Source organism: Gobio gobio (assembly GCF_949357685.1).
Source record: "Gobio gobio genome assembly, contig: scaffold_118, whole genome shotgun sequence".
Taxonomy (NCBI): domain Eukaryota; kingdom Metazoa; phylum Chordata; class Actinopteri; order Cypriniformes; family Gobionidae; genus Gobio; species Gobio gobio.
Window position 1 is genome coordinate 103,139 of NW_027645769.1, and position 64,878 is coordinate 168,016.

General features: G+C 43.7%; 1 protein-coding gene across 1 annotated transcript; it reads left to right on the forward strand.

Annotated features, from left to right (window-relative positions):
- Positions 1-35,308: 35,308 nt before the first annotated feature.
- Positions 35,309-60,608, forward strand: LOC307122359 (uncharacterized protein). Its single transcript, XM_079846350.1, has 3 exons — positions 35,309-35,426; positions 58,959-59,211; positions 59,305-60,608. The coding sequence occupies exons 1-3, from the start codon at positions 35,397-35,399 to the stop codon at positions 59,355-59,357; spliced, it is 336 nt and encodes a 111-aa protein (XP_079702476.1). The 5' UTR covers positions 35,309-35,396; the 3' UTR covers positions 59,358-60,608.
- Positions 60,609-64,878: the final 4,270 nt, after the last annotated feature.

A 64,878-nucleotide genomic window follows, 5' to 3' on the forward strand; every position in this document is an offset into this window, starting at 1 on the left:
AGACGCTCACGCGGCTCTGCAAAGATGCATTAAGTTTAAAATGAGTGTTTTCACAAGTGAAACAGACTGTAAAGAGCAAAACTAAGGACACAAGGACCTCTTTTCATAACAAGCAGCCAACAAGGTATTTGTTTCACTTGTTTAATGTATTGTAAGCATCATTTGTATCTCTTTTCCTTTAAGACTATGTATTTTATAATTTTCTGTCTTGTTTGTACTATGCTCATTTACAAATACAATTCTCACGGCGTAAAGATGAGCCAAAGAATAAAACGCCAGTTTCAAGGAACCGACCTGTGTCTGTGTTGTTGTGGAGAGAGCTACAGTAACTGTGGTCATTTGTCAGAAATGTAGTTTAATATAAAATTTTATTTAATTTTTAATGTAGACATATTAAGTGAGTAATAAAGGCCAAATTACAGACCACGTCCATGCTCCAGAGTTTAGATTTGGCAGACAAGATTCCAGCCCCATTAGATTGCAAAGTAGGCCTTTTGATAGGCTATAATTGTCAACAAGCTCTTCTTCCCAAGGAGATCCTGTCTGGGGAGGAAAATCAGCCATTTGCACAACGAACCGACCTTGGCTGGAGCATTGTCGGCTGCTCGTACCCAGCAAGTGATTTTGATGATGTAATAGGAGTCAGTCACAGAACCTTGGTGCGACGAGTGATGCCAGCAGTGAAGCCATCAGTTGAGCTAAAGAGTGAAGTACATTTCTTGTGCAGAACTCATGTGAAGGAAGTCATTCCAACAGATGTAATCAAGGCACTTGAATTCGACTTCACAGATCACAGTGCTGATGATAACCCAATCTCTCAGGAAGACATGCTCTTCTTATCCAAGGTGAGAGAAGGTATAAGGCAGAAGGAAGATGGCCACTATGAACTTCCACTTCCTTTCAAGACAGACAAACCTAGCCTCCCAGATAATAAACAATCTGCAGTTCACAGACTCATCTCATTGGAGCGAAGAATGAGGCGAGACAAACAGTATCACAAGGACAATGTCAATTTCATGAATGACACAATAACCAATAAGCATGGTATATTCCCCACCACGGGGTCTACCACCCCCACAAACCAGGAAAGATCCGTGTGGTTTTCGATTGTTCAGCACGCTTCCATGAAACCTCTCTGAACGATCACCTCTTGACTGGTCCAGATCTGACCAACACATTAGTTAGAGTGCTGTGTCGATTTAGGAAGGGCCCAATAGCCATAATGTGCGACGTTGAAAGAATGTTCCATCAATTTCATGTCGTGATGGAACACCAAGACTACCTGAGATTTCTCTGGTGGGATGAAGGCAATCTGGATTCCAAACCCTCGGTGTATAGGATGAAGGTACACCTATTTGGGGCAGCTTCATCCCCCGGCTGCTCCAACTTTGGATTCAAGTATCTAGCATCACAGGGTCATGGAAAGCAGGGGTCAGCATGGGCATCCTGACTGGTCAGCGGCTGTGCCGCCCCATACACAAAAAACTGAGATGCTCTGTGTATTCTGAGCCCTTTCTATCAGAACCAGCATTAACTTCTTGAGCAGTTTGAGCTCCAGTAGTTCGTCTGTTTGATCGACCACACGGGCATCAATGAGCCTCAGCCGCCCATGACCCTGTGGCCGGTTCTCCACTGGTCCTTCATGACCCTGTGGCCGGTTCTCCACTGGTCCTTCATGACCCTGTGGCCGGTTCTCCACTGGTCCTTCATGACCTTGTGGCCGGTTCTCCACTGGTCCTTCATGACCCTGTGACCGGTTTTCCACTGGTCCTTCATGACCCTGTGGCCGGTTCTCCACTGGTCCTTCATGACCCTGTGGCCGGTTCTCCACTGGTCCTTCATGACCCTCTGGCCGGTTCTCCACTGGTCCTTCATGACCTTGTGGCCGGTTCTCCACTGGTCCTTCATGACCCTGTGGCCGGTTTTCCACTGGTCCTTCATGACCCTGTGGCCGGTTCTCCACTGGTCCTCCATGACCCTGTGGCCGGTTCTCCACTGGTCCTTCATGACCCTGTGGCCGGTTCTCCACTGGTCCTTCATGACCCTGTGGCCGGTTCTCCACTGGTCCTTCATGACCTTGTGGCCGGTTCTCCACTGGTCCTTCATGACCCTGTGGCCGGTTCTCCACTGGTCCTTCATGACCCTGTGGCCGGTTTTCCACTGGTCCTTCATGACCCTGTGGCCGGTTCTCCACTGGTCCTCCATAACCCTGTGGCCGGTTCTCCACTGGTCCTTCATGACCCTGTGGCCGGTTCTCCACTGGTCCTCCATGACCCTGTGGCCGGTTTTCCACTGGTCCTTCATGACCCTGTGGCCGGTTCTCCACTGGTCCTTCATGACCCTGTGGCCGGTTCTCCACTGGTCCTTCATGACCCTGTGGCCGGTTCTCCACTGGTCCTTCATGACCCTGTGGCCGGTTTTCCACTGGTCCTTCCTCTGAGCACTTTTGATAGAGACTGACCACTGCAGACCGGGAACATCCCACAAGAGCTGCAGTTTTGGAGATGCTCTGACCCAGTCGTCTAGCCGTCACAATCTGGCCCTCGTCAAACTCGCTCAAATCCTTACGCTTGCCCATTTTTCCTGCTTCTAACACATCAACTCTGAGGACAAAATGTTCACTTGCTGCCTAATACATCCCACCCACTAACAGAGATCATCAGTGTTATTTACTTCACCTTTTGCCTGATCGGTGTAAATTCACACAAACCTCACAGAATCTGCAACATATGAGTATTTTTAACAAATTAAAGGAATCATTGAATATTGTGTTGCCTTTTATTCAGTCCTGCCCTGAATAAGCACAGAAACACAACATTACACACACACCCACAAAGGAAAATCATAATATATACACTCACCTAAAGGATTATTAGGAACACCTGTTCAATTTCTCATTAATGCAATTATCTAATCAACCAATCACATGGCAGTTGCTTCAATGCATTTAGGGGTGTGGTCCTGGTCAAGACAATCTCCTGAACTCCACACTGAATGTCGGAATGGGAAAGAAAGGTGATTTAAGCAATTTTGAGCGTGGCATGGTTGTTGGTGCCAGACGGGCCGGTCTGCTCAGTTACTGGGATTTTCACACACAACCATTTCTAGGGTTTACAAAGAATGGTGTGTAAAGGGAAAAACATCCAGTATGCGGCAGTCCTGTGGGCGAAAATGCCTTGTTGATGCTAGAGGTCAGAGGTCATGGGCCGACTGATTCAAGCTGATTGAAGAGCAACTTCGACTGAAATAACCACTCGTTACAACCGAGGTATGCAGCAAAGCATTTGTGAAGCCACAACACGCAACACGGCCTACCTGAGCATTGTTTCTGACCATGTCCATCCCTTTATGACCACCATGTCCCCATCCTCTGATGGCTACTTCCAGCAGGATAATGCACCATAATGCAGGATAATCAATATAATAATATAACCAATTTCCAATCAATGCACCAAAGCTCCAATCATTTCAAATTGGTTTCTTGAACATGACAATGAGTTCACTGAACTAAAATGGCCCCACAGTCACCAGATCTCAACCCAATAGAGCATCTTTGGGATGTGGTGGAACGGGAGCTTCGTGCCCTGGATGTGCATCCCACAAATCTCCAACAACTGCAAGATGCTCTCCTATCAATATGGGCCAACATTTCTAAAGAATGCTTTCAGCACCTTGTTGAATCAATGCCACATAGAATTAAGAAAGGCCAAAGGGGGTCAAACACAGTATTAGTGTGTGTTCCTAATAATCCTTTAGGTGAGTGTATGTGAACGCATGACAACTATAAATGTAAACATAGAGTGACTGAAAAGTGAGAGAATAGATTGTATTAGATTGTTTTTATATTCATAAGTAGCTTTTATATAGCCTATATTCTCCAATGCATTCAATTCTCATAAATTCTGCTTTTGTAAAAAAAAAACTTATTTGAGTAAGTTGATGTTCAAAATGTGTTTTCCAATTACATTTCACCTTTACTAAAATAAAAGATAAATGTCCAGATTTCAATAAACCTATAGTAATATCTTTAGAGAAGAATTAAAGAGAAGTGTTTTACTGACCTTGTGTTGAGAGGAAACTCTGAGAGATCAGGAAGTTCAGCTTTATATGAGATATTCTCCTCTCTTGTGGAAACTCCTCCTCTAATGTGCTCTAGGGTTGATCTTGTGCTCTCACCACTGGCTGCTGTCAGCGTTTACTGCAATAATACTGATGAATATTAAGAGTCCCAGACAAACAGGTAAATCATCCAATTACACACAGTTTTGGGAATGAAGTGTGACCTTTGAACTGATGGCTGAAAACATGTTGTGCCTGTTATACACATTCACTATCCAGATGTCGAGGTTATGAATCTTGTGTAATATTGTGTAATGAATGAAGAGAAAGTGCACCGCCACACAAACCTGCCGTCATAAATAGGAACATCCCAGAAGACTCGAGCGCACCGTGAGCCACAGCTGATGAATGAAGGAGTTCAGATCATGATGAATGTCAAACCATACTCAGTGTTTAATTACAGAGATCTTAGATCTTCAACATATCTTCTGAAGAGAGATGCCCACGTCCCCGCTCCAGCCCACGTCCGCTCCAGCCCACGTCCCCACTCCAGCCCACGTCCCCACTCCAGCCCACGTCCGCTCCAGCCCACGTCCCCACTCCAGCCCACGTCCCCACTCCAGCCCACGTCCGCTCCAGCCCACGTCCCCGCTCCAGCCCACGTCCCCACTCCAGCCCACGTCCGCTCCAGCCCACGTCCCCGCTCCAGCCCACGTCCGCTCCAGCCCACGTCCCCGCTCCAGCCCACGTCCCCGCTCCAGCCCACGTCCCCGCTCCAGCCCACGTCCCCGCTCCAGCCCACGTCCCCGCTCCAGCCCACGTCCCCACTCCAGCCCACGTCCGCTCCAGCCCACGTCCCCGCTCCAGCCCACGTCCCCACTCCAGCCCACGTCCCCGCTCCAGCCCACGTCCCCGCTCCAGCCCACGTCCCCGCTCCAGCCCACGTCCCCGCTCCAGCCCACGTCCCCACTCCAGCCCACGTCCCCGCTCCAGCCCACGTCCCCACTCCAGCCCACGTCCGCTCCAGCCCACGTCCGCTCCAGCCCACGTCCGCTCCAGCCCACGTCCGCTCCAGCCCACGTCCCCACTCCAGCCCACGTCCAGGCTCCAGCCCACGTCCCCACTCCAGCCCACGTCCGCTCCAGCCCACGTCCGCTCCAGCCCACGTCCCCGCTCCAGCCCACGTCCCCACTCCAGCCCACGTCCCCACTCCAGCCCACGTCCGCTCCAGCCCACGTCCGCTCCAGCCCACGTCCAGGCTCCAGCCCACGTCCGCTCCAGCCCACGTCCGCTCCAGCCCACGTCCGATCCAGCCCACGTCCCCACTCCAGCCCACGTCCCCGCTCCAGCCCACATCCGCTCCAGCCCACGCCAGGCTCCAGCCCACGTCCCCGCTCCAGCCCACATCCAGGCTCCAGCCCACGTCCCCACTCCAGCCCACGTCCAGGCTCCAGCCCATATCCAGGCTCCAGCCCACGTCCCCACTCCAGCCCACGTCCCCACTCCAGCCCACGTCCATGCTCCAGCCCACGTCCAGGCTCCAGCCCACGTCCCCACTTCAGCCCACGTCCCCACTCCAGCCCACGTCCAGGCTCCGGCCCACGTCCGCTCCAGCCCACGTCCGCTCCAGCCCACGTCCCCGCTCCAGCCCACGTCCCCGCTCCAGCCCACGTCCCCACTCCAGCCCACGTCCCCACTCCAGCCCACGTCCCCGCTCCAGCCCACGTCCCCACTCCAGCCCACGTCCCCGCTCCAGCCCACGTCCCCGCTCCAGCCCACGTTCGCTCCAGCCCACGTCCGCTCCAGCCCACGTCCAGGCTCCAGCCCACGTCCAGGCTCCAGCCCACGTCCAGGCTCCAGCCCACGTCCAGGCTCCAGCCCACGTCCCCGCTCCAGCCCACGTCCCTGCTCCAGCCCACGTCCCCACTCCAGCCCACGTCCCCGCTCCAGCCCACGTCCCCGCTCCAGCCCACGTCCCCACTCCAGCCCACGTCCCCGCTCCAGCCCACGTCCCCACTCCAGCCCACGTCCCCGCTCCAGCCCACGTCCCCACTCCAGCCCACGTCCGCTCCAGCCCACGTCCGCTCCAGCCCACGTCCAGGCTCCAGCCCACGTCCAGGCTCCAGCCCACGCGTCCGCTCCAGCCCACGTCCGCTCCAGCCCACGTCCAGGCTCCAGCCCACGTCCGCTCCAGCCCACGTCCGCTCCAGCCCACGTCCCCATTCCAGCCCACGTCCCCGCTCCAGCCCACATCCGCTCCAGCCCACGCCAGGCTCCAGCCCACGTCCCCGCTCCAGCCCACATCCAGGCTCCAGCCCACGTCCCCACTCCAGCCCACGTCCAGGCTCCAGCCCACATCCAGGCTCCAGCCCACGTCCCCACTCCAGCCCACGTCCCCACTCCAGCCCACGTCCATGCTCCAGCCCACGTCCAGGCTCCAGCCCACGTCCCCACTCCAGCCCACGTCCCCACTCCAGCCCACGTCCATGCTCCATATGATGAGTATTTATGGTTTATATTAGATTCATAAATCCATAACTGCCCACGTCCGATCCAGCCCACGTCCAGGCTCCAGCCCACGTCCGCTCCAGCCCACGTCCCCACTCCAGCCCACGTCCCCGCTCCAGCCCACGTCCGCTCCAGCCCACGTCCCCACTCCAGCCCACGTCCGCTCCAGCCCACGTCCAGGCTCCAGCCCACGTCCCCACTCCAGCCCACGTCCCCACTCCAGCCCACGTCCCCGCTCCAGCCCACGTCCGCTCCAGCCCACGTCCGCTCCAGCCCACGTCCAGGCTCCAGCCCACGTCCAGGCTCCAGCCCACGTCCCCACTCCAGCCCACGTCCAGGCTCCACAGCCCACGTCCCCGCTCCAGCCCACGTCCCCGCTCCAGCCCACGTCCGCTCCAGCCCACGCCAGGCTCCAGCCCACGTCCCCGCTCCAGCCCACGTCCAGGCTCCAGCCCACGTCCACGTCCAGGCTCCAGCCCATGTCCAGGCTCCAGCCCACGTCGCCGCTCCAGCCCACGTCCAGGCTCTAGCCCGCGTCCCCGCTCCAGCCCACGTCCAGGCTCCGGCCCACGTCCAGGCTCCAGCCAACGTCCCCACTGCAGCCCACGTCCATGCTCTAGCCCACGTCCCCACTCCAGCCCACGTCCAGGCTCCAGCCCACGTCCAGGCTCCAGCCAACGTCCATGCTCCAGCCCACGTCCAGGCTCCAGCCCACGTCCCCACTCCAGCCCACGTCCAGGCTCCAGCCCACGTCCCCACTCCAGCCCACGTCCATGCTCCAGCCCACGTCCAGGCTCCAGCCCACGTCCCCACTCCAGCCCACGTCCCCACTCCAGCCCACGTCCATGCTCCATATGATGAGTATTTATGGTTTATATTAGATTCATAAATCCATAACTGCCCACGTCCGATCCAGCCCACGTCCAGGCTCCAGCCCACGTCCGCTCCAGCCCACGTCCCCACTCCAGCCCACGTCCCCGCTCCAGCCCACGTCCGCTCCAGCCCACGTCCCCACTCCAGCCCACGTCCGCTCCAGCCCACGTCCAGGCTCCAGCCCACGTCCCCACTCCAGCCCACGTCCCCGCTCCAGCCCACGTCCGCTCCAGCCCACGTCCGCTCCAGCCCATGTCCAGGCTCCAGCCCACGTCCAGGCTCCAGCCCACGTCCCCACTCCAGCCCACGTCCATGCTCTAGCCCACGTCCCCACTCCAGCCCACGTCCAGGCTCCAGCCCACGTCCAGGCTCCAGCCAACGTTCAGGCTCCAGCCAACGTTCAGGCTCCAGCCCACGTCCAGGCTCCAGCCCACGTCCAGGCTCCAGCCCACGTCCCCACTCCAGCCCACGTCCCCACTCCAGCCCACGTCCAGGCACCGGCCCACGTCCAGGCTCCAGCCCACGTCCCCACTCCAGCCCACATCCAGGCTCCGGCCCACGTCCCCACTCCAGCCAACGTTCAGGCTCCAGCCAACGTTCAGGCTCCAGCCAACGTTTAGGCTCCAGCCCACGTCCAGGCTCCAGCCCACGTCCCCACTCCAGCCCACGTCCCCACTCCAGCCCACGTCCCCACTCCAGCCCACGTCCAGGCTCCGGCCCACGTCCAGGCTCCAGCCCACGTCCCCACTCCAGCCCACGTCCAGGCTCCGGCCCACGTCCAGGCTCCAGCCCACATCCCCACTCCAGCCCACGTCCAGGCTCCAGCCCACGTCCAGGCTCCAGCCCACATCCCCACTCCAGCCCACGTCCCCACTCCAGCCCACGTCCCCACTCCAGCCCACGTCCCCACTCCAGCCCACGTCCAGGCTCCAGCCCACGTCCCCACTCCAGCCCACGTCCATGCTCCAGCCCACATCCCCACTCCAGCCCACGTCCCCACTCCAGCCCACGTCCCCACTCCAGCCCACGTCCCCACTCCAGCCCACGTCCAGGCTCCAGCCCACGTCCCCACTCCAGCCCACGTCCAGGCTCCAGCCCACATCCCCACTCCAGCCCACGTCCAGGCTCCGGCCCACGTCCAGGCTCCAGCCCACATCCCCACTCCAGCCCACGTCCCCACTCCAGCCCACGTCCCCACTCCAGCCCACGTCCAGGCTCCAGCCCACGTCCCCACTCCAGCCCACGTCCATGCTCCATATTATGAGTATTTATGGTTTATATTAGATCCATAAATCCATAACTGAGCAGATCAAATGTTGATTTTAGAGCTAAATCAGACGACAGTAGATCAGATATAATATTACTCGATGATGATGATTAGATGCTATTACATCCATGAGATTATGAATGAATTAAAGCACATATGAAGTGATTAAAATTAAGATCAAGAGCGTTTGAATGAATGAAATATTGGAGTTTATATTGATCTTCAGACAACAGAAGATGAAACTGTGTTTATGATGATGTGTGTATTGTTGAGAAGTTTCATTCCTTCAGTTTGAAGATTCAGTCACACATGAATTATGATTATTAATAATAACAGTTGGAATAGAAACTACAGCACAGTACAGAAACTAGATCGTTTGAGGCTTTTTTTAAGGAAATATTTATTTACAATAAATGAGGAAAAACTAATAAACACAAATAATGAAATGTATTATAACTTGTAGCATGAATGACATCATAATATCCTCAGATTTCCAGATATTGTCCAGATTATTACCAGATCATGTAGTTCATCATGTGCTTGTGTTTGAGCTTCAGATGCTTGTATTGATTATGTCTCATTATATTTCATGTTTCTGTAGTTTTGATGAACTGTTCATGAGGGTTTGTGGGGATTTGAGCTGTGTTTTCTAAACTCACGGGACTCTCAGGAAACCCCGTCTCTGACACATGAGTTAGCAAAAACTGATCTATGATCCTGATCAACAACAAGCAGATCTCATGCATGGATATAATATCTTATTGTGGCAGTCCCCAGTAGTGGGAAACTTGAAAAAGATCACAATTACAGTATTTGACACTGATTCAGCCGCTCAACGCCATCAAGAGAGGAGTCCGGTCAGACAGACACACACACACACACACACACACACGACTGCCATCATGAAACATTCATATATAATATGACACAACAGGAAAATATGTCAGATCCGGCATAACATTATGACCTTCCCACGTGTATCAATGAGCTTTGGCCGCACATGACCGTGTGTGTGTGTGTGTGTTCACAGTAGATCATCCATTATTGATGGAGAACAGAGAGAGTTCAGTCTGAGAGAGAAGCTCTTAAAAAGTGTGTGTGTGTGTGTGTGTGTGTGCTCAGATGAGTCTGGAGAAGAGTCCAGAAGACAGGAGTGAACAGACCAGTTGATGAAGATGAGGAGGATGATGAGGATGATGTTGGTGATGATGATGAAGATGAGGATGAGGATGATTATGGTGATGATGTTGGTGATGATAATGAAGAAGAGGATGATTATGGTGATGATGTTGGTGATGATGAAGATGAAGATGTTCAGGTCTTCAGCTGCTGGCTGGACGTCACTGATGAAGGGTTTGATGAGAGAATCTCACTTCAGTTTTGTCATCAGAATCAAACTTCAGGCTCGTCTGGATCAAAGGAGACTAGAAATCACAAAAATATATCAGATTATCCTCATTGATTTGAGTTTGTTTATTATGTTCTTGACCAATTAAACAATCTGTAGATGTTTCATAACTGCAGAGATTCAGTCTGATGATTGTGTCTGAATGTTCCACTTCATGACGGAGAGAAAACAGAAAAACTAATGAAGGATTAAAGTTCAGTAATGAACAAACACTCACAGTCTGGCCTTAGTTTCTCCATACTGTCACTTCTGACAAACGTCTGTCCTCTTCTCTCCTCAGATCCTCTGGTGTGTGTGTCCGTTCCTCTGGTGTGTGTGTCCATTCCTCTGGTGTGTGTGTCCATTCCTCTGGTGTGTGTGTCCATTCCTCTGGTGTGTGTGTCCATTCCTCTGGTGTGTGTGTCCATGTTTCTCTCGCTCTTCTTGTTTTTTGCTGCTCTGTGATTTCTGAGGCAGTTTTCTGTGTGTGTGGTTTTCTCTACACACTCGTTTGAATCTGTTCAATCACACACACAGAGTTTAGTTAAAGTGATATAACATCAGATCAGAGTTATTACAGCATCTGATATTCTGTGGTGAAAGTTTTTAATGTTATATGTCGTTCATATGTGGTGTTTAAATATGCTTTAAGACAAACCATGTGCAAATTCATAAGTTAACTGCATTGCTGAGTGTTTTCTCTTTAAAACTGCAATGAATCAAAGACAGTTTGAAATCATTTGTTTCTGACGTTCAGCATATCATTAACTATTCTCTGAGTCTAAAGACAAGCAGGTTATCATTATATTGTGTTGGTTCCCCTTTTGCTGACCCGTCTCTGATGGACTCCACTGACCCCTGAAGGTGTGCTGTGGTATCTGGCACCAAGATGTTAGCAGCAGATCCTTTAAGTCATGAAAGTTTCGAGGTGTGGCCTCCATGGATCAGACTTGTTTGTCGGACATTGCCCAAAGCATCACTGCCTCCGCCGCCACGCCTTCTTCCCATAGTGCACCTGGTGTTCCCCAGGTAAGCCACACACACACACCCGGCCATCCACTGATGTAGAAGAACACGTGATGATCAGACCAGGCCGCCTTCTTCCATTGCTCCGTGGTCCAGTTCTGATGCTCACGGGCCACTGTTGGCGCTTTGGGTGGGGTCAGGGGTCAGCATGGGCACTGGTCAGCGGCTGTGCCGCCCCATACACAACAAACTGAGATGCTCTGTGTATTCTGAGCCTTTCTATCAGAACCAGCATTAACTTCTGGAGCAGTTTGAGCTCCAGTAGCTCGTCTGTTTGATCGACCACACGGGCATCAATGAGCCTCGGCCGCCCATGACCCTGTGGCCGGTTCTCTACTGGTCCTCCATGACCCTGTGGCCGGTTCCCTTTCGAGGGAACTCGCACTGCATCGGGACGACGCTTTGGGGATGCTCCCTTAGCATCAGCGAATCTGAAACCAGAATGCCAACTAGGCCAATCCGATTGGCGTGCGTGATAACGTCATCGTGACGGCATACCCGGAAGTATAAAAGGGGTGCTGGAACGTAATGGCGGTAGTTATTGCTCTTCAGCAAGCGCTATCTGTCAAACTGTCTGTTTATTTACTGTTGTATTGTCAGTGAAAGTGTGTGTGACTGAAAAATGGAAAATGTGAGAGTGTGAGAGAGTTTAAGCAGTGTGTGCATCCTTGCCCTCGCTACATGTCGGGCTCGGATACACACCTGCTTTGTGTGCATTACCTGGGCGTTCAGCATGCTCAAGCGGCTCTCGAGAGGAGCCGCTTGTAAGCATTACAAGAAGCTGACGCTCAGGGTGCTCCGCTCTCGGCTGGCCGTGCTCGATGAGGCCGGCCAGCCTCGTGAGCCCCGTGGATCGGTCCCGCATCCGCCGAGGCGGTGCGGTGAGGCTGGTCATGGGGCTCACGGATGGACTGTCAGCGGGACTGGGACTGCTGAGGCATCTTCCCAGTCTTTATCTGACAGTTCAGATGTTCTCCTTCCCCGTGTGGAAGCCCGCGCTGCGGCTTCTTCCCCCGGGGCGGAGGACCCGATGTGTGAGCGGTCTGATTCTGAGGAATTAGACGTGCTCAGCATCGTGGCAGTCAAAGTTATAAGCACTTCTTAAATATGCAAGAAGGGGTCTGCATTTAAAGTGAACACACGCGATCGGTGTGCATGAGATACTGGTTGGCTTAACGGCAAGTCCGTATAGTACGTTAAATCAGTATTGTCTGATATGGCGGCATTTAAGTCTGAGGATTTAAATGAGATATGATCTGACTCTGAGGAGTTAGATATTCAGTCATTCAGACCATGTTTCACCGTATTGTGTGACACTGTTTGGCTTTTTTCTCGAGGGATGAAAACCAATTGTATTATGACGGCTTGAACCACGTTGCTGAGGCAACGCGGGGTCAATGAGTCCGTATAATACAAATAAAACAGTGTTGTCTGATTAATTACGGCTACATTTAATTCTAAGGAATTAAATAAAATATAATCTGACTTTGAGGAGTTAGATATTTAGCCTATCATTCACCCTATGTTTCACCTTAATTGTGGCTGCATTTAATTCTGAGGAATTAAATTAAAATATTATCTGACTTTGAGGAGTTAGATATATTTTTTATTCAGCCTATTATTCAGATCAGGTTGCACGGGTTTGGTGATTATGATGGCATTTAATTCCGAGGAATTGAGTGTCATGTTATCCGACGTTGATAAGTTGGATACTTTAATTCTGTCACCCAAGCGTGTTTAACTTGTGAACTGGATATTCATCTAAGATGGAGCCCTCCTGAAGTTGATGTCCTTCTCGCCGCCTTGTGGCCTGCGGGACACATCAGTTTCAGGCAATTGCTAATCGCAGTGTCCGCTCTAGTGTTGTGGCCCTGTTGAGCTGCTCCCTTAGATGAGGCCCCTGCTGACCAGCCCCCTCTCCCGGGTAGGAGCGATCGAGGTCGTCTCCCCTGTGGAGTTTTTCGGGAGTCGATGCTGTGTTCCCGCCGTCTAGTACGCTTCGGGCCACATCGTTTCCCCGTGCACGCGTGCTGCATCAGCCGCCTCTAGCAAGACTTGCGGTGGTCCAGCAAACGCGTACGCACACCGAAAATCTTCCTCGATTTCGCCCTGCCGGTTAGCCGCTTCAGGGGGTCGGGGAGGAGGCTCGGTTGACACCCGAGACCGGCCTCGAGAGGCTGGTTCCCTTAGCAGATTATCTCGGCGCATGGTTATGCCTCCGAATATATCAGCTTGGGGCCTGCGACTGTAGGAAGGGGCATACAGACTGCAGTCCGGTTACCTTCCCCTGAAGTTCAGTGGGGTGGTCTGGACGGCAGTGGTCCCTGGGCAGGTTCGGGTAATGGAACAGGAAGTTCACTCCCTGTTGGTAAGGAGGCCACAGAATGTGCTCCTCCGCCAGACAGGGAGTCCGGGTTCTACAGCCAGTACTTCATAGTTCCTAAGAGGGATGGCGAGTTGCATCCAACTTTAGACCGGAGGTACTTGAATCGTTCTCTGAGGAGATTCAGATTCAAGATGCTTAGCATTTCCTCCATTGTGATTCAGATCCAGTCTGAGGACTGGTCTGTCATGATGGGTCTGAAGAGGACGCATACTTCCCTGTATCCATCCTTCTGTGTCACAGGAAGTTCCTGAGGTTCGCTTTTTGGGGCAAAGCGTACCAATATCAGGTTCTTCCAGGCGGCCTAGCCCTTTGAGACTCTACACGCAGTAGCGTGTTGACGCCTTCTCAGAGAACTGTGTTCCTGGGAGTCGTATGGGATTCTCTACGTTGTGGGCACAATTGTCTCCCGAACGTATCGAGTCCATACGGGCGGTGGTCTCTAAAATGAAGCTAGGCCACAGCATCACTGTGAAGCAGTTTAAGGTCTGCTGGGGCTCATTGCGGCTGCGTCCAACAGAATATCTCTTGGCCTGCTGCATGAGACCCTTACAGTGGTAGCTGGGAATCAAGGGGTTTTCCTCGGGGGGAAAACCATTCTGTATGATCAGGGTAACGCGCAGATGCCTTCGTTCCCTAGTCATATGGAAGAAACCTTGGTTTCTGTCCCAGGGAACAGTGTTGGGAGCGTTCTGTTGCCGGTAATCCGTTTCAACAGGCGCCTCCCTCACTGGCTGGGACGTGGTTATGGGAAGTAAACCAGGTGGCTTTCCTTAAGGGGAAATCCATTCTGTATGATCAGGGTAACGCGCAGTGGCCTTCGTTCCCTAGTCATATGGAAGAAACCTTGGTTTCTGTCCCAAGGGCCAGTGTTGGGAGCGTTCTGTTGCCGGGAATCCGTTTCAACAGACGCCTCCCTCACTGGCTGGGACGTGGTCATGGCGGCCGCTTTGCGAGAGGTCTGTGGGAGACCAGGCATTTCTCCTGGCACATCTACTGCCTGGAAATGCTGGCGGTCTACAAAGCTCTGAGGAGCTTTTTCCTGGACCTCCGCGGCCACCATGTCCTGATATGGAAGTAAACCAGGTGGCTTTCCTTGAGGGGAAATCCATTCTGTATGATCAGGGTAACGCGCAGTGGCCTTCGTTCCCTAGTAATATGGAAGAAACCTTGGTTTCTGTCCCAAGGGCCAGTGTTGGGAGCGTCCTGTTGCCGGAAATCCGTTTCAACAGACGCCTCCCTCACTGGTTGGGGCACGGCAGGGGGGTTTGAGGTTGTGCCCTCTTTGCAGACTGGCGCATCACATCCTCCTGTGGTCCCAAGGGAAACTGTTGTCCATCAGGGCAATGTATGTCCCGGGGGTCCAAAATCAGGGAGCAGATATCCTGCTGAGGCAGGGGCTGAGGCCCGGGGAGTGGCGACTCCACCCAGAGGTGGTGGAGGCCATATGCAAGAGGTTCGGCCCAGTGGAGGTGGATCTGTTTGCGTCTCGAGAGACGTCCCACTGTCCACTGTGGTTTTCCCTCACGCATCCAGCTCCGCTGGGGCTGGATGCCATGGTTCAGACGTGGCCGAGGCTGCGTCTGTACGCATTTCCCCCGATTGCTCTGCTCCCGGGAGTCCTGGAAAGGGTCCGTCGACAGGGGGTCAGTCTACTTCTGGTAGCACCCCGTTGGCCGACTCGAGTTTGGTTCTCGGATATCATAGCTCTGCTAGCAGGTCAGCCGTGGGAGATTCCTCTGAGGAAGGATCTCCTGTCTCAGGCGGCGGGTACGATATTTTACCCCCGCCCGGAGATTTGGAACCTATGGGTCTGGCCCCTGAGGGGACCAGGTACATAGAGGTTGGCCTATCGGCGGAGGTGATAGAGACCTTACTCAGCTCCAGGGCTCCGTCTACGAGGAGACTGTACAGCCTCAAGTGGAATGTATTTTCCACTTGGTGCAGAGAACGTGAGGTGGACCCAGTTAACTGCCCAGTGGCTTCAGTGCTGGAGTTCCTCCAAGATCGTTTTTCTGCAGGGCTTACCCCGTCCACACTCAAGGTGTACGTGGCTGCCATTGCGGCTTTCCACACTCCTCTGGGTGATGGGCCTCTGGGTAGGCACCAGCTGGTTGTACAATTCCTCCGTGGGGCTCGGAGGATGAGGCCTGCGGCTCGGACCAGAGTTCCAACCTGGGACCTGGCAGTGGTTCTCGAAGGATTGGCTGAGGCCCCCTTCGAACCATTGGAGTCGGCTGGACCAAAGGATCTGACCCTTAAGGTGGCTTTTCTCCTTGCCATTACCTCTCTCAGGAGAGTGGGAGATCTCCAGGCCTTGGCGGTAACGCCGACCTGCCTGGAGTTTGCCCCGGGAGGAGTAAAGGCCATCTTACACCCTAGACCGGGCTACGTGCCTAAGGTGCCATCAAGGGTGGTCAGGTCATTGGTCCTGCAGGCATTTCATCCTCCGCCTCATGTGACGGCGGAAGAGGGGAGACTTCACCTACTCTGCCCGGTTAGGGCGCTCAGAGTTTATTTGGCGAAGTCTGCACAGTGGAGGAGATCACAACAACTGTTGGTGTGTTTTGGCTCACCTAAGAAGGGATTGCCTGCGTCTACTCAGACAATCAGTAATTGGATTGTCCAGGCGATTACCATGGCCTATCAGGTGCGCAGTTTGCCTTCACCTGTGGCTGTGAGGGCTCATTCCACCAGAGGCATGGCCTCTTCGGTGGCCCTTCTTTCTGGGGTCCCCTTGCAGGATATCTGCGAGGCGGCCGGGTGGGCTACCCCACACACTTTTATCAGGTTTTATAGCCTGGATCTCCCTACGACGCCTGGTGCTAGGGTGCTCCAGTCCTAGCTGTGCCCGGTTTCCGGCTTCACACTAGGGCAGGCGCTACCCTTCGGTGTGGCCTAGTGGGTACTCGTTCCCCAAAGCGTCGTCACGATGCAGTGCGAGTTCCCTCGAAAGGGAACTGCTCGGGTTATGTATATAACCCTTGTTCCCTGAGAAGGGGAACGAGCACTGCATCCCGACGCCACACCTTGGCGCGCCTGGAGCGCATGCTTCAGAGCAATTACTACCGCCATTACGTTCCAGCACCCCTTTTATACTTCCGGGTATGCCGTCACGATGACGTCATCACGCACGCCAATCGGATTGGCCTAGTTGGCATTCTGGTTTCAGATTTGCTGATGCTAAGGGAGCATCCCCAAAGCGTCGTCCCGATGCAGTGCTCGTTCCCCTTCTCAGGGAACAAGGGTTATATACATAACCCGAGCAGTTCTCCACTGGTCCTCCATGACCCTGTGGCCGGTTCTCCACTGGTCCTCCATGACCCTGTGGCCGGTTCTCCACTGGTCCTTCATGACCCTGTGGCCGGTTCTCCACTGGTCCTTCATGACCCTGTGGCCGGTTCTCCACTGGTCCTTCATGACCCTGTGGCCGGTTCTCTTTTTATATTCATAAGTAGCTTTTTGTCTGTTTTTGCTTGTCATTTGTCTCGTTTTGTCTTCCGTGTTCAATAGTTTGTAATATGTGTGTGTGTGTGTGTGTGTATGGCCTATATTCTCCAATGCATTAAATTCTCATAAATTCTGCTTTTGTAAAAAAAAACTTATTTGAGTAAGGTGATGTTCAAAATTTGTTTCCCAATTACATTTCACTTTCACTAAAATAAAAGATAAATGTCCAGATTTCAATAAACCCATAGTAATATCTTTAGAGAAGAATTAAAGTGAAGTGTTTTACTGACCTTGTGCTGAGAGGAAACTCTGAGAGATCAGGAGGTTCAGCTTTATATGAGATCTTCTCCTCTCTTGTGGAAACTCCTCCTCTAATGTGCTCTAGGGTTGATCTTGTGCTCCAGGGGTCGCCGCTAAGGGGGGGGGGGGGGGGGGTGAAGTTAGGACGATTCTAAGGGCCCATGCACTTTTGGGGCCCCCAGAGGTTTTATTAGTAGGCCTAGTAGTAATGTAATAAAAAAGTATACATTTATAATCTACCAAAGAGTCTACTGTAGGCTACTATACTTGTTGTAGCCATCAAGAAAATGTATTTAGTTTCATATTTATGTTTAAATATTATGTATTTTTTTTTTATTTAATCTATATTGATTATGAAAAGTGAACAGCATGAGTAAGAAAGGACACATAATAAGATGTCGGAAGACATGAGGGTCAGAAATTATTTATTATGGTAAATCAGCATCGTCAGCCGACACTGACACAGAAAACTCTAGAGTTTATTAATAAACAATTAAAATAACACATTCATAATCATTATTTTACCGGTTCTTTGTGGCAAGCTTTATGTGTGCACAATAGGGTAAAAGCCTATATTACGCAAGCGCTCATTTGGATATGGTTTAGAATTCTCTCAGTATATATAATTATGAAATTAAATGAACAAAAGTGCTTAGTGGATGAATAGCTTAAATGAACAACTACTAGTAGAGTATAGAAGAAACTTTAGTAGGGGACAGCCCTACTTATTTCACATATTTTCGAACCAGCATATCACAAAGGGCATTCTGGGCTGAGCGGAAAGAGCGTGCTCGTGTAATAGGTCAGTATTAGATTTTGGATAGCGATCTTGGTTTGTATGTTTGATGTGGATTTTTTTGCGGTGGGGGGCCCAACCTCATATTCATAGGGCCCAAAATTGCTAGCGGCGCCCCTGTTGTGCTCTCACCACTGGCTGCTGTCAGCGTTTACTGCAATAATACTGATGAATATTAAGAGTCCCAGACAAACAGGTAAATCATCCAATTACACTCAGTTTTGGGAATGAAGTGTGACCTTTGAACTGATGGCTGAAAACATGTTGTGCCTGTTATACACATTCACTATCCAGATGTGGAGGTTATGAATCTTGTGTAATATTGTGTAATGTTAAAAAATATTTATTTACAATAAATGAGGAAAAACTAATAAACACAAATAATGAAATGTATTATAACTTGTAGCACGAATGACATCATAATATCCTCAGATTTCCAGATATTGTCCAGATTATTACCAGATCATGTAGTTCATCATGTGCTTGTGTTTGAGCTTCAGATGCTTGTATTGATTATGTCTCATTATATTTCATGTTTGTGTAGTTTTGATGAACTGTTCATGAGGGTTTGTGGGGATTTGAGCTGTGTTTTCTAAACTCACAGGACTCTCAGGAAACCCCGTCTCTGACACATGAGTTAGCAAAACCTGATCTATGATCCTGATCAACAACAAGCAGATCTCATGCATGGATATAATATCTTATTGTGGCAGTCCCCAGTAGTTCTCCACTGAAAAAGATCTTGAAACTTGAAAAAGATCACAATTACAGTATTTGACACTGATTCAGCCGCTCAACGCCATCAAGAGAGGAGTCCGGTCAGACAGACACACACACACACACACACACACACACACACAACTGCCATCATGAAACATTCATATATAATATGACACAACAGGAAAATATGTCAGATCCGGCATAACATTATGACCTTCCCACGTGTATCAATGAGCTTTGGCCGCACATGACCGTGTGTGTGTGTGTGTGTTCACAGTAGATCATCCATTATTGATGGAGAACAGAGAGAGTTCAGTCTGAGAGAGAAGCTCTTAAAAAGTGTGTGTGTGTGTGTGTGTGTGTGTGTGTGTGTGTGTGTGTGTGTGTGTGTGTGTGTGTGTGTGTGTGTGTGTGTGTGTGTGTGTGTGTGTGTGTGTGTGTGTGTGTGTGTGTGTGTGTGTGTGTGCGTGTGCTCAGATGAGTCTGGAGAAGAGTCCAGGAGACAGGAGTGAACAGACCAGATGATGAAGATGAGGAGGAGGATGAGGATGATTATGGTGATGATGTTGGTGATGATGATGAAGATGAGGATGAGGATGATTATGGTGATGATGTTGGTGATGATGATGATGATGAAGATGAGGATGAGGATGATTATGGTGATGATGTTGGTGATGATGATGAAGATGAGGATGATTATGTTGATGATGTTGGTGATGATGAAGATGAAGATGTTCAGGTCTTCAGCTGCTGGCTGGATGTCACTGATGAAGGGTTTGATGAGAGAATCTCACCTCAGTTTTGTCATCAGAATCAAACTTCAGGCTCGTCTGGATCAAAGGAGACTAGAAATCACAAATATATATCAGATTATCCTCATTGATTTGAGTATGTTTATTATGTTCTTGACCAATTAAACGATCTATAGATGTTTCATAACTGCAGAGAGTCAGTCTGATGATTGTGTCTGAATGTTCCACTTCATGACGGAGAGAAAACTGTAAACAGGGCAGCCCACGTCCGCTCCAGCCCACGAGCCCGCTCCAGGTCCAGGTCCACCCACACCTGTGTCCACCCACGCCACAGGCTCCAGGTCTGCCCACACCACAGGCTCCATGTCCACCCACACCACAGGGTCCAGGTCCACCCACACCACAGGGTCCATGTCCACCCACACCACAGGCTCCAGGTCCACCCACACCACAGGGTCCATGTCCACCCACACCACAGGCTCCAGGTCCACCCACACCACAGGGTCCATGTCCACCCACACCACAGGCTCCAGGTCCATCCACACCACAGGCTCCAGGTCCACCCAAACCACAGGGTCCAGGTCCACCCACGCCACAGGGTCCATGTCCACCCACACCACAGGGTCCATGTCCACCCACACCACAGGGTCCATGTCCACCCACACCACAGGCTCCAGGTCCACCCACACCACAGGCTCCAGGTCCACCCACGCCACAGGGTCCATGTCCACCCACACCACAGGCTCCAGGTCCACCCACACCACAGGCTCCAGGTCCACCCACACCACAGGGTCCAGGTCCACCTACACCACAGGGTCCAGGTCCACCCACACCACAGGGTCCAGGTCCACCCACGCCACAGGGTCCATGTCCACCCACACCACAGGGTCCATGTCCACCCACACCACAGGGTCCAGGTCCACCCACACCACAGGGTCCATGTCCACCCACACCACAGGCTCCAGGTCCACCCACACCACAGGGTCCAGGTCCACCCACACCACAGGGTCCATGTCCACCCACACCACAGGGTCCAGGTCCACCCACGCCACAGGGTCCAGGTCCACCCACGCCACAGGCTCCAGGTCCGCCCACACCACAGGCTCCAGGTCCGCCCACACCAGAGGCTCCAGGTCCGCCCACACCACAGGCTCCAGGTCCACCCACACCACAGGGTCCATGTCCACCCACACCACAGGGTCCAGGTCCATCCACACCACAGGGTCCAGGTCCACCCACACCACAGGGTCCAGGTCCACCCACGCCACAGGGTCCAGGTCCACCCACACCACAGGGTCCAGGTCCACCTACACCACAGGGTCCATGTCCACCCACACCACAGGCTCCAGGTCCACCCACACCACAGGGTCCATGTCCACCCACACCACAGGGTCCAGGTCCACCCACACCACAGGGTCCATGTCCACCCACACCACAGGGTCCAGGTCCACCCACGCCACAGGGTCCAGGTCCACCCACGCCACAGGCTCCAGGTCCGCCCACACCACAGGCTCCAGGTCCGCCCACACCAGAGGCTCCAGGTCCGCCCACACCACAGGCTCCAGGTCCACCCACACCACAGGGTCCATGTCCACCCACACCACAGGGTCCAGGTCCACCCACACCACAGGGTCCATGTCCACCCACACCACAGGGTCCATGTCCAGCCACGCCACAGGCTCCAGGTCCACCCACACCACAGGGTCCAGGTCCACCCACACCACAGGGTCCATGTCCACCCACGCCACAGGCTCCAGGTCCACCCACACCACAGGCTCCAGGTCCACCCACGCCACAGGGTCCATGTCCACCCACGCCACAGGCTCCAGGTCCACCCACACCACAGGGTCCAGGTCCACCCACGCCACAGGCTCCAGGTCCACCCACACCACAGGGTCCAGGTCCACCCACAACACAGGGTCCAGGTCCACCCACACCACAGGGTCCAGGTCCACACCACAGGGTCCAGGTCCACCCACACCACAGGGTCCAGGTCCACCCACACCACAGGGTCCAGGTCCACCCACACCACAGGGTCCAGGTCCACCCACACCACAGGGTCCATGTCCACCCACACCACAGGCTCCAGGTCCACCCACACCACAGGGTCCATGTCCACCCACGCCACAGGCTCCAGGTCCATCCACACCACAGGGTCCATGTCCACCCACACCACAGGGTCCAGGTCCACCCACACCACAGGGTCCATGTCCACCCACGCCACAGGCTCCAGGTCCACCCACACCACAGGGTCCATGTCCACCCACGCCACAGGCTCCAGGTCCACCCACACCACAGGGTCCATGTCCACCCACACCACAAGGTCCAGGTCCACCCACACCACAGGGTCCATGTCCACCCACGCCACAGGCTCCAGGTCCACCCACACCACAGGGTCCAGGTCCACCCACGCCACAGGCTCCAGGTCCACCCACACCACAGGGTCCATGTCCACCCACACCACAGGCTCCAGGTCCACCCACACCACAGGGTCCATGTCCACCCACACCACAGGGTCCAGGTCCACCCACACCACAGGGTCCATGTCCACCCACACCACAGGGTCCAGGTCCACCCACGCCACAGGGTCCAGGTCCACCCACGCCACAGGCTCCAGGTCCGCCCACACCACAGGCTCCAGGTCCGCCCACACCAGAGGCTCCAGGTCCGCCCACACCACAGGCTCCAGGTCCACCCACACCACAGGGTCCATGTCCACCCACACCACAGGGTCCAGGTCCACCCACACCACAGGGTCCATGTCCACCCACACCACAGGGTCCATGTCCAGCCACGCCACAGGCTCCAGGTCCACCCACACCACAGGGTCCAGGTCCACCCACACCACAGGGTCCATGTCCACCCACGCCACAGGGTCCAGGTCCGCCCACACCACAGGGTCCATGTCCACCCACACCACAGGCTCCAGGTCCACCCACACCACAGGGTCCATGTCCGCCCACACCACAGGCTCCAGGTCCACCCACACCCCAGGCTCCAGGTCCACCCATGCCACAGGGTCCAGGTCCACCCATGCCACAGGCTCCAGGTCCGCCCACGCCACAGGGTCCAGGAAATGGTGAGTGTTTATTTTAATTAGTTCATGTTAATTATGGTTATTCAAGTCTTTTGTTTGTTTTTGCCAAGTCTTTGTTTCATGTTTTGGATTTTGAAAATAAAGTAAACTGCACTTGGGTTCTCAACTTGCCTTCAGTGGATATCCGTTACACCTGCCTTACGGGTACAAAGGCAAATACATTTTGATTTTATTATTCAATTTTCCACAATGTCAAACGAATGCAGCTTAACCCAAAATGCAAGCTCTGCGCTTCTTCCATATAAGCTTGTGCAGTTGTGCTCCCACAGAGAATATACTCCGTTACAGGGTACACTAAGAAGATGCAAATATATGTATTATGTATAACGAGATTGGATTCTTATTCAACTGTTGGCTAGGCAATAAGATATTTGTAAAAAAAGAGTATTGTATTTCACCAGATTTATAGTGTAAACATATTCAAGCGCGAATGAGAACCGTTTCGAGGGGGGTGCCAGGTGTGTGGTAGGGGGGATTTTTATTCAAATCCAAAATTGAAAATCGAATACCAACCCACTGAAGGAATATTCTAGTACAGCCCTATCGTCGTCGTCGTTCTTGTTGTTCTTGTTGTTCTTGTGTGAGAATCATGCAGGCTCCTGTGGTCATAGATACTAGTGTATTTTCTCTTGTAGGAGAGAGCGGGGCACAACCTAACGCTTTTTGACTTTCTCCGTTTGTGTAAATCCACTTGGGGTTCAGAGTATTTTTTTTCCTACATTCATTTCACATGTCTAGTACAATTATGTGGTTTTGTTTCATTAATACAGTGTATACTTTTTTCTTGATTTACCCCGAAAGAATGGAAGTGAACTGTGACAACGTGCCCCATAGGTGGAGTACATTATAACATGACCAAATAACAGCTTAAAAAAAGTTACCTGAAATAATCAAAAAAATATCCAAGACAAACTAAAATATTTTTTCAACAAAATACAATTATTAACTTTTTTTAAATAAAATACTGGCATTTTTTTATCATTAAAAATATACTCATTTTTGAGTTTGACAACAAACACTACGCTAAATACAGCTAAACAGCAGAGTTCAAAACATAATAATAATTAATAATTTCTGAACATTAACTCTCAGTCATTATTCACCCTTATCTCATGGTTTCTCAAAAGAATTCATAAAAGTATAGAATATAATGGCATATTTCTGGGGCTGATTGTAACGCAGTGTTAACACACACACCATCTGCACAACTGGGATGTAAACCGCGGCTCGTGTCTTCTGCTGTTAGATCAGCATTAAAGAACAATCTCAACTGTTAAATAAGAGATATAAGATTAAAATAATATCAGATTTGTCTTATTTTAAATAAACACAAAAAACAGAGATGAAAACTAAACTTAAGTAAGAAATTTACTTTTGCTATGGTTAAAAACATGTCCAGTAATATCTTCCAGAGAATTTTTTTTTTGCCGCTATTTTTTTCTCTAAATAATGTTGATATGGCCACTAGTAAATACACTAATTTTCGTCATTCTGGCCTGTGTGGGAAGGGTTAAAACGTGTGTTACAACTAACCCTGCGTTAGGTTGTGCACTGCTCTCCCCTACTCAATTTCTCATATATTTCAACACTCACTCCAGTTAAACCCTCACACCGCAATACTTCACAATGTTGAAAGAGCAGTGTGTCTGGATGTTTATGAACTTGCTCTGCTCCTCTCTAGTGGCATGAGTTAGTGTTCTTCAGAATATCAGCTGTGGCCATCACTAAGTTCAAGAATGACACAAAATACAAATTACGACTCTGAGTGAGCCGTTCACACACACTTCATCAAACTCTTCTATATTTAGTGAGCGGCGCTTTGACTTCATCTTTGTGTTTAGTTCTGCTTTCTAATGAAGCGTTCTGTCCCTGTTTGATTTCTGAGAAACTCTTCTGATCTGATTCAAACACATGATGTGGATCATATTCCCTGATCACCTGTAGATCTGTCCGTGTGTGTGTGAGATATTAGCATATGGAGAGTGTGTGATTGTGCTGTGACGCACTCACTGTATTACAGCAGCTCTTATCTCACTCCATATTGATCTGCTCACGCCACTAATGTCTCAGTTCACATTCATAAATCTGGACTGGGTTTATGTTGATGATAATGATTCAGCTTCAACACATCTAACATTAATATATCACTCTGACACGACAGGAACATGTCACATTTGTCAAATACACATTACTTAAGCACAATATATTTCATAGGCCTATATTTTTACAATGAATTGTAAAAGACACTTTTGAGCCGGTCATCTGAGCTATAAATGTCACACTTTTAAATCATAAATCTTTGGAGGCTCTTTCATGCATGAATTATGATAACCTCAGTCAGGATTGTTTTGCTCTTAGGGCATAAAAAACAAGATTTGAAAAGTAATTTTTTACACATTTTTCACAAGCATGCATTTATGGTTTAAACTGAAGATTAAACAAAATACAATAACACTGCAATACAGTTCTACGGTTGGTAGTTTTTCATTTTACCCATGTGTCCTTTCAGCTCATGGTTTTCTTTCAGTTTGAGGAGAACTTACAGATTAAATATCAAATTATTATCATATGGAAAACTCTTTATTCCACAAAATTACAAGAAGTTATATATAGTGATGAAATAGCTATGAAATTATCATTGAAAGCAGTCCATCAGTCACAAGCTGATGATAAATCAGAGGAGTTTAATAATATACTTGTAAAGCGCTCAAACCTGTAGAGTGAGTTCTTCAGTTCATGTCTTACAGGAAATCCTGTTTGAGACTCTCATGAGCCAAGCCGTGTGACCCAATGTGCACTATCCACCCTATCTGCCCTAAATCATATTGAAAATGACTAATCTCACACACTATTTAGGAAGGATACACACATTGGGACGGAGGCCATCTGATAAAAGTCCTACATCAGCAGAGATCAGGAGAGATCAGGAGAAAGTGATTGACCTCTGACCTCCGACTGCAGATGTTTTTCTCAATGCGTGACGATCTTTACACTGAAGATGAACACGTCCTCATTGTTCCAGCCAGATATGAAATGCTCATGTTGTCAGTATAATAGTGACCCTGTCAGTGTTTCCTGAACTATAGTACGGCTGTGATGACAATGATTGAACTTTCTCTGTATGATGAGTCAGTTTCAATACTACAAAAGCTTATTAACAGAAATACAACATGAGAGAGAGAGAGAGAGAGAGAGAGAGAGAGAGAGAGAGAGCATCCTGTGAACACTGTGGTTTGTACAAATAATAAAAAAATAAATGTCAAAAGATGAAATCTACGGAACCATTATTGTCCTTCGATGGTTGTTGCATAAATCTAGAACAGGTGAAAAGACGAGTAATAAATGCATTTAAATAAATGGTGTGGAGGCATACAATCATATATAAAGAGAGATATCTGGAAAGTTAGACTTCAGATGATTCACCAGCCGCTGTAGTAAATAACTAGAGGAATAAAGAGCAGTAAACGACAAACTATCAGCAGTCATTACACTGATTCATAAGTGTGTGTATGTGTGTGTGTGTGTGTGTGTGTGTGTGTGTGTGTGTGTGTGTGTGTGTGCTCAGATGAGTCTGGAGACGCTTCCACAAGACAGGAGTGAACAGACCAGATGATGAAGATGATGATGATGATGATTTTGACATCAGAATGAAGCTTCACAGGCTCGTCTGGATCACATGACACTAGAAATCACAGATATATTGAATTTATGGGATGTTGTTCTTGATCACACATCTGTGTAAAGCTTCAATCGTCTATAGAGCAGAAAGTCTGAAGTCAATCTGAAGAATCTGAACAGTGAATCTAGAACAGTGGTTCGATTCGATTTTCAATTCAATTCAATATGGATTATTTTGGATATGTATCAGGTATAATACATGGAAAATTTTCTCAAGGAAAACAAATTTTTGAACTAATGTTGTAAACTATGAGAGTCAGTTACCTTAAAAACAGGTGGAGCAAAACCATTTAAAATCTTAAAAACAAATACTAAGTCAGCAAATTGACAAAATGTTCCCAACTTAAAATGGAAAACGTAAATACTACAATGGTGAAAACTATTTGGCTTTTTTTCTAGAACCTTGAGAGTTTGTTTATATTTCAACCAGTTTAAGAAAATACTTCACGTCCAGGTACAGGACGGGATGTAATGTGCGGAATAATCATCGAGTTCATGAATAAAATGGCTGCTTCTTTAGTCAAACTATTTCTTATAAATATAAAGTTTGCTAAATTAAATTTCACTGTTCACCACTTTCTTCAAAGTTAGTAACTTTTGTAAATTATGGATCAGCGCTGACTCGAGACGCGAACCGTTTAGAACGATTCAGTCCGATTTGGTGAACTGATTCAGGTCACTAAAAAGAACCGGTTCAAAAGAATGATTCGTTCGTGAACCGTACATCAATGGACCAGAGACGGAGAGATTGCTAACAGAGTGATATTGTACTAAGTTGTGAGAGCGCTGTCAGCGCTGTGAGTTTATTGTGTTTGTATCTGAGTAAGAACCGAGCCGTCTTCATCATTATTCTACCAACTTTGTAACACATGTAATGAACCATTACAGGAGATGAACGAGTTACGAGTAAGTGTTGATTATAGCATTATTTTTAGATATTTTCCTATCATATGAAAAGCGTCAGTGACGCGCATTGAGTACACAGCGCAAACAGTAATCGAATGTAATCCAGTTTATTGTGGGGTTAGCTGGCTAGCCCGGATACCCTCACGCTTACCCCTCGTCTGCTTAATCTCAGCCCGAGCTTCGGCGTGCGTGAGGTTTATCTCTAAAGATCTGGCTCTGCCGATGTTGAGTAGAAACTCATGACTGTATGCACACTTAAGAACAGATAGACGCGACGAGGACGTACAAAAACACTGACTCACAAGATAGAAAACACCGTTTTGTCGGGAGAGAGAGAAGCCGCAGCATGAATAATAAAGTTCTGTGTGAACTTGAATAATTAGCTACACATCAGAAGGATCAGAAGGAACTGAAAAACGACTTCTGTTTTCATTTGTACATCCAAACACTGAGAAACTGCCAGCATTCACTCGTTCACAAGCCATGATCTCTCGAGGACAAACAAATATAGCGCTCGCATGGGCGTGCCAGATTCTCTGGGCGGAGGAAAGGGAGGAAACCGTTTCTGTTATGACGTCATAACAGGAGAATTCAAGATCAGCTCGTCTGGGCTGTCATTTTCTCAAAGGCAGAGAAAGACAGCCAGAACTCGGTTTACACCGATCAAAATTTCTAGCCACTTGGGGACAATATTCAGGCTAGGGAACTCATATTAATGTTGAAAAACCTCATAAAATGAAAATTTCATTCCATGGGACCTTTAAAGGATGAGTTCATTTCGGAATGAACATTTCCTGATCATTCCCTCACCCCCATCTCATCCAAGATGTTCATGTCTTTCTTTCTTCAGTGGAAAAGAAATGAAGTTTTCTGAGGAAAACATTCCAGGATTTTTCTGCTCATAATGGACTTCAATGGGAACCAACGGTTGAAGGTCCAAATCAATGCAGTTTCAGAGGAAGGGCTTCAGAGGCTCTGACCGATCCCAGAGGAATAGAGTCTGATCTAGACAAACCATTGGTCATTTTCAAGAAGATACTTTTTAACCTTAACTGCTCATCTTGCGCTGCTCTGTGGCACGGATTGCAATCACGTCAGAAAGGTCACGCTAGACGTAGGCAGAAGTACCGTTCTTTGTTTACAAAGAGCTCATGCGAAGACTACAACCCGTTCTCACTCTCAAGGCGTCAAAATCTGAAGCGTGGTCAAGTGTCTTCATAATGAGGACGCTAAAGGCACTCGTAGATGTCGACGCACAGGTGCTCCATTGATTTCATTGAGAAACCTTTGGCGTCATACACAGACACACGCGTTGGGCATGGGAACGTTATCGTTATGCTGAAATTATATTGGGTTATGATTTTGCCATTATGACATGTTGGAGTGTGATTCTCGATTTAATTAGCAAGTAGGGGTGTGACAGTTAGTATATAACTGTGGGATCGACGGTTATAGTTAAACACCGTCATTAGAACTCTATAACCGCCAAAACTGTGTTAAAATATTTTTTACAAACATAAAAAAACCTTTAAAAAAATCAGTTTTTATATAGGTTCCCTGAGCTGACGAGGGAAACGGAGGCGGAGTTAGTGGTGCTTCGGAGGCTGCTACAGCTGGAGATGATTCGGGAGAGGTCTGTGCACCACCCCCTACCAAGAAGAGAAATCTTGGAGATCTCCTTAATAAACGGAGGTCTGAAATCTCTGCCCCGTTACCGATCAGAACGCGCGCTGACACGGAGTTAACCCGCTATCTCCAAGAACAACTTATTGACTCTACGGCTAATCCACTAGCATGGTGGAGAGACAATGAAACACGCTATCCGCTCTTAGCAAAATTGGCTCGTAAATACATGTGTATTTGTGCTACAAGCACAGCATCAGAGCGAGTTTTTAGCACTACGGGTAACATAGCTACCTACCCCTGTCAGTCAGATCGTCACTAAAACCGAGTAAAGTGAACATGTTGTTCATGTCACGGAACTTGGAAGTCGAAAAAGATTAGGAATTTAAAATGTCATTGCACTTTTTTGTTTCCTGTATTTAGTTAGTTTAATTAAGGTATTATCACAACAGTCGTTGTTCGACTTTTTTCTTTTTCTTTGATAAAGGTATGTAGATTTTATCATTTGTAATTTAGGCCTAGGCTACTCATTCATTTTTATGCAGCTCTTATAGAATTTAAGTAGCCTACTTGTTTTAAAGGATTAGTTTACTGTGTGTGATTTATTTAAAACAAAGCATGTTCATTGCAAAGGTTTTTTTTTGTTAAGGATTTGTTTACTGTGTGTATATAAATAAACGTATAGCAAGTAGCTAATCAGTGTCTGCTCAAACTAAGTTGTCCTATAACAGACAAACATCATTACACGAACCCCCCCCCCGCCGACGACGGTTATGTTACGAACCGTCACATTTGACTCACATCATAACCGTCATCACCAATTCTGAAACCGGCACACCCGTCAGCAAGCACCATTTTATATACATTTATTTACGCTATTTAGACACATTAGAACATGTAACCCAACCCCATCCCTAAACCTGCCCATGTGTTATATGATATAAAACACAGATATAACAGCAAATGTCATGCTAAATAGACGTGTGCATCTTTTGAATGAGGTGTGTGTGTGTGTGTGTGTGCGTGTGTGTGTGTGTGTGTGCGTGTGTGTGTGAGTGTGAGAGTGAGTGGAGTGTGTGTGATTCACAGACGGCTTAGATTAAGCCAGGATTAGGCCTCAGTTTAATTAGGGCATATACATACATACACTGTTAAAAATGTGTTGTAATTTTACAGGAAATTCCTGCCAACTAATTGCAGTAAATTTACAGCAAGTAAGATACAGGATTTTTTACTGTTTTTTAAATACAATGTACTGTATATAACAAGTACTGTATTTATACAGCAATACTACTGTGATTATTACAGTAAAATGCTGTAATTTATTATAATTCCCTGTAAATGTACTGCAACTCAATTGCCAGGAATTTCCTGTAATTTTACAGGACAGAATTACAATTAAATATTCCTGTTATTTGTAAATATTACAATAAAATACCGTAATTTTCCATCTTCCGCAATTAACAACAAAACAATGGCATCTTTTCTTTGTTTTATTAACACACTATGCAACAACACATTACAGACTTATAAAATGACAGTCTCATGGGAGAATCCAGCTCACTTCCAGATGTCCAGAGAGCTGGGAGAGAGAGAGAAAAAAAAGTTTCATGTTTTCATATCTGTTGATGAATACAGAGTAACAATAAAAATAAATAAAAAGTTACCCAATCCCTACTTGCTCATAGAAGAAAATTACCTTGATGTATTTAACATTAACAATTTATATATTGCAACAACTTCACATTAGAACATTTGATGTGAATTTCAACAGTTTCCAGTCAGGATTTCTTTTTCAAATGGTAAATAAAATGTACATTAAAAAGTTGGATGGAGACCCAGCTATTGCCGTTAAGTGTCTGTTCTATCTAGAGTTGGTATTCATTCCCCTGCAGGACATTTATTTAACAGAAGAGTCTGACGGACAGCAGTTTAACATCACAAAATTTGACATTAATTCATTAATGAAAGTCGTAAAGTATGGTTAAGGTATTTAGCAGACGCTTTTGTCCAAAGCGACACAATATACAGTAGATGCAAACATACAATGACATATATTGAAGAAAAACAATGTAAAAGCCAGTGTAATTCTAAATGTTAAGTTGTTAAAGGGTTTGGTCACCCAAAAATGTAAATCCTGTCATTAATTCCTTGTGTTGTTTCAAACCCGTAAGACCTTCGTTCATCTTCAGAACACAAATGAAGATATTTCTGATGAAATCTGAGAGCTCTCTGACCCCTGCATAGACAGCAATGTAATGAACACTTTCAAGGGCCAGAAAGGAAATAAAAACATTGAAAACCTTCCATGTGCCTGCAGTAGTTCAACCTTAATTTTATGAATCAACGATAATTATTTTTGTGCGCAAAAAACAAACAAAATGACTTTATTGAACAATTTCTTCTCATCTGTGTTAGACTTCCTAGTTCTACGGCAGAACGACTTGTGCACATGCGTTGTGGTACTCACGTGAACAGTGTCGGCCAATGGTAAGCCGGGGTTCTGAAAACACTGCACTGTTTATGATATGTGTAGAGCATAAAAGTCTGACACAGGCTAGAAGAAATTGTTGAATTAAGTTTTTTTTTATTTTTTATTGCGCACAAAAAGTATTCTCGTGGCTTAATAACATTAAGGTTGAACCACTGGAGTCACATGGACTATTTTAACGATGTCTTTATTTCCTTTCTGGCGCTTGAAAGTGTTCATTACATTGCTGTCTATGCAGGGGTCAGAGAGCTCTCAGATTTCATCAGAAAAATCTTCATTTGTGTTCTGAAGATGAACGGTCTGACAGGTTTGAAACGATATGAGGAATTAATGACAGGATTTACATTTTTGGGTGACCTAACCCTTTAATAACTTAACATTTAGAATTACATTGGCTTTTGCATTGTTTTTCTTCAATATATGTCATTGTATGTATGCATCTACAGTATATTTTATGTCGCTTTGGACAAAAGTATTCCTTCCTAGTGTGTGTCCATTTCTAATTTGCATAACAGAGCTGATGGAAAACATTTTTTGTGTGTGCCAAATTTGAATGAATGCACTTAATGAGCAAATGAGTTGGATGGAAACCTGTCTATTGACATCAATGCATAGAGTATATCATAGAGCCTAATAATACTGGACAAAAAGGAAGTGATTAATGGGACTTTCCGTATGAGAATGATGGATCTATTTTCTTTATTAGTGTGTAAACAGTTCAAACATACCTTTGGACAAATTCAGGAGTGCTTGAGGCCTCTTTAGGATACTGCAACGTGATGTCCATCCATGGACATCATCCACTTGTCCGCATAGTGTCTCTCCTGAAATGCATTACAATATGATAACTAAAATAGCACTCGAAAGCTGCACGACCTAAACACACACAAGTGGCGATGTTGGCATGATGGGCAAAAAATGTACCCGATTTAAATTTGGCTGCTACTCCCTTCAAAGTAGTCTCCTTGTGCAGCGATTTACAGTTCTCAGTGCTCCTGGCTCGGTTGGAACGCTCCCTGAATGCCTCGCTATTTAAGCCTATCCAGCACTGTCTGAGACGTGTTTTAGATCTTCTCTACTGTGTCAAAATGGTGACAGTTTTCATTTTTGAAAACTTGCGCATTTTCCACGCATTGTGAGCGTGTGCGTTGTCATGTTGGAGCACGCTGGATACGCTTAGATACTCTTAAAGGGTTAGTTCACCCAAAAATGAAAATTCTGTCATTAATGACTGAGCCTCATGTGGTTGGACACCCGTCAGACCTCCGTTCATCTTCAGACACAAATTAAGATATTTTAGTGTAAATCTGATGCTCTGAAAGGCCTCCATTGGCTCAATGGCACGGTTCACTCTCAAGACCCTTAAAAGGCACTAAAGACGTCGTTACAACGTCCATCTCACTACAGTGTTTCTACAATAACTTTATGAAGTGATGAGAATAGTTTTTGTGCGCAAAAAAAAACAAAATAACGACTTATATCATGATGACCGATTTCAAAACACGGCCTCATGAAGCTTCGAAGCGTTATGAATCAGTGAGGCGATTCAGTGGTTTGAATCACCAAAGTCACGTAATTTCAGCAGTTTGAATCGCCAAATTTCAGCAGTTTGGCGGTTTGACACGCGATCCGAATCATGAATCGACTCACTGATTCATAACGCTTCGAAGCTTCATGAGGCCGTGTTTTGAAATCGGTCATCATGATATAAGTCGTTATTTAGGGTTTTTTTGCGCACAAAAACTATTCTCGCCGATTCATAAAGTTATTGTAGAGCCGCTGTAGTGAGATGGACTTTGTGACGACGTCTTTAGTGCCTTTTAAGGGTCTTGAGAGTGTAAAGTTGAGCCAATGGAGGCCTTTCAGAGCCATCAGATTTACACTAAAATATCTTCATTTGTGTTCTGACGGGTGTCGAACGACATGAGGGTAAGTAATTAATGACAGAATTTACATTTTTGGGTGAACTAACCCTTTAAATAATGCATGTTCTAGAGAGCGTTTAAACTGAGGCAGAAGCACTGGGAGCTGTGCATCACTGGACAAGGAGACTACTTCAAATGGGATAGTGGCCAAAGTTAAATCAGGTATATTTTAGCTTTTTATAGTCACAGTCTCAATACTTTGATTTTACCTCATAATTATTTTTCGCATCTACAACGGCCATGTGCCAGAATTCCAGCACAGTGCTATTAAACTAAATAAGGGAAGAATATACCTTGCACAATTAAGCAAGGTGCACTGGGCAGGGTCTCTCTCTGGATATCAGCAGCTGTGGCATTGGGCTAGGGAATAAAAATGTAAACATTACAAAAGGTATTACAAATTACACAACAAATTCCAATTACTATTATTTTAATATTCTATACAGTATGCCAGGCAGCCATATATAATTTGAGACAAAGAAAATGGTCCACTCAACACAAAAGAAAAAAATGTCTAATGTTTTTAATATACTGTATGCTCCACCATCTAAAACAGTAAAAGGATGTTAGCCAGTCAACTCCCTATAGCGGTTCAGACTGTATTTGGAATATTAGAATAATTTTGAATATATAGTCTGTGTGGAGACTATATTATCAGCACAATGGTATTGCACAAACAATTTACAAAATAACTGTTGGAAGAGAGAACGAGCCAGAGTAAGTGTGTGTGTGTGTGTGTGTGTGTGTGTGTGTGTGTGTGTGTGTGTGTGTGTGTGTGTGTGTGTGTGTGTGTGTGTGTGTGTGTGTGTGTGTGTGTGTGTGTGTGTGTGTGTTTGCAAGTTATACTCACATCAGCCTTAATAATGCAGATGGTCTTGCTGCCGTTCTTTACTTAATAGCCATCCAAGACTTCACCCACACCTGTTGTCAATTACAAGACAGCAAAACAGAAGTCATAATAACATTACAATAGCCTGTCCGGTAATCAATGCAATAATAACCTGCGCTAAGGAAGCTGACCGGGCTAATGTTTATTTTGACAGTCTAACGTTAGTCTAGTTTTTTGAGCTATCGTCATTGTGGTGGTTTTCCATTAGTTCAGCTCGCCTCGACTCTATTCACCATGTTTGCTTTTCCATTGTAAAAATCTCGTGCCTTGTAACGTTACCTGCAAGTCGCACCTTTTCCCGTATCTCCTCCGTTGAGGTAATTTAACGAGCCGATGAGATGACGTTCAGATCAACGGCTCTGGTTCAGATATAATTGACAACAAATCTGTGTCTGAAATAATCCAGCTAGGAGCCGGTGTGCAGCTAACTTACTCCCGCGGCGGTGTTACAGCAGCTGCTCAGTTTGTCTTCTTTACATTCCTTCGGTGTTGACCGTGCAGGGCCGCGGTGAAGTTAGTTAAGGTGGATAGAGTAAGACGCGAACTCCACCGCAGTCAGTTCAGGTTTCTACCGGGAGCGAGCGAGTCCAGGCGAGCTAATTTTAGTAACGGGACCTAACGTTAACGCTAATGTCACGGAAATGGTCAAACGAAACAAACAGCACTCACTCAGATCACCGGTATTAATATATCCATAGACTTATAAAATAAATTTCATGTTACATACCTGAGGTGTTCCTTCTTCCAAAAATGGTTGAATACTTCTGGTACAGTTGGCATGTCTGGAAATGTTGAAGGCGTCAACTTTAGCCAAGAAATATTATGAAGTATCACTTTTCATGAATGCGGTATCCCTTACGGAAGGAAAATATATTTACCAATATATTACTTGAAATATATTATAATATATTGTTATATTGATGGTACATATATACAATATATGTAATATTGCAGTATATTGCAAAACATACAAATGATTGCCGCTTTCAATATATTGCAATATATTGGAAAATATAAATATTAAATCCCATATATGGGAATATATATCGCCTAATGTATTACATGATATTTTCCAATATACTGCAATATATTTTTGATCTGTCACATGTGGAACGAGAGATTATGGTTGTGGGTGTGTGTGTGACTCCTCCAGTATTTAAAAGAGGTGACGCAGGTTTGATTCTGACACTGCATCAGCGACTACAGCAGAAGCAGAGTTTAACCTAATACCGTATAAAAGCTCCTCTGATCTCAGAGCTGCGCTTGATGTGTTTCCTCTTTTCTGCTCATCACAAGGTAATTCAAACTTTATCTTAATTCTTCAGATTTGTGCTCAAACCTGTATTGCACATCAATCATGAGCTCATGTTAAACTTTAGCCACCGTATTCTTTTAAACAGATTAAACACAGGCAGAACTGATGAGAAATGAGAACATATGAGCATCTGCAGAATAATCCAACGACAGAGAGAGAGAGAGAGAGAGAGAGAGGGACTTTTAACATGTCTTTAATTAACAATCCATTAACTCATAATATAACCACACTTAACACATTACTTTATAATTATATATTCCTCAATAAAAGCACATTAAAAAAAATAAAAATAAACATCAGCTTTTACAACAATACATCACAACCTCCCTCTTCATTGGGTTGACATAAAATATTTCCAACACCCCATAAAAGAAGAAAGATTCAGTATCATTCACCATTTCATAATACTTATACTCCATAACTAGCCTACTTTTTACCAGAGCTCTGAACATGTTCAAAGGATCATTATCACTATTAAACAACATTTTTCTCTTTCTTGTTAACCAAATTGCCATTTTTGCCTGACCAAATAAAACATTTATATATATATATATATATATATATATATATATATATATATATATATATATATATATATATATATATATATATATATATATATATATAATAAATATATATTTTATTTGAGGCACTTTATTTTGGTCCAAAAATAAAGAAACCATTTGTAAAAATAAAACCAAAATTATGGCTCAAGTCTCGTAACGCATCATGAATTCCAAACAGCCTTGGACATCCAATAAATATATGAAAAACTTTCTGGAAGACCACAAAACAAACACTCTTCTCCTTGCAAAGGATTTAGATGAACTTTAAAACAGTTTGTTGCTAAAATACAATGAGAAATCCTCCATTGCAAGTCCCCACTTCTTTTTTCAATCGGTTCAATTCAATTCAATTCAAATTTATTTGTATAGCGCTTTTCACAATACACATTGTTTCATAGCAGCTTCACAGAAAGTGCATTTCATAAATGTACATTGAAAAATGTTAGAAAGAGAATGTTAAAGAAAAATGTTAGGATAAGTTAATCAATCATGTATTATTTTAGGCCATAACAACGCTGGCGTTGAGTCGTCTCTTCACAGGTGTCGAGTCGTCTCTTCACAGGCGTCGAGTCGTCTCTTCACAGGCGTTGAGTCATCTCTTCACAGGCGTCGAGTCGTCTCTTCACAGGCGTTGAGTCGTCGTCTCTTCACAGGCGTCGAGTCGTCTCTTCACAGGCGTTGAGTCGTCGTCTCTTCACAGGCGTTGAGTCGTCGTCTCTTCACAGGCGTTGAGTCGTCGTCTCTTCACAGGCGTTGAGTCGTCTCTTCACAGGTGTCGAGTCGTCTCTTCACAGGCGTCGAGTCGTCTCTTCACAGGCGTTGAGTCATCTCTTCACAGGCGTCGAGTCGTCTCTTCACAGGCGTTGAGTCGTCGTCTCTTCACAGGCGTCGAGTCGTCTCTTCACAGGCGTTGAGTCGTCGTCTCTTCACAGGCGTTGAGTCGTCGTCTCTTCACAGGCGTTGAGTCGTCGTCTCTTCACAGGCGTTGAGTCGTCTCTTCACAGGCGTTGAGTCGTCTCTTCACAGGCGTCGAGTCGTCTCTTCACAGGCGTTGAGTCGTCGTCTCTTCACAGGCGTTGAGTCGTCGTCTCTTCACAGGCGTTGAGTCGTCGTCTCTTCACAGGCGTTGAGTCGTCGTCTCTTCACAGGCGTTGAGTCGTCTCTTCACAGGCGTTGAGTCGTCGTCTCTTCACAGGCGTTGAGTCGTCTCTTCACAGGCGTTGAGTCGTCTCTTCACAGGCGTTGAGTCGTCTCTTCACAGGCGTCGAGTCGTCTCTTCACAGGCGTCGAGTCGTCTCTTCACAGGCGTTGAGTCGTCGTCTCTTCACAGGCGTTGAGTCGTCTCTTCACAGGCGTTGAGTCGTCTCTTCACAGGCGTTGAGTCGTCTCTTCACAGGCGTTGAGCCGTCTCTTCACAGGCGTTGAGTCGTCGTCTCTTCACAGGCGTTGAGTCGTCTCTTCACAGGCGTTGAGTCGTCGTCTCTTCACAGGCGTTGAGTCGTCTCTTCACAGGCGTTGAGTCGTCTCTTCACAGGCGTTGAGTCGTCGTCTCTTCACAGGCGTTGAGTCGTCTCTTCACAGGCGTTGAGTCGTCTCTTCACAGGCGTCGAGTCGTCTCTTCACAGGCGTTGAGTCGTCGTCTCTTCACAGGCGTTGAGTCGTCGTCTCTTCACAGGCGTCGAGTCGTCGTCTCTTCACAGGCGTCGAGTCGTCTCTTCACAGGCGTCGAGTCGTCGTCTCTTCACAGGCGTTGAGTCGTCTCTTCACAGGCGTTGAGTCGTCTCTTCACAGGCGTTGAGTCGTCTCTTCACAGGCGTTGAGTCGTCTCTTCACAGGCGTTGGGGCATCTGAAGTCTCCATGAGAGGCTGGATACAAACTGGAGCTGACGAACTAGTTACCTCGGGACTAGTGTCCCGAGATAATAACAGAAAAGCAGTTGGGAGATAATTAGCATAGCTGCTGTTCAGAATATTAATGCTGTTGGTGCGATTTAACTGTAGTATAAAATGTATTTATAATGTGAATGCTTGGCTAAAGAGATGCGTCTTTAATCTAGTTTTAAACTGGGACAGCGAGTCTGAACCTCGAACAATATCAGGAAGACTATTCCAGAGTTTAGGAGCTAAATGTGAAAATGCCCTCCCTCCTTTAGTGGACTTAGATATCCTAGGAATGACCAGAAGCCTCGAGTTTAGTGATCTTAAAGAGCGCGATGGATTGTAGGGCGATAAAATATCCGTTAAATATACTGGAGCTAAACCATTTAGGGCTTTATAGGTCAGTAGCAATACTTTGTAATTGATACGGAACTTAATAGGTAACCAGTGTAGAGATGATAAAATTGGTGTTATATGATCATATTTTCTTGACCTAGTAAGAACTCAAGCAGCTGCGTTTTGGACTAACTGTAGCTTGTTTATTGATGATGCAGGACAACCAGCTAATAAAGCATTACAGTAATCTAGTCTCGAGGTCATGAATGCATGAACTAACTTTTCTGCATCAGAGATAGATAGCATGTTACGTAGCTTAGCAATGTTTCTAAGGTGGAAAAATGCCGTTCTTGTAACATATGAAATATGATTTTCGAAAGACAAGTTGCGGTCTAATATAACACCCAGGTCTTTTACTGTAGTGGATAAAGTGACAGGATATCCTTCCAAGTTAAAGTTGTATTGTGAGAGGTTTTGTGGGCAGTTTTTTGGACCAATAAGTAATACCTCCGTTTTATCTGAATTCAATAGCAGAAAATTACACGTCATCCAGTGTTTAATATCATCAACACATACTGTCAGTTTAGATAATTTTGCGTTTTCATCTGGTCGTGATGAAATATATAATTGAGTGTCATCAGCATAACAGTGGAAATTAATTCCATGTTTTCTTATAATATTACCAAGTGGCAGCATATATATAGAGAATAGCAGAGGGCCTAACACGGATCCTTGCGGCACCCCATAGTCTACTGATGTTATCTTTTCCCCATTTAGACAGACAAAATGGTAGCGGTCTGATAAATACGATCTAAACCAGTTTAATGCCTGTCCCTGAACACCAGTGTAATTTTGAAGTCGATCTAATAGTATTTTATGATCTATAGTATCGAACGCAGCACTAAGATCGAGTAGAACTAGTATTGAGATACAGCCTTGGTCAGAAGCTAGAAGTAAATCATTTGTGATTTTAACGAGTGCGGTTTCTGTGCTGTGATGCGGCCTGAATCCTGATTGAAATTTTTCATAGATATCATTTTCTTGCAAGAAAGAGCACAATTGAGTGGACACAACTTTTTCTAGTATTTTAGACATAAATGGAAGATTTGAAATTGGTCTGTAATTTGCTAGGTTATTATGATCTAATTGTGGCTTCTTAATGAGAGGTTTTATGACTGCCAACTTGAATATTCTTGGAACATGACCTAAAGATAAAGACGAGATAATAATATTGAGAAGAGGCTCTTCCACTACAGGTAACAACTCTTTCAGTAGTTTAGTGGGTATTGGATCTAATAAACATGTTGTTGGTTTAGATGCAATGATAAGTTTGTTTAGCTCTTCCTGTCCTATAGTTGTAAAGCGGTGTAGTAGTTCTTGAGGGGCGATAATTGCGGTTTAATCATAAGACTTCATTAATGATTGTACATTTACAATTTTGTTTCTGATGCTTTCTATTTTGTCAGCGAAGAAGTTCATAAAATCATTACTACTAAACTGTAACAGAATATTTTGCTCAGGCGATGCTTGTTTATTTGTTAGTCTAGCCACAGTGTTAAATAAAAACCTTGGATTATTTTGGTTATTTTCTATTAGTTTGCGGAGATGCTCAGCCCTGGCTGCTTTTAGGGCCTTTTTATAACGTGACATACTATCTTTCCACGCGATTCTAAAGACCTCTAAATTAGTTTGTTTCCATTTACGCTCTAAGTTACGAGTTTCTCTCTTGATAACATGTGTAGCACTGTTGTACCATGGTGCTTTAGTTTTCTCTCTAACCTTTTTTAATCTAATTGGTGCTACAATTTCTAATGTACTAGAGAAAATGGTGCTCATACTGCTAGTCATTTCCTCTAGTTCATCTGTTTGTTTGGGTTCACTGAGCAGCTGAGACAGATCAGGTAAGCTATTTGAGAATCTATCTATAGTGGTTGGAAGGATTGTTCTGCCTGGTCGATAACGTGGCGCAACATGACAGATTTCAGCAGTACGCAGTATGCAAGTTACCATGTAATGGTCAGTGACATCATCACTTTGCGGTATAATATCTATATCGGTTGGGTTGGTTCCATGTGATATAATTAAATCTAGTGTGTGATTAAGACGATGAGTGGGACCAGTGACGTTTTGCTTGACCCCAAAGGAGTTTAATAGATCTGTAAACGCAGCCCCTAACGCATCATTTGTGTTATCTACGTGTATGTTAAAATCTCCAACAATTAATCCTTTATCGACGTTGACCAATAGATCTGAGAGAAAGTCTGCAAACTCTTTTAGGAAATCAGCATAGGGCCCTGGAGGTCTATATACAGTAGCCAGGGCTAGAGATAATACGGATTTCTTTCTTACATCTAAGAGCGTAACATTTAGCACTAGTACTTCAAACGAATTAAACCTGTGACCTGTTTTCTGGGTAACATTTAGAATATCTCTATAGATTGTTGCAACACCCCCGCCACGACCAATCAGACGGGGCTCATGCTTATAACAGTATCCTGGTGGAGTAGACTCATTAAGACCGAAATAATCATTTGGTTTAAGCCAGGTTTCAGTAAGGCAAAGTACATCGAAACTATTATCTGTGACCATTTCATTTACAATAACCGCCTTAGGTGTGAGCGATCTAATGTTTAGAAGACCTAGTTTTAGAAATCGTTTTTGTTCACTAATATTGCGATTTTCTGGTTTAATCACAATTAGATTTTTCCTAGATCCTACAGTAGATTTAAAGGGGTGGTAAACCACGATTTCACTATTCTAACTTTAGCTAGCGTGTAATGTTGCTGCTTGAGCATAAACAACATCTGCAAAGTTACAACGTTCAAAGTTTAAAGCAAAGGGAGATATTTGCTTTTAAAGAAATCAGTTTCTAAGAACTACAGCAAACGGCCAGCAGGCGACTACACACATTCCTCCAGGGTTGGTGACATCAACAGGCTCAATATTTACATAAACCCCTCCTCCGAGAAGATTAAATAAGGGAGGGTGAGGCCATTTTGTATCGCGGCGCTGTTGTGGTATAAGTTAGTTAGGCTGGAGTGTTGTTGCCGTGATGCCGAGGAAACGCTGTTATATTCATCCGGATTGCAGGTCTGGGGTACTTGCTCTGTTCAGCCTTCCTTGGGACGGGGGTGCGTTGCAGAGCGTTTAACATACAGCATGTATATGCACGTGTGTTTGAGTCAGCGGGGAATCAGGCGCTCGCAGGGCTCCCTGCAGCACATATAACAGAGGAAAACATCCACCGTCTTCGCGATTTCAATGCCGGATTTGCACAACGTCAGCTGCGTGAAAAAAACACTGCCGGTGCGTGGATACATGACGCGCGCGCTGCACATTTCACGGAGGACAACACAAACTTCCACAAACTTCGCGAGTTCAATACAGGATATGCACAACGGCTTGTCCTGAAAGCTGGATTTACAAACAGAAGCTGTTTACGGGCCACAACCTGTAAGTCTGATTTATATTTCATCGATGTGTTTTCCTGTAATAGGTTGTAGCAAGGAAGTAAACAGATGACAACACTGTTCTGCAAACCAGTCTGTTAAATGCTCATTCATACTTAACGTTATCCGACGAACACCTAACATTACAAACACTAACGTTAAAATCTCAACAGCGAAGCTGGCATTAGTGTAAATGATTCTTTGATTAGAGCCTCTATGTATTGTTTATCTTCAGGCATGCTAAACATGGTTCTATGTGTGATTTGGCTAACTTACTAGTTAAAGCCAGTGCTTAGTGTTCGTTTTGGGTTAACGTTAGTTCTTGCGACAGATATTTGGCTATAATCGTTCTAAAAATACAAAAGTTAAAGTGCCATTCAGTAGCGATCATTATAGATCCGCAGTCTTTACTCTTGAGGACTGAACAGGTTCTGTTCGATCATCTTCACTCAAATGTTCTGGGTCTGATTAGGGCTCATATGGTTTTATTGACGCCGACCAAAGCACAGCCTCCAGGTAAGGGGCGTGACGTTTCCGACAACCGTGCACTGCGGTTAGCGAATCAGAACACACTAGGCCAGCTAACCAATCAGAGCCCACTGCGTATTTTTGAGGGACTGGCTTCATACAACCCGGAAAGCATCAGACCGTTTTACAAGGAGGGACAGAGCAGTGTAGAATAAAGGTCAAATATATGAAAAATAAGGCAATTTTTTTTAAAACGAAGCATGAACACATGTTACAGTGCACCCCACAAACACAATCAAGCCTTCAAAAGAATGTGTTTTACCACCCCTTTAATGTTTGACCTCACTAAACGAGGAATAGACACAGTTTCTATATAATGTTCTACATTGGTACTTATGTCAATTAAGTTAGGACAGCAAATACTGTGATTTGGACTTTGACTTACTAGTCATATGATGGTGTGCAGCGCTCTGGAGATGTTGTCCGACATAAGAGCCGCTCCGATTCTGCTGGGGTGAAGGCCATCAGGACGGAAGAGCCTAGGTCGCTCCCAAAACAGATTCCAATTATTTACAAAGAGCAGCTTCTGTTCATTACACCATGACATTAACCATTCATTTAGAGCAAATAATCTACTGAACTTTTCATGTCCTAGTCGGTACGTGGGAAGCGGTCCAGAAACGACGATCGTTGCTTCAGGCGATGTTCTGCGCACCGTCTCGATCAGGCTCCTGTAGTCCCTCTTCAGAACCTCCGTCTGTCGCAGCCTGGTGTCGTTCGTTCCCGCGTGCAGCACGACAGCTCCGATGCGCTCGTCACCGTTCAGGATCCCGGGAACCTGCGCAGCGACATCGAGAACACGAGCACCAGGAAAGCAGTGAGTGATAACCTTGCCTTTACCTGAGGTAGCGTGGACATACTGGACGATGGAAGTACCGATGACCACAGCGTCGCGTTCCGTCTCGCGAAGAGGGGAGAAGCGGTTTCGGGTGGAGATCTCGAAGACCGGGAGGGGCGGAGAGGTCCTAGCTCTGGTCCTGGCTCGCGTCTTCCGCTGTGGAAACACCCAGGGTCCATGGTGCTGTGTCGGTGCCGGAGTGAACGAAACCAGGGATGATGATCGCGTCCTGGGTGCTTGGGTCCTGTGCAGAGAAACACACGAAGTAGACGAGGTCGGAGTCAAAATGTTAGTATCCACTGACTTGTGAGCATCGGCGCGTGATGTTTCAAGCGCCGTTTGCCGCTCTCTCAGCACAGCTTGTCTGTCTAGAAGGCCGCGAATCTGCTTCTCCAACGACTCGGTTGCTTATAAAATGTCCTCCAACACCCTTTTGGAGAGGCACCTGACTCAACAAAATCAGTCCATTTAAAATTAGTCTCTGGAAGATCCTTCAATGCTCTTATATTTAGATATTTGACACAAACAAGATAAAGTGACTTCTTTGATATAGTGTCAAAGAGACCAAGTTCAGGTGTTGTAAAAGAAAGTAATCTTCCATTAGCCTCCTGCCAATCTCCTACATTTGCAACCCCACTGATGCTGGGGAATATATTCTCAACCATCTCCGCTTGCAATGGTATTTCAGGAAAAGACTCCTGTATCTCAGATAATCATTTTTCAACCAGAATGAATTCCAATCCTCATGGCCAAATTTTCGACAGAAATCCATCGGTCCCTTACCCGAAGATGACCGACTTTACATATTCCTGCTTTAACTAGGCTTGTGCAGACACCTTTAGATTTCAACATCACACTTGATAAAATAGGATTAAAAAGTAAAGGTTCTTCAAGAACCCACTCATGAGTTATCTCAGCCAGCTCTCTTTTAACAATGAATATTTGCCATACATTTAATACTGATGCATAAAAAGAAGAGAGCCCATTAAAATCCACTTCCTTCAAAGTCATCAAAAATAGGTGTCTATCCAAATTCATCCATCCCACTCTTTTTAGCAATGCACAAGCTATTTCTATCCAGTTCTGAGACTTATGATAAAGGAGTCTTTGTGCAGTCTGGAGTCTAAATGCCGCTACTTTGGACTTAAAGGTAGGGTAGGTAAGATTTGGTTAAAAAACTTTTTTCCAAATTTGTTTAAACTTTCTTTATATATCAATACATAATTAAAATGTAAGTACTCTGAAAAAGAAAGTATAAAAATTGAGTGTCTGTAGACCTCTCACGACTGTTTGTAGACAGCTCATTATTTCCATTCACTCCACCTTCTCCCTTCTGGGCTCTTTCCAAAGCCACGCCCCCAAAACACATGAACACGCCCACCGCGATCAGCTCAGCTGGAAGACGCATTATTCACCTGAGACGAGCGGAGAAGAAGTGCATGCAGTGACAATGACATCATGTCAGAATCACATGTAATAAAAAAAATCTAACTTTATCATTATGAATATAAACAAATAGTCTTTTAGTACTCACTATCAAGCTAGAATAACGATACTGGTAAAGTTTAAAATACACACACAACACAGTGTCTACGACACACACAGATACAAGATAAAAACATCAGTAAACATTGGTAGAGTATATAAAAACAAACCAAGGGCCGAAATAAATGTGCAGGTAAAGTTCCCAGTGAACATGGTAAAAGAGTTTAGACAGAGGGTAGCAGCTAAAGCTAACTTAGTTCTAAAAAAAGTTCCTGGATGCAGTGTACTAGCTTTTACACATGCATTTTGTTATCTAAAGTTACATTTTGCGAAATTCAACACGACAGCGATCAACTTGAGCTAAGCATATTGAGTATTTATCATCTCTACTAATGGTTCGCTAAGTGTATAACATTGTAACTTGATGCTAAGTAATGTTATGTTAGCTACATGTGCTAGCTACGTGTGCTAGTGAGACATGCTTCATGAAAACATAAACCAAAAAAATGTATAATCAAAATGAAAGATTACCTGTCCAGCAGAAATACAGCCTCTTGAACTCCTCAAATCAAACGGGTGCGCCAGGGTTGCCAGGTTTTCACAACAAAATCCGTCCAATTGCTACTCAAAACTAGCCCGAAACAAGCCCAATCGTGTTTCTCCGGTAAAAATCGCATTTGGGGGGTAAAATATGTGTCTTTTTGGTAGGGCTGCCTACTAAAATTCGCACATCCCGGGGCAAATTATCACATAATTGGGGTCGCTTCAACCCGCGGACATGAAAAACAGCTGTGGCAACAGTTTTGAAGTAGCCCGACTTGGCAACACTGGGGTGCATGTGGGCGGATTCTGGAGCAAAAGCGGTGGTAGTCATGGTAACGAGAGAGAGTGACAGTCGCCCAAGCCAATCACTTGTTTTGGCCTGAACGAAAATAATGAGTGGTGTTTATTGCAGTTTAAAAAGTCTAGAGTCACTCGATTTTTATACTCTCTTTTTCAGAGTACTTAAATTTTAATTATGTATTGACATTAGGGGTGTCCCCGACTAATTATTTACATATTCGAATAAGAATTGTCGAATCTCTCTATAGTCGACCGATAGTCGAATCATCGAGCCCGATCTCACGAAAATGCGTATAAATAATACGAGTGTGCAATCTCGTGGAATGTATACGGCAAAATGAGTTTTGGCGTGCATGGTACGGCGTTTTTTGCGTTCATATGATACGCACTTTATGGCGTATTATAAGTGCGATTCCCCCCACCCCCTACCCTCACCCTACCCAAAAGCGTGTCATATACAAGCCATAAAATGCGTATCATATGCATGCGAAAAACTGCGTAGCATATGCACGCCAAAACTCATTTTGGCGTATATTCCACGAGATTGCACACTTGTACTATTGATACGCATTGTCATGAGATTGTGTTGGATCATCTATGTGTGTGTGAATGGATTGGGAGGGGCACGACAGTCAGCAGGCGGGTAAAACAATTTTTATTTTATTTTACACACTCCACACAGCAACACCTTTTAATAAAGCGACCAAAACTGCCTGCCAACTGACAGACGAACTGACAATGGCTTTCTTATTTAGGTTAAATAAAATGTATTGTGGTTGATAAACATTCGTAAAATGTTTTCTCATAATATTTTAAAGCCGCGATCGAAATACAGAACATCACACAAATATATAAAAGCACATTTTGATAAATAAACCACAAAAAAAACCTGCCTAGAGAGGAAAAGAACACACCGACTGCAGACAGGATTTGCATTTCACATTTTGCGAAATTAAATTAAATCGGCAAAATTGCTGTGCCAGCAGTGCAGCGCAACATCGAGACAACGAAAAACAATAAAAATCATTAATTTCAGAATTAAATTAGAACAGAATATACATTTCTAATAATAAAAAATAAATAAAAATGAAATAAAGTCAGAATCAAGTCACATGGAGCATAATAAATGTGTGCAAAATGCCAAAGTGCAGGGGAACATAATATATATAAATAAAACACAAGCCACAGTTAAATTAAGTAACCCTGAGTGATCAATAAATGAAATAAAAATAAATAAATTATTAAAACAACGAAAGTTTTGCCAGAATTGTGAAATTTCTCTTTTTAACTGCCGAAACAACAATAAACGCTAAACTGGCAGTTTTTGTTCACAGCAAATTAAAATTAGAAACGGCTGAAATGTTTGAAAACACTTGTACCCTACCCGATCAAAAAAAATCCATTCTTTCACTCTGCTTGTGTGCGTTTGAGTCTTTTCGAATTGTGTGCGGGGAAAACCAACTTATTAATGTTGGCCGGCTGCAGTGCGCTCTTAAACTTGCCCGTTTTAAGTGGAAAGCCATGTTTGTTGTTGGACATGAGCTGTTGGCACAACTTGCATTTAACTTTTTTTGGATCATCTTCAAGATTCAAGATTCAAGAGTTTTATTTGTCACATACACAGTTATATACACAATATACAACTGGCAGTGAAATGTAAACAGGTCCGCTCCATGGACAGTGCAAATAACAGTTACAAGAAATTAAAATAGAAATAGAATAAAATTAGAATAAAAAGTATTAACATAAGTAGAATTATAAATAAATCAAGTAAAAGATAAAAATAGGAAATAAGATAAAAATAAAAATATAAAAATTAAAATATAAAAATATAAAAAAAATAAGTGGATATGATAAGTGAGATAAACTGTAGACTTAGAAATAAGTGGTTAACATAAATATATATATATGTATATATAAAGAAGTATAATGTGCAAGGTTTATTACAGGTTGTTACGCAGTAACAATAGGAAAGTAAAGTGCAGTGCAATGGCAGTATGTGGATGTTAATGTATAAACTGGATGTTTATGCGTGTGCGGGGTGAAGTGAAGTCACGTGACTGAGTTCAGGAGTCTGATGGCCTGGGGGAAGAAACTCCTCCTGAGTCTTTCAGTCTTTGCCATCAGGCTACGGAAGCGCTTACCAGATGGCAGCAGGGTGAAGTGAGAGTTTGCAGGGTGATTAATGTCTCTGATGATTTTGGTAGCTCTACCTCTGCAGCGTTTGGTGTAGATGTCCTGCAGAGACGGGAGAGCTGAGCCTGAGATGCGCTCGGATAAGCGCACCACTCTTTGCAGGGCTTTGCCATCGTGACTGGTGCTGTTCCCGTACCACGCTGTGATGCACTGAGTCAGGACACTTTCTATCGCCCCTCGATAGAAAGTTTTCAGGATGGCTGGTGAAACCCTGAATTTCCTCAGCTGGCGCAGGTGGTACAGTCTTTGCCTGGCTTTTTTCACCTGTGTCTGGATGTGTGTAGTCCAGGTCAGATCCTCGGAGATGTTCACACCCAGGTATTTGAAGCTGCTCACTCTCTCTACCAGTGTCCCGCTGATCATGAGAGGGGAGTATGACCGATGCTGTCTCTTCCTGAAGTCCACAATCAGTTCTTTGGTCTTGTTAACATTCAGAGAGAGACAGTTGTCCTGGCACCATGATGTCAGTTGCTCCACTTCGTCCAAGTATGCCGTCTCATTGTTGTTGGAGATGAGACCCAGGACAACAGTATCATCAGCAAACTTGATGATCGAGGTGGAGCTGTGTGTGGACAAACAGTCATGGGTGTAGAGAGAGTAGAGCAGGGGACTCAGCACACAGCCCTGTGGAGCTCCAACACTCAGGGTGATGGAGGTGGAGGTGAACTGGCCTACTCTCACCGCCTGGGGTCTGCCAGTGAGGAAATCTTCAATCCAGAGGCAGAGAGAAGAATTCAGGCCTAGATCCAGGAGTTTGTGTGTTAGCTTAATGGGAACTATGGTGTTAAAGGCTGAGCTATAGTCAATAAATAGCAGCCTGACATAGTTCCCACTTTTGCTGTCGATGTGAGTGAGGCAGGAGTGAAGGACGTGAGAGATGGCATCTTCAGTCGATCTATTGGGACGATAGGCAAACTGAAGAGGGTCCAAAGTGTCAGGAATGGAGGAGCAAATGTTGTTTTTAATGAGTCTCTCAAAGACCTTCATGACTAAAGATGTGAGAGCCACTGGACGATAGTCATTTAGGCAAGAGGGTTTGCTGATCTTAGGTACAGGGATGATGGAGGATCGTTTGAAGGAGGTGGGGACAACAGATGTAGCAAGGGACTCGTTAAATATGGATGTAAAGAGCCCTGCGAGCTGATCAGCACAGGACCGCAGAACACGACCTGAAATACCATCCGGCCCAGCAGCTTTCCTGACATCCACATGTTTGAGTGTGGATCATCTTTTACCATTTCAAAGTGCATCCACACTTTAGAGTTTCTTATTCCAGACATTGTTAAGTATTCCCTGCCGCCAAGATGCGCCTCGTCTGTCACGGATCAGGGAAAGTGATACTTAAAATCTGTCACAGGGGTGGTTGGATTTACACACACACACACACACACACACACGCGTTAAAAATATTTATTGAACGCTTCTTACTTTTCACGTTTTTTTTTTTTACAGCATCATCATAATTAAAGGCTGTATATAACTTAATATAATCGTACAAAACCAGTAGTTATGTGTGAAATTAGACATTGAGCACCCCCCATATTGCCAAAATGGTATGATCCTCGTTTCATAACACCCGCGAAGATTCGACTGTGAGATCTGTGGTCGAATCAGGCTCCGGATATCGATGCATCGAATCTTCGACTATTCAGGGTCACCCCTAGTCTGATCATTTCTGTATTTTCTTTGATATATCGATCTCTCCTGCCATTGAAGCTAGATCTGTCTCTGTCAGAAAGAGATGCTTAAATCCGTAACTTTTTTTGGGTTAAAAATTATCCAAAATCCATTTTTGAGCAAGTACATAACCAGCCACTGTTCAAAACGATCTCCTTAGCCCCATTCACAATGGTAAGCTTGTAATAATGTGTTATAGTTAGAGTGGGACTGGTGGATTTCCACGGGACATTCAAGCACGTCATGTCTGTAGACACATCCTTAATAACAGCGATGAAATGTTTAGACCCTTACTGATCAGTAAATCTAGCGTGTGTCCACGATCATGTGTGGGTCCGTGTACATGCTGAGTCAGATCAAAAGTGTTAAGATCAGTCATGAGATCTTTTGCTGGACTGGATTGTCAATGTGAATGTTAAAATCCCCAGCAATAGCAAACCAGTCATACTCAGAGGAGACTGCGGATAACAGCTCTGTAAAGTCATCAATAAAGGCTGGAGAGAATATCGGAGGCCTGTAAATAATGATCAGTAGAATGCGTGGAGCACCTTTTAACACAATACCCAGATATTCGAAAGATGGGTAATCACCAAACAACACTTGCTTATTGATAGATATCTTTAAATAGAGCAGCTACTCCTCCACCTCTCAAGACAGCCGGAACTTTAGACAGGAAAGAAAGTCAGATTCTGCAGTTTCAGTTATAAACAGGAAGTATTGAGGTGGAATGCTGTTGACGGCGAATGAGGAGTTTAACACGGTCTGACATTCTTATACCATATAAAACTCCTCTTTCTAAACTGACTGACGCTCTTCTACTTTATAAAGCTTGTCTTTCTGAACTGACTGACGCTCTTCTACTGTATAAAGCTCCTCTTTCTAAACTGACTGATGCTCTTCTACTGTATAAAGCTTGTCTTTCTGAACTGACTGATGCTCTTCTACTGTATAAAGCTCCTCTTTCTAAACTGACTGACGCTCTTCTACTGTATAAAGCTTGTCTTTCTGAACTGACTGATGCTCTTCTACTGTATAAAGCTCCTCTTTCTGAACTGACTGACGCTCTTCTACTGTATAAAGCTCCTCTTTCTGAACTGACTGACGCTCTTCTACTGTATAAAGCTCCTCTTTCTGAACTGACTGACGCTCTTCTACTGTATAAAGCTCCTCTTTCTGAACTGACTGACGCTCTTCTACTGTATAAAGCTCCTCTTTCTGAACTGACTGACGCTCTTCTACTGTATAAAGCTCCTCTTTCTGAACTGACTGACGCTCTTCTACTGTATAAAGCTTGTCTTTCTGAACTGACTGACGCTCTTCTACTGTATAAAGCTTGTCTTTCTGAACTGACTGACGCTCTTCTACTGTATAAAGCTTGTCTTTCTGAACTGACTGACGCTCTTCTACTTTATAAAACTCCTCTTTCTAAACTGACTGATGCTCTTCTACTGTATAAAGCTCCTCTTTCTGAACTGACTGAAGCTCTTCTACTGTATAAAGCTTGTCTTTCTGAACTGACTGACGCTCTTCTACTGTATAAAGCTTGTCTTTCTGAACTGACTGACGCTCTTCTACTGTATAAAGCTTGTCTTTCTGAACTGACTGACGCTCTTCTACTGTATAAAGCTTGTCTTTCTGAACTGTCAGACGCTCTTCTACTGTATAAAGCTTGTCTTTCTGAACTGACTGACGCTCTTCTACTGTATAAAGCTTGTCTTTCTGAACTGACTGACGCTCTTCTACTGTATAAAGCTTGTCTTTCTGAACTGTCAGACGCTCTTCTACTGTATAAAAGCTCGTCTTTCTGAACTGTCTGATCTCAGAGCTGCGCTTGATGTGTTTCCTCTTTTCTGCTCATCACAAGGTAATTCAAACTTTATCTTTAATTCTTCAGATTTGTGCTCAAACCTGTATTGCACATCAATCATGAGCTCATGTTAAACTTTAGCCACCGTATTCTTTTAAACAGATTAAACACAGACAGAACTGATGAGAAATGAACACATGAGAACATATGAGCATCACAGACTGCAGAATAATCCAACAACAGAGAAAGAGAAGAATGCTGAATAAAGTTACAATCTAATAAACTAAGACGCAGATAGTCCAGGCAAAGTAACGTTTTACGATGTTTACAACGAGCGCTTTTTTTCTTTCTATGAGGTGTCCAGAACAACATACTAAAAGTCCTAAGAAATCCTAGTTGAGGAAATATGTTAAAGTCTCATCTATCCGAGATGTGTGCCAGTAAGGCCACTCAACAATGCACCCCAATGGGGCTATTTTTTCCCTTTACTCCTATCAAAATTAAACTTTATACAATGAAAGTACCCATACACAGTTTTTTTGTTTGGTTTTACAAGTTTCTTTGAAAATGAATGTTCGCCCCCATACAGTGATACTAGAGCTTTTTCACCTGCTGCAATGATGATGCCTTTCCCATATTTTCCAGTGACTGGCTGAACACCTTAGCTTGTTCCAGAAAGCTAGTGTCATTCTTTACTTGTTTCAGTGCCATTTAATGTCATGCTGCGAGTAAGATTGTGGAATCAATTCCTAAGGTCAATATAAGTATTTTGTGGCAAGTGACTTCAAATGTATTGTGTGTATGCATAGGTAAACTTACTGGATGGACATGAATGTGTTAGATATGTTTTCTACTTGAGACTTTAGTTAATTAGGCATAGTGCATAGCTCATTTGATCTTGCATATTTAAAATAGATTTTTCAAAGAAACTTGTAATATAAAAATGTTTACTTTTCATGGCTACTTTCATGTACATTTACATTTGGCAGACGCTTTTATCCAAAGCGACTTGCATTGCATTCAAGGTACACATTTTACATTTTGTCAATTCTTGCTTTCCCTGGGGATCGAACCCATGACCTTGGCGTTGCTAGTGCCATGCTCTACTGTTTAAGCTTTCATTGTGTAAAGTTTTGTTTTGATAGGAGTAAAGGGAAAACATAGCCCATTGAGGTGTATTGTTGACTGGTCTTACTGGCACACATCTCGGATTGATGAGAATTGAACTTTTTTCCTCAACTAGGAATTCTGAGGACTTTTAGTATGTTGTTCTGGACAAAAAATTTTTTTTCAATGAGTTCTATTTTTGACTCCAAAATGAGTTACTTTGCCTGGACTGGAGTCTGGTCATCATCACCTTCACTGTTTTGATTTCAGCAAATCAGCTCGAGCATCGCATACATTGTGATTAATACTCATGAGCTCATCAACCCTTAGTGCGGTTTATATTGTTAGTGTTTTTTATTTTATTGACAAGCAAAGCATTTATGAAAAATAGCAACACAGTTAGAAACTATAGCCAACATGCCACAGATATACATCTTTAGTGAAACATCTATTCCCTTAACTGATTATCTATTATAAATTCCACAACTAGTCAACATTTACCACAATAAATAAAGAGCTTGCAGGATGATACTTCCCCTCTTTATCAGTCATTTTAGTGTCTGTTTTAGCTCACACTAAACAAAAAAAATATTGTCTAAACATAAGATTTATAATTTAAACATAATAAACATAATTTTAACATAAACAAATTAATCAACTTAATGTGATTCATATATGCAAGTCATACATAAATGTAACGGGTCAGAGTTATGTAATTGTATTGATAAACTGAATGTGATTCATATATGCCAGTTTTACGTAAATGAAACAAGTAAAATGTATGTAATAGCACACAGAAAAACGCCCATGTTAAATTAACACTTCCTAGTGTTCATGTGTGTGCTCACTACTGGGTTAAAGTACCATTGAAGCATTGTTAAAGTTAATTAGATAATTGAGTGATGATTGAGCATTAATGATGAACACTTGATAATAATGAGCAGAATCACTGACAGAAAGAGAAACACAAGAACTACAACTGACTTCAGCCACAGCCTTATATAAAATCAACTGAAGATCAAAGAAGACATTTAATCTCTGAAGATCTCAGCAGATGAGGATTAAACAACACAACAAACAGCCTTACCAGCTTCACACATTAGTAACCAGACGGATTATATTTTTGTCATTTCAGTTTGAATGAAAATAAGAGTTTAATTTAAATTAAATTATCTCCATGCTGGAGATCAGTGTTTGCTTTAGTTGGGCTCTTGACCCTTAACTTTAACTTTAGTTTTTTCTCACGCTCCTTTAACTGTGTGTTTGTAAAGCACATTTGTTATTGCAAGGGAATCCAAGAGAATATGTTATCAGGTGATGTTGACTATTTATATATTGATGATGACATCATCATGTGGCTGAATCACTGATCTCATTCAGAGTCTAATCCTCTGGTTTCAGTGGTAATGTGTTACTAGTTTTGTTTTATTCACAACACGAGTTCCAGCACTGTTGTGGTAATCGAATAATATGCAGGATTTAAATCTACGGCATTCCTTAGATACACACAGACATCAAGAATCCATGTATGAATCTCAACAAAGGTGACAATCAATGAAAAGCTTCATGCTGCAGTGCATGTTGGGTACCACCAATAACCCCCCCCCCCATGTGTCCCAGCATGCATTGCGGCATGAATAAATTATGCATCTGAATTGTGACAAATTTTCTTTGATACTTACTAATTGCTTTTACTTTTCCTGTTTTTGTTGTGACATTTTAGTTGCTTCTTTTGTGTTCAGAGTTGATCTGTTTATATGAATTTTCTTGATTGTCACCATTGTAGAGATTCATACACTGATTCATGATGTCTGTGTGCGTCTCAGTAATAGGGCTGGGACGGTTACCGCATTACCGCAATACCGCGGTCACGTGACGTCTACCGCAGGTCTGAGATCGTCACCGCCATCACCGCAAAAAAAAAAAAAAAAACATTGGCCTGCCCATGTGTGCACGTTGTGTCTAATTCCATGGATTCATTGATTCTAATGACATGGATTGTGTCTAATGACTTGTGTGTCTTATATGGATTCAAGTTTTTCTAAACAAAACATAAAAGATGGAGCAAATCCGACCTTTCGCGAGTTGGGAGCGCAATGTTCCATTATAACATTCCATTTGTACCTGTGTAATGTCTTTTAGCCTATAATTTGAATTTAATTTTACTAAAGCATAAAATACAGGCGCATAAGCAGGACCTCAGTTTTTAATTGCACGTGCTTAACACAATTCTCTCACATGGTTGCGCAGCCGACAATAGCGGGTATGTAGATAGAAGTCATGAAAGCAGGAAAAAGAACGCACCGCCCGGGCCATGGGTTTGTGTCGAACGCTGACCGATTTCTCCCATAGCTGGCAAAAAAAAAAAAACGGCTTCAGAAAGAACAAACTGAGCTGGACCTGCCTTAGTACTGGTAAGTTTTTACTCTCTTCCAACTCTGTTTGGGAAAGATTGACTACAAATAAGCTGGGCATGCGAAATTTCATTCAATATAATCAATAAATAATCTATTGTAGGCAATTAAATATAAGTTGGCTGCGATTCTGAAATTCCAATTTCATTAAAAGGCTATCGAAAAAGATATCCGTCTGGCAGGCTTACAATCACAGTAGTGTGCAACACTTTATTAAATTAAATAGCCTTCATTAAATATTTGAACCACTGAGACAAAAGCGCACACGAGATATATAAATTAATATGAATATGTAAAAATATGAAATATAAATATAAATAATAAGTAATAGGCTATACAATCATGGTAGTGTGAGCAGCGACACTTTGTAAAATTAAATAGCCTTCGTTAAATAGCACCACTGAGACAAAAGCGCACACAAGATAGGCATATAGCCTATATATAAATTAATATAAATATGTAATAATAGGCCTAATATAATATAATAATATAATATTTAAAAATTATTTATGTAGGCCTAATATAAATAACATAAATATAAATAATTATATATATATATATATATAATTATTTATGTAATATAAATAACATAAATATAAATAATATATATGTATGTGATATACAATCATTAGCCATAAAAAGTCTTCGTTAAATAGCCTTGAACCACCGAGACAAAAGCGCACACCACACGAGATATGTAAAATAATATAAATATGTAAATGTTATAAAATATAAAAAATAAATATAAATAATAAAAGCAGCATAATATACAATCAAGGTAGTGTGAGCAGCGAGTGACTACACTTTGTTAAATTAAATAGCCTTGAGCCTTCGTTATTCTTCATTAACCACTGAGACAAAAGCGCACACAAGGTGTAAATTGTAAATGTAAATTAATAGCCTGAATATTTTAAAATATGTAATATAAAAATATAAATACTATAAATATAAATAATATATTAGGCTATATTATATGGGCGGGTGTGCGCGAAAGTCGTTATAGTTTAAGTGATTGTTTGATGACGACGACTGTAATCTGAAAGTAAAAATATGGGAAATAAATAAATAAATAAATAAATATTACTGATCAATACCGATAAATAAAAATGTTTGTTTGTCTTTGTTTATGCTGTTCCATCATCAAATCTCTCAGTCGTGATCTGATCTGCTCTCTCAGGAAAAAATATGAAGGCTGGGATGTAAACCATGGCCTAGTCTATATTTCGTTTTGCCAGCACTTTTTTTTTTCCAGATATCATTCCATTTCTGTTCTAATTGTTCCTGATCTAAACGTGAAAAAATAAATGTAAAATAAACATGTTCCTTATGTTCAATTGCCTGCGCTGGTGTGTGCGTGTGCGGCCGTGCGCGAAAGTCGAGCGGGAGCCCTTTAAAGCGGTTTACCGCTGAACCGCGGAATTTCTTGCTTTTCAATCGCGGTAAGAAAAAATCCATACCGTCCCAGCCCTACTCAGTAATGCTGTAGATTAGAACCTTTTGTGCACTATTTTTTTGTTATCTGCATATTATTTTAATACCACAACCATCCTGGATCTTGTGCTGTAGAATCACATGGCTATTATTATGAATATTAAATTAATAACACATTACCTCTTTAACCAGAGAATTAGGCTCTGCATGAGATCAGTGATTCTGGCCACTACAAATAGCCAACATCACCTGATAACATTTTCTCTTGGATTCCCTTGACATTTCACATGTGCTTTACAAACACGCAGTTATAGGAGCCAGAGAAAAACTAAAGTTACAGAGTTAAAGGTCCCATGGCATGGCATTTTTCTATTATTTTATAATGTTTCCTGAGGTGTACTTATATTGTTAGTATGACTTTTACATCATAAAATGTCATAATTTAGAAATAAAAGGCATTTTTTCAATATTGCTGTTTGCCCTGTGGCTGAATGCCCTGCTTCAAGAGGCGTGTCTACTGTGAGACTTCAGTAAAAACGCCCACTGTTGTGATTGGCTGTCATCTTTGTATTTTAAATGAGCGGAGGGGGCGTGGTTTAACAAGGTCTACGAGGCACGAGCTGCTGCCAGAGAGACGATGGACCTGAGTTCACTTCACATCAGTTCTCAGCATGTCTGAACTGTTGTAGTTACAGCATATACTTCAGGTTATTAGTCTATTTCTAGTCGGAGGGGCTGTCACTCATGTCAGAAAGTTAGTAACTTTAGTAAATTATGGATCAGCGCTGACTGGAGACGCGAACCGTTTAGAACGATTCAGTCCGATTTAGTGAACTGATTCGGTTCACTAAAAAGAACCGGTTCAAAAGAAAGATCGTTCGCGAACCGGACATCACTAACGTACCAGAGACGGAGATCAGCGATTGCTAACAAAGTTATTTATAGTAACTACTGAGTTATGAGAGCGATGTCAGTCAGCGCGAGTTTATTGTGTTTGTATCTGAGAGTTTTGAATAAACACGAGTCCCAGTCACACCGAGTCCGTCTTCATCATTATTACCAACTTTGTAACACATGCAAAGTACCATTACAGCTGTCGAGATGAACGAGTTACGAGTAAGTGTTGATAATAGCATTATTTTTAAAATAAAATAAAAGCTTCAGTGACGCGCGTTGAGTACACAGCGCAAACAAAGACACAACAGCAGTAATCGAATGTAATCCAGTTTATTGTGGGGAAAGCTGGCTAGCCCGGATATGCTCACGCTTACCCCCCTTCTGCTTAATCTCACGCCACGTTTGGTGCCTCCGCTGTGGGCCAGATGCAGGACTGGGGGTCGGGGATGTTGAAGGCCACCGGCCAGTGCAGCCCGAGCTTCGGCGTGTGTGAGGCTGATGTTGAGCAGAAACTCATGACTGTATGCACATTTTAGAACCGATAGACGCGACGAGGACGTACATTTGTTTCTCTTTCCTTCAGTGATTCTGCTCATTATTATCAAGTGTTCATCATTAATGCTCAATCATCACTCAATTATCTAATTAACTTTAACAATGCTTCAATGGTACTTTAACCCAGTAGTGAGCACACACATGAACACTAGGAAGTGTTAATTTTTAATAAAAAGTTTCATTTACGTAAAACTGGCATATATGAATCACATTCAGTTTATCAATACAATTACATAACTCTGACCTGTTACATTTATGTATGACTTACATATATGAATCACATAAAGTTTATTAATTTGTTTATGTTCAAATTATGTAATCCAAACGTTTGGAAAATGTATATGCAATTCAAATACATAATTCTTATGTTTAGGCTTTTTTTTGAGTGCATGTTGGGCTTTCTCTGTAGTGTTTTACTGCATTCTCAATAGAGTTCAAATGGGTCGCACATTTTATCATCCAAATCCTTACGCTTGCCCATTTTTCCCGCTTCTAACACTTCTTTTACATGTTAATTGCCATTAGTTAGGAAAAGCCAAAATAACAGTTTGATAATGCATGATGGTTTACTGTGTGAAGCGTCTCATAATTATTGTCCATAAACATCAGATTCTCAAACACACTCCACCAGAGTTTAAAGTTTATACAGAATTAAACTTTCAGAAACGCCTTCATGTCACTGAGATAAAGTGTGACAACAGTCTGAGATCACACATCATCTACACTGAAAAAAATGGTGTGTTGGATTTACATGATTTAATCATGTACATCGGTTCCACATGATTCAATTAAGTTAAACAAACATAATTTGTTCACATAATTTCAACATAATGGAATTAAGTTATTTTTTTTAAGTAACCAAATTGAGTAGTCTCACAATGATTTTAATATGGCTCCCTAACAACAGCGGTGCACACGAGGGCTTAAGATCTAACCTCTTTAATCAAAACACGTTTAATTTTGTATATTTGTGTTGTCACTTGAATGATCTATAACACAGTACTCAGTAGCTTTCATTATATTTGCCAGCAATAGCACATCATATATGTGCTAAGTGTGAAATGCTCTTTAATGACATGAGTCAGTCCACAGCCTAAGCAATCGCTCCGCTCTTCTCCACTATGGTAACCCAGTGTAATTTAAATGGTTCGAATAATTCCAACATAATTAAACATTAAACACTAATAAACAATATAAAGTCTCCCCCTTTTTCTCATTTTGCCCAAAAACACATAAAATAACACTTAATTTCAACAATTTTACTCTAGTCGTCAAGTCCCAAGCAAAGCATGCTGGGAACTACAGTTTCAGCAAAAATCATTTTCGAGTACTTAATTGCTTCACATTCACCCAAAATAATTTACTCTAGTAAATTGCACATTTTAGAGAATTACATTAATCGAAAGCAATGAAATCATGTTGAGAAAAGAAACACAAATTTGTTGCGTAGATCACAAATAATACGATTAAGTAAATTGGACAACATGTGTTTTCCTGTTTTTTCAGTGTACTGACACACAGGATTTATCTGAACGCTCTTCATATTCACACGTCTTATTGCCGTCATTTAAAGATGAATGGATTAATGGACCCTCTGGACTGGAGATGATGTGTGACGGACCAAATCTGAAGATCCAGAAACAACAGAACAACACAAATCATGAGAGCAAAGAGAAAAACTCTCAATCTGAAGAACTAAAGAAGAAAAGATCCATGAGACTTTATCGTCAGGACAGTCTGAAGCTAAGAAGACCAAACTGTGAGTATTTTAAGATGAGTTTAGGTCATATAGAATGCATATTTATACAGATATTAATGTCTTGTAACACACTGTAATGTTTATTCCCTGCAGTCTCTCATGATGAACCTGTAGAAAGTCATTCACCGACAGACACGGACAGATGAGATATAAACCACTGATGGACAGAAGAGACTGAAGAGAAGACCAGAACAAGAGGAGAGATGAACATTATTGACCAATAATAATAATAAAGACACACACGGACAGATGAGATATAAACCACTGATGGACAGAAGAGACTGAAGTGAAGACCAGAACAAGAGGAGAGATGAACATTATTGAGCAATAATAATAATAAAGACACAAACGGACAGATGAGATATAAACCACTGATGGACAGAAGAGACTGAAGAGAAGACCAGAACAAGAGGAGAGATGAACATTATTGAGCAATAATAATAATAAAGACACACACGGACAGATGAGATATAAACCACTGATGGACAGAAGAGACTGAAGAGAAGACCAGAATAAGAGGAGAGATGAACATTATTGAGCAATAATAATAATAAAGACACACACGGACAGATGAGATATAAACCACTGATGGACAGAAGAGACTGAAGAGAAGACCAGAACAAGAGGAGAGATGAACATTATTGAGCAATAATAATAATAAAGACACAAACAGACAGATGAGATATAAACCGCTCATGGATTCGCTCCATCATTCCCAGAGACTCTCTACAGGACGAGAATGATCTTCACACACACTGTTCCTCACGGATCACACACATTTGACCTGAAGAACATCTTGTGTGTGTGATTTATGTTCATGAGAGTGATCTATATGGAGAAAACACTTTTACTGCTGAAGCTTTATATATATCCGTTCTATGAGAGAAAAGCAAATCACACACAGCAAAACAACATCAAACTGAAAGTCAGATGGATTTTGGTGTTTAATGTGTCAGTGGTGAAGAAAGAGCAGTAAAGAGCGCCATCTGGAGGACAACATGAGCCACTGCAGAATCACTGAATGATCTCATTTTGTTCTTCCGGGTTGAAAAGCAACGTCACGGATGTGAGGTAGAAGCTCATGAACTTTAGTTTCCCTACAGATTCAAGATCATCTTTACAGTGAAATCAGAGAGTCCTAACTTTAGAGGCTTTAAAGTGAATCTGAGTTGGGTTTGGGTTAGGTGTAAATCACTTTTCAAAAGCTGGACAGTGCTGATCATTCTGGATCCGGTCCCTTGTCCAAGCTCAGATTGGAGGGATTTCAGGATCAAACGAATCCCTTGAACACCAACATAGGGTTAAAACGTCTGTTTATTTGACTAAAGATGTATTTTCAGTGTCTACTTCTAGTGTACTTCTATCAGCACAGTGAAATAAATACAGGGAATGAACTAATAAATGTATTGTGTCTCAGTTACTGGTGTTTGTTAGACTGAATCAGTGTCATTGTCACACGCAGGGCCAGCCCGTGGCATAGGAGGAATAGGCAAATGCTAGGGGCGCCACTCATCCATAGGGGCGCCAAAATGTATTACTGATACTATTTTATTCATATTAATTTGAAATATTACCAAATAAAGTAAAAAAAACAAAACACTTAACCAAGTCCCCCGCCTCTTCCCGGTCCACCTCATCGATCTCCCGCCGAGCTACTTGAAAGTGCGTCAGAAATATAACGCGTGATCAGTTTAACGTTGGGGGGATTTGTTGGGTCGCGTCGCCTCTCGCCGCATCTAATTTAGACAGGATTCCTTTTCATTTTTTATCATTTTTTAGGGTGCTTGGTCGCTCGCTCAAGGTGTAGACTCAGTGAAAGTTGCCGAATTGTAGTGTCAAAAGAGACAGAAGCCTCTGATGCCGGGAAGATAAGGGATACACTGCTCTTCTTATTTAGTATTTTTGTCTTGTTTCTAGTCTAAATATTAAAAAATTCTTAAATCAAGATGCATTTACTAGATAAGTAAAATTATTTTTTCTTAAGTGAGTTTATGCTTAAAACAAGCTAAATTATCTGCCAATAGGGTGAGAAAAATTATCTAGTTTCTGATTGAAATAGTGTTTCTGTCCCAAACAGAAATAAGATCATTTTTCTCACCCCATTTGGCAGATAATTGTGCTTGTTTTAAGCAAAAACTTACTTCATTTAGACCCCCCCCAGAAAACAAGGAAAATATATCTTATGTCATTTTACTTCAAATGTAGCCTGGATGCCAGCCGAACTTTGCCCCGCCCACAAAATTTGTACTCGGGCAGTTCGGTCTGGACTTGATCCGTAGAGGAGTAATTATGCCCAAACAGAAACTGTTCGGACCAATGAAATCATCAGGGCGGGCTTTAGACGATGATGGACAGATGATAAACAGTAACGTAATCATCTACGTCATCAAAGGCGCTTTGGGTTGAGTTTGTTCTAATCCTAAACGAGAACTTGTTCGTTCATATGCCGTTCACCTTTACTATTTCTCTCAGAAATGAATGATGGTGTTGGTAAGTACTCTGTGTATCCTTAAATTATTTTTTTACAACACCGGCAAAGATCGTTTACACTCATCTTTTTCTTCTAACGTTAGGCTACTTATTCCAGCGTGCGTGCAGTCACAGGGTTGCCAAGTTTTTACAACAAAACCCGCCCAATTGCTAACGTTCCTCAAAACTAGCCAAAAACAAGCCCAATAGCTTTCCAGAGGGGGTTCTCCGGGGAAAAAGGCATTTGGGGGGGTAAAATATGTGTTATTTTGGCAGGGCTGGCAGCTAAAAATCGCATTCCTGGGTTTGTAAATCACATAATTGGGGTCGCTTCAACCCAGTGGACATGGCAACACAGTGCAGTTGAGTTCTGTTCATACGTGACAACTAACGTTATGCGTCGCTCCGTTGCTCTGATTGGTTGTAGGTCTATCCAATTGAGGTCTTTCCTGGTTCGGTTGAAACACAACCCATAATCACAGCCAACGGAGCAGATCAGACTCATATTCAGACTAGAATTGAGCATTGACGACGTCAGGCTACTTAAAATGCATCTTGATTTAAGAATTTTTAGATGTTTGGACTGGAAACAAGAAGAAAAATACTAAATAAGAAGAGCATTTTTTGCAGTGTAAAGACAGAGGTAAAGTGATGTAGGCTAATGAATGAACAGTTTATTTAACTGCATAGAAGTAAAATACTAATGTTCGCTAATTAATTCCAGTTTTACCTTAAACTGTATGCAAGTAGTCGTTCTGGGTTCTCCAGAGGCCACAGACAGTGTGATTTTGTCAAAAAAATCATATCTGTTTTTTAAAACGCATGTATCACTTTTTTAATAGCCTAATGTTTTTTTTCTACAGTTGTGCAGTTTTATAGGGGACATATGGCAATTTTTAAAATGTATTTTCCGAAATTAGTAATGATATTTATATACAGGTTTATTTAAAATAGCAACATTTTATGTACATTTCACATTAAATATCTAAATTTCTCAGTTTTAATTCATGGTGAAAACATGAATGTGCATAGTTTAGTGAAGATTGCTGCCATCTACTGGAAAACAAACACTTTTGATAGTTCTCAATGAATAGTTTGTGCATGAATGCCAGATGGCACTCTTGCTATTTGTGTTTAGTTTAACTATCATCAGCCTTTAAAAAAAATAAATAATAATAATATCGTGAACATATGAACGGGGTAGAAAGGACTGGACATCATATAAACTCAACAATAAATTTTTCTTAAAAAGCTAAAATGCATACAAAAATAAAACAGGGGCAGTGTTTCCACAACTTGATTACAAGGGGCACCAAGCAAAATCTTGCCTAGGGCAGCAAATTGGTCAGGGCCGGCCTTGTCACACAAGGCAGCGAATCACATCAACATCTCTCAGAAACAAACCATATCCACGTTTATGCACATGAAGGACTTCTATATGTGTTAAATATAAGGCATTTTTCACTTTAAACACTCATCACATTTACATATCATCTATGAGAATATCCAGTCCCTAATAGTAATAGTTAAATCCGCTAAAAATATATGATTATTGGTTTGCCTAATAATTCTTCACATGTTCTAATGATGCATTACACAATGTGAGGAAAAGAATCACTCAATCAGTCCAGGTGGTGTGTGAAAATAATGTGAACTTTTTCATAAAAGCATGAAATTTGGTACAATTGGACATGGAGCCTCAGAAAAACACCTCAGTGGTTGGCATGACAACCATTTTACTTTGAATTATGTGACTAATACATGGCAAATGAAGAAAAACTCCCAGTCAACTAACGTTCCTGCATGGTTGAGTCAGAACACACTTGTCACTCTTGTTTACTTCTTTGACTCTTGCCTGCTTTCAGAAAAGGTACTTCCCAGCTAACAGGGAACATTTCCATAACTTTCACTAACGTTATGTAAAAGTTATGTAAATGTTAGAAAAATAATGTTTCAGGAACATTCTTATAATGTTTTCATAGTTCAAAAACATTCTCGTAACATTGAGAGGAAACATTCTTAGAACAACATTGTTGGAACGTCTTTATAATGTTATTTGTGCTTGACTGATGTTCTCATAATGTTGAGAGAAAACGTTCTCACTACAACGTTCTTGCAACGTCTTTATCATGTTTTTTGTGCTTGACTAATGTTCTCATAATGTTGAGGGAAAACGTTCTCACTACAACGTTCTTGCAACGTCTTTATCATGTTTTTTGTGTTTGACTGATGTTCCATAATGTTGAGCGAAACGTTCTCATAACAACGTTCTTGCAACGTCTTTATCATGTTTTTTTGTGCTTGACTAATGTTCTCATAATGTTGAGGGAAAACGTTCTCACTACAACGTTCTTGCAACGTCTTTATCATGTGTTTTTGTGTTTGACTGATGTTCTCATAATGTTGAGCGAAAACGTTCTCATAACAACGTTCTTGCAACGTCTTTATCATGTTTTTTGTGCTTGACTAATGTTCTCATAATGTTGAGGGAAAACGTTCTCACTACAACGTTTCTTGCAACGTCTTTATAATGTTATTTGTGCTTGACTGATGTTCTCATAATGTTGAGCGAAAACGTTCTCACTACAACGTTCTTGCAACGTCTTTATAATGTTATTTGTGCTTGACTGATGTTCTCATAATGTTGCGTGAAAACCGCTCACAACAACGTTCTTGCAACGTCTTTATCATGTTATTTGTGCTTGACTGATGTTCTCATAATGTTCAGTGAAAACGTTCTCACTACAACGTTCTTGCAACGTCTTTATCATGTTATTTGTGTTTGACTGATGTTCTCATAATGTTGCGCGAAAATGTTCTCATAACGTTCTTGCAACGTCTTTATCATGTTATTTGTGCTTGACTGATGTTCTCATAATGTTGCGTGAAAACGTTCTCACTACAACGTTCTTGCAACGTCTTTATCATGTTATTTGTGCTTGACTGATATTCTCATAATGTTCAGTGAAAACGTTCTCACTACAACGTTCTTGCAACGTCTTTATCATGTTATTTGTGTTTGACTGATGTTTCTCATAATGGTTGCGCGAAAATGTTCTCATAACGTTCTTGCAACGTCTTTATCATGTTATTTGTGCTTGACTGATGTTCTCATAATGTTGAGTGAAAACGTTCTCATAACAACGTTCTTGCAACGTCTTTATCATGTTATTTGTGCTTGACTGATGTTCTCATAAT

Excerpts from the sequence above, each read along its gene's own strand:
- LOC307122359 (XM_079846350.1), top strand. The coding sequence starts at position 35,397 with ATGTGTTTCCTCTTTTCTGCTCATCACAAG. Across the intron at positions 35,427-58,958 it reads TCTTTTCTGCTCATCACAAG|TGTACTGACACACAGGATTT; the intron begins GTAATTCAAACT and ends CTGTTTTTTCAG. Across the intron at positions 59,212-59,304 it reads GAAGCTAAGAAGACCAAACT|TCTCTCATGATGAACCTGTA; the intron begins GTGAGTATTTTA and ends TATTCCCTGCAG.